Source organism: Heptranchias perlo, chromosome 4 (assembly GCF_035084215.1).
Source record: "Heptranchias perlo isolate sHepPer1 chromosome 4, sHepPer1.hap1, whole genome shotgun sequence".
Lineage (NCBI taxonomy): Eukaryota > Metazoa > Chordata > Chondrichthyes > Hexanchiformes > Hexanchidae > Heptranchias > Heptranchias perlo.
The window spans coordinates 4,275,285-4,332,221 of NC_090328.1; the positions used below are offsets into that span (position 1 = coordinate 4,275,285).

The window sequence follows — 56,937 nt, forward strand, 5'->3', positions numbered from 1 at the left end:
TTACGGACTGTGTACACGGGGTATAATGCATACTGTATATCAATGTATGGACAGGGTACCGGTTGTGTATAGACGGGGTATAATATGCACTGTATATCAGTGTGTGTATGAAGGGTTGTGAAGTGCTTTAGGTCCTGAGGTTGTGAAAGACACTGTTTAAATGCAAAGAATTTCTTCTTCACAAACCATTTTATCTGAATGTCCATCCTTTAGCTGGGCAATGGTGAAATTGCATTTATTAGACATTATTTGAAGCACTGTGAATTTACTTTTACTCTGGAGTACGGTTCGTAGAGACATATCTGACCTAGTGTTTGATTCTTCAACAGTCTCCTGTGCCCCCGTGCGTTTGCAGGAGTCGGCCACCATGGCCTTGGTGAGCCTGATGGTCCTGTACGAAGATGATTCAGTGGAAGTGCAGTTTACAGACGGCTCCAGTCTCCAGCTCTCCCCTTGCGGATCCGAGTTCCTGTTCGAGAAGGCCCCTGCACCGTCCCTGCATCCCTTGCAGAGCTCCTGCCGAGTCCGACAGCGAACACAGTTTGTAATCAGCAGCTACAAGGTGGGAGAGCCCGACTTGGAGCCGACAACTGGTAGAAACAGGCTTCTTACGTTTTCAAATACTTGCATTTATATTGCCCCTTGCGCCTGCTCCGCCATTTAATAAGATCATGGCTGATCTTTGACCTCAACTCCACTTTTCCGCCCAATCCCCATATCCCTTGATTCCCTTAGAGTCCAAAAATCTATCTCAGCCTTGAATATACTCAATGACTGAGCATCCACAGCCCTCTGGGGTAGAGAATTCCAAAGATTCACAACCCTCCGAGTGAAGAAATTCCTCCTCATCTCAGTCCTAAATGGCCGATCCCTTATCCTGAGACTACATTCCCTAGCTCTAGACTGTCCAGCCAGGGGAAAGAGCCTCTCGGCATCTACCCTGTCAAGCCCTCTCAGAATCTTACGTTACAATGAGATCACCTCTCATTCTTCTAAACTCCAGAGAGTATAGGCCCATTCTACTCAATCTCTCCTCATAGGACAACCCTCTCATCCCAGCAATCAATCTAGTGAACCTTCATTGCACCGCCTCTAAGGCAAGTATATCCTTCCTTAGGTAAGGAGACCAAAACTGTACACAGTCCTCCATGTGCGGTCTCACTAAAGCCCTGTACAACTGTAGCAAGACTTCCTTACTCTTGTACTCCAACCCCTTTGCAATAAAGGTCAACATGTCATTTGCCTTCCTAATTGCTTGCTGTACCTGCATGTTAATTTCCAGTGCTTCATATACAATGACACCCAAATTCCTCTGGACACCAACATTTAATAGTTCCTCACAATTTAAAAAATATTCTGTTTTTCTATTCTTCCTACCAAAGTGAATAACCTCACATTTCCCCACATTATACTCCATCTGCCACCTTCTTGTCCACTCACTTAATCTGTCTCTATCCCTTTGCCGACTCTTTGCGTCCTCACAACTTACTTTCCCACCTAGCTTTGTATCGTCCGCAAACTTGGATACATTACACTCGGTCCCTTCGTCTTAGTCATTAATATAGATTGTAAATAGCTGAGGCCCAAGCACTGATCCTTGCGGCACTCCATTATTTACAGCCTGCCAACCTGAAAATGACCTGTTTATCTCTACTCTCTGTTTTCTGTCCATTAACCGATCCTCTACCCATGCTAATATATTACTCCCAACCCCATGAGCCCTTATCTTGTGTAACAACCTTTCGTGTGGCACCTTATCCAATGCCTTTTGAAAATCCACTGGTTCCCCTTTATCTACCCTGCTACTTACATCCTCAAAAAAAAAACTCTAGTAGATTTGTCAAACAGGCTGGGACTGTTCCAGAATTTAGGGAATTTTTAGACGATCACAACCAATGCACCCTTTATCTCTGTAGCCGCCTCTTTTAGAACCCAAGGATGTAGGCTATCAGGTCCAGGGGATTTGTCGGCTTTTAGTTCCATTAGTTTCTCCAGTACTTTTTCTTTACTAATATTAATTGCCTTAAGTTCCTCACTCTCATTAGACCCTTGGTTCCCCACTCTTACTGGTGTGTTTTTTGTACCTTCTATTGTGAAGACAAATACAAAATATTTGTTTAACGTCTCTGCCATTTCCTTAAACCCCAATATAATTTCTCCTGTCTCAGCCTGTAAGGGACCCATGTTTACTTTTGCTACTCTCTTCCTTTTTACATGCTTGTAGAAGCTCTTACAATCTGTTTTTATATTTCTTGCTGGTTTACTCACATTCTATTTTTTCCCTCTTTTATCAATTTTTTGGTCATCCTTTGCTGATTTCTAAAACTCTCCCAATCCTCAGGCTTACTACTCTTCTTGGCAACATTATAAGCCTCTTTTAATCTAATACTATCCTTAACTTCTTTAGTTGGTCATGGGTGGATCACTTTTCCCGTGGAGTTTTTATTCCTCAATGGAATGTATATTTCTTGAGAATTATGAAAAATTTCTTATCTACCGTCATATCTTTTAATCTAATTTCCCAATCAATTTTAGCCAACTTGCCCCTCATACCTATGTAATTGGCTTTAAGTGTAAGACTCTAATTTTGGACTTAAGTACGCCACTCTTGAACTCAATGTGAAATTACTATGAGATTGCTAATTAACCTAGTCTCATTACACAAGACAAGATCTAAAATAGCCTGTTCCCTGGTTGGTTCCACGACTCCGGTTGTCAAATTGTGCCACGGGAGCTTTTACGCCCACCTGAGAGGGCAGACGTGGCCTCTGTTTAATGTCTGATCTGAAAGATGACACCTCTGACAGTGCAGCTCTCCCTCAGTACTGCACTGGGAGTGTCAGCCTAGATTATGTGCTCAAATCTCTGGAGTGGGACTCGAATCCACAACCTTCAGACTCAGACGAGAGTGCTACCCACTGAGCCAAAATTAACACCTACCCACCTCCCCTTCCATTCATCTCTCTTAATCCCTTCCCTCCAGAAATGTTCCTTAAAACTTGCCACTTAATACGCTGTTTATTAATGTTTCTGCTGGAAGCAGTTCTGCAACATGATGTGGCTGGCTGTGTTGCACTTTCACCGCATTTTGTGTTACATGGGAAGATTCAGAGACCGACAGCCAGACTGGAACAGCTGCAGACGCACGAGGTGCGCTAGCATCCCAGAGGTTGAGTGTTCAAATCTCACCATGGCAAATTGAATTCACTAAATCTGGTCATTGGTGGGCTGATGCTACTGATAGTCATTAAAACCATGTGATTCTTAATGAAGTGGCCCACTCGGTTGTCAAGGCAAGTAGGGACAGGCAATAAATGTTAGCTTACCACTGACCTGCTCTAAAATCATGAATGCTTGTTTCCCACTTTTCTCGGCTCTTCCCATTATCTTGATGCAAGTGGTACTGTGTTCCCCAGCCCCTGAAGGCATTCGTGCTGCTTCATTTATATTGCAGATGGGTGTCGATGATCTTGCCATCTGTGATACATGAGGATGCCTCCTTTAGTTGATCTCACCAGAGCAGCCAGGAGGGAGAGACCCTACCAGAGGATTTCCATATTAATGAGAACGATGATGATGTAAAGAATTGTAAAAGGAGCACTTTGAACAAAAAGTGCTCCCTCACTTTAATCAATGTAGTTCAGAAATAGGAAATAATTTAATTAGAAAAAGCAGTATTTGTGACGAGGTGCTAGAAGGTACTTGTGTTGAAGGAACTGCCATGTATTCTTCCGTCATTAAAATGCTCATTGTTTATAATAGCCTTCCCTTTCCTCCCCCATCTTTTTTAAGTCGTTCTCGGGATGTGGGCGTCGATGGCAAGGCCGTCATTTATTGCCCTTCCCTAGTTACCAACTATTTTGATACAACAGAGTGGCTCGCTAGACCACTTCAGGGGGCAGTTAAGAGTCAATTACGTTGGTGTGGGACTGGAGTCACACATAGGTCCAGACCGGGTAAGGACGGCAGGTTTCCTTCTCCTAAAAGACATTAGTGAACCAGTTGGGCTTTTACGATAATCCGATAGCTTCATGATCACTCTTACTGATACCAGCTTTTTATTTCCAGATTTTTAAACAATTCAAATTCTCAAACTGCAATGGTGGGATTGGAACTCTCGTTCTCTGGATTATTAGACCAGTTAGATAACCACTACACTACTATTCATAAATCTGCTATAAATTAGTCCCCTGTTTCCATGCCTCACCGTCAGCATCAGGACTGGGAAAGGATGAAAAACAGTTTTAGTTTTTTTATGCGGCGAGTTTGTTATGATCTGGAATGCACTGCCTGTAAGGGTGGTGGAAGCAGATTCAATAATAACTTTCAAAAAGGAATTGGATAAACACTTAAAAAGGAACAATTTGTAGGTCTATGGGGAAAGAGCAGGGGAGTGGGACTGAATGGAGAGCTTTTTCCAAGATCAGGCACGATTGGGCTGAATGGTCTCCTTCTGTGCTCTGATTCTTGACATAACTACTACACTACCATACCCATCTTTAATCTGAGGTAATTGATTGTATAAAGTGCATTGAGATGTCTTGCTGTGAAAGCCCATCATTGTTATTGTGAGTGTTCTGCACTGACTGTATTTCTCTTGCAGGAGCAGTTACTGCATGCTCTGGAGTTCAGGAACAGGTTTGCCTCTCGGCCCTATCTCCCAGCAGATTTGATCGCTGTGGACAAGCTATCGGTGAGTCCTAACCCAGCCCTGTGGCAAAGCAGCTCCCTCCGTGGCCGGTCTACCCTCCCAGTCCAATCGGTGAGCCACATTTGCCCACCTGGCCCAGGTATCAGATTGCCACATCTATCACAAATTGGCTACGTTGTTAATGAGCAATTCTCATTAAATCGTTAGTTATCTCTGTCTTTTGACTTTGAAACTGTGTGTGTTTTTTATATATATATATATATATATATATAAAACGTTGGTTCTCCCACCGCGTGAGGGGAATTGACTGGGTTGAGTTAGGTACAAGGGAGCTGAATTAATATGCACACCATCAAACCTGTGGTGCCTCCCCTTGCACTGCGAGGCAGACTGATTCATCTGTCCCACGGGTCTTCCTGCTGTGTAGCCAGTAGGGCAGGTCGGTGACCTTCCCGTACCTCTGCTAATGCTGCTTTTCATCCGATCCCAGTGATGGTGGAGCAGCAATGACTTCCCCCCCCTCCGCTGTGTGCCCTTTCTCTATTGTTTCTTGTAGGGCAGCGTTTCCCAAACTATTTTGGCTCCCGCCCCACAGTAGTGAAGGCGATCACTCTCATGCTCATACGCCCCCACCCCACACAACATATGTAAGCATTAGATTTTTGTTGATAACTTATAAAACATAAAACAAAGTTCACTAAATCAAGTATAAAAATAAAACCTACTGTTTTCCTGGTACTGTAGGCCTTTACTGTAAAGCAGCGTTTCCAAGAGCTTGGAAAAATAAAATATTTTCAGAAAAAACGATGTTGAGGTGTGTCCCAAAGTGAACACTTTGCCGCGCTCCCTACACGTGTAGCGGTTTGGAACCTATCAGATTGCGCTAATCCACTCGTGACCGGGGATGTCACGTGAAATGCCCCCTTGGAATCTTTTGCGGCATGCCCCACAGTTTTGGAAACGCTGCTGTAGGGAATTAGATAACAGCTGCCTCCTCTCTTGAAATTGGGAACTTGGCAAAGGGCGGGGTGGTGGAGGTGGAGAGAGCATCAAGCTTTCATCGCCTGTGGTATTTACCACTAAATAATTTCTTCTGTTTCCTTGCTGCCTCGGAGTCAGGAGGTCGTCAGTTCAAGTCCCACTCCAGAGATTTGAGTATATAATCCAGGCCTGACACTCCCAGTGCAGTGCTGAGGGAGTGCTGCACTGTTGGAGGTGCCGTCTATCGAATGAGACGTTAAACTGAGGCCCCGTCTGCCGCCTTGGATGAACGTAAAAGATCCCAACGCCTTATTTTAAAGAAAAGCAGTGGAGTTCTCCCCGGTGTGCTGGCCAATACTTATCCCTCAAACAACAGCACTAAAACAGATTATCTGGTCATTATCTCATTGCTGTTTGTGGGACCTTGCTATGCGCAAATTGGCTGCCACGTTTCCTACATTATGACAGTGACTACACTTCAAAAATTATTTCGTTGGCTGTAAAGTGCTTTGGGCCATCCTGAGGCTCTGAAAGGCGCTAGAGAATCGTAGAAAATTTACGGCACAGAAGGAGGCCGTTCGGCCCATCGTGTCTGCGCCGGCTGAGAAACGAGCCACCCAGCCCAATCCCACTTTTCTACATTTGGTCCGTAGCCTTGCAGGTCATTGTTCTTCAGGTGCACATCCAGGTATTTTTTAAATGAGTTGAGGATTTCTGCCTCTACCACCCTCTCAGGCAGTGATTTCCAGACCCCTACACCCTCTGGGTGAAAAAATGCTTTTTTTTTTTCCATGATTGTTCAGTATGTCTGTTTAAACCTGTGTCTCTTCCCCCTGCCCCTCCAGAACCTGTTCCATGACATCTCCAAAGTGAAATGGCCCGGAGCTGATGGGGAAGGGGCAGCGACAATGGCCGACAACGGACGGGTCACGGTCTCCTCTCCGGGAGGTCACGCCTTCCTCTACCTGTCTCCTTCTCAGCTGGAGTTCACTGTCAAATTCATGGCACGAGTCAGCCAGCCTGTCTCCGGCAAGCCGCTCCTTAAACCAGGCCCATCGTGGAGCGGTGGACCGCACCAGCAGCCTCGCCCGAGCCGGGAGAAGGTTAAACCTGTCGGATTTGGTGCTGCTCGGAGCGGTCTGGGGAGAAGTGCCGGGCGTCGGCAGAATGAAGTGCAAGGAGTCGCGGATCCACCGGTGTCAGAACTAAGGGGCGGAGGCTCGACCGAGATCTGTTCCAAGTACATGCACCAGTACGCCTGGGCGGTTCAGCACCACACTGTGTCCTCGTGTCCACCAGAGTGGCATCGTCCTCTGAGACTGGCTCTTCACTGTAACCGCCAGCAAGAGAAAACGCCGGGGCCCGATGGGACGGATATCCTCCCGCAGAGTGGTGGCGAGCCAGGAACGGACACTGCTCTTCCTAGGCCGATGCCCCTTAACTGTCCAGCCCCGCATCTTCACAGGTGGGCACTAGTGGCGGGCTTTACACAACGATCAATAAAGCACAGTGGCTGGGGCTCTTTTCTCTACAAAAGAGAAGACTGAGGGGTAACCTGATAGAGGTCTTTAAGGTTATGAAAAGGTTTGATACGGTAGACATAGAGAAAATGTTTCCACTTGTGGGGGAGACCAGAACTAGGGGCCGTAAATATAAGATAGTCACTAATAAATCCAATAGAGAATTCAGGAGTTACTTCTTTACCCAGAGAGTGGTGAGAATGTAGAACTTACTACCACAAGGAGTAGATGAGGCAAATAGCATAGATGCAGGGGAAGCTAGATAAACACATGAGGGAGAAAGGAATAGAAGGATATGTTGATAGTTAGATGAAGGTGTGAGGAGACTCGTCTGGAGCATATACACCGGCATGGACCTGTTGGGCCAAATGGCCTGTTTCTGTGCTGCAAGTTCTATCTTTAATAAAAGAGAGGGGCTTGATCAGTTTACAGTGCGAATGGATTCAATGGCACAAACGCACCCAAAGTGACATTTGGGCATGGGATAAAAGCAAAGGTACAACTAAAGCTCTTTATGGAGTTTCCTAGTTGTGCGGTGTTATGTGGAGTGTTGAGACCTGTACTTCCAAGCATGGGTGGCTCTTATGACTGAATTGGTCAGCTCTCCTGCAACTGCGCGAGGCCAGGACAGGTTGGAGTTTGGTACGGGTTTGAAATGTGCAGCCCGTGTGGCCTCTGCTGCTGCAAATGTTGCATGACTGGGTGGGAAAGCAGGAATACCCCTCTACATGGTGTAGCTGGTTTGCTGGTGTGGGGAATGGAGAATGTCTGACTGGTGGGGTTGGGTGGGGGAGGTGTTCTTTTGCAGGTCAGAGATGAAGTACAGGAGGGGTTATATTCTGTTTTTGCAGCTGACCCTTTAACCATTCATCTACTTTACCAAATGTTGTCAGACCTAGAATCACAGAATGGTAGAAATTGCAGCCCAGAAGGAGTCAATCGGCCCATCAGCCGCAGCCCTCACTGGAGATGGGGTTTCAATGTAAAAGAGGAGAGGGGAAAATTCACTGCGAAAGAGGGGGGAAGGGCAATTCAATGCAAATAGGGGGAAGATTGTCCCCATTGCGGTGTGATAAGGAGGATGACACAAGGACAGTAGTGAGAAAGGATCTTTGGCTTGGAAGATCAGGAAGTAGAATTGGTATGGGTGAAGATAAGAAATAACAAGGGGCAGAAAACATTGGTGGGAATAGTTATACTGTTGGACAGAGTATTAATCAAGAAATAATAGGAGCTTGTAACAAAGGTTTTGCAATAATCGTGGGTGACTTTAATCTTCATATAGACTGGGCAAATCAAATTGGCAAAAGTAGTTTGGAGGACGAGTTCATGGAATGCATTAGAGAAAGTTTCCTAGAACAACACGTCATGGAACCAACCAGGGACCAGGCTATTTTAGATCTTGTCTTGTCTAATGAGACAGGGTTAATTATAATCTCATAGTAAGGGATCCTCTGGGGAAGAGTGATCATAATGTGATAGAATTTCACATTGAGTTCGAGAGTGATGTTTAAGACTATAGTACAAAGCCAATTTTACATAGGTATGAGGGGCGAGTTAGCTAAGGTAGATTGGGAAATTAGATTAAAAGATATGACGGTAGATAAGCAATGGCCAACATTAAAGAAATATTTCATAATTTTCAACAAATATACATTTCATTGAGAAATAAAAACTCCACTGGAAAAGTGATCCATCTGTGGCTAACTAAAGAAATTAAGGATTGTGTTAGATTAAAAGAAGAGGCTTATAATGTTTCCAAGAAGAGTAGTAAGCCTGAGGATTGGGAGAGTTTTAGAAACCAGCAAATGATGACCAAAAATTTGATTGAGGGGGAAAATAGAATGAGAGAGCAAACTAACAAGAAATATAAAAACAGGTTGTAAGAGCTTCTACAAGTATGTAAAAAGGAAGAGAGTAGCAAAAGTAAACGCTGGTCCCTTAGAGGTAGAGACAGGAGAAATTATAATGGGGAATAAGGAAATGGCAGAGACGTTAAATAAATATTTTGCATCTGTCTTCGCAGTAGAAGACACAAAAAACATACCAGAAATAGTGGGGAACCAAGGGTCTAGTGAGAGTGAGTAACTTAAAGTAATTGATATTAGTGAACAGAAAGTACTGCAAAAATTAATGGGACTAAAAGCTGACAAATCCCCTGGACCCGATGGCCTACATCCTAGGGTTCTAAAAGAGGTGGCTGCAGAGATAGTGGATGCATTGGTTGTGATCATCCAAAATTCTCTAGATTCTAGAACAGTCCCAGTGGATTGGAAGGCAGCAAATGTAACCCTACTATTCAAGAAAGGAGGGAGAGAGAAAACCAGGAACTACAGGCCAGCTAGCCTGACATCAGTCATCGGGAAAATGCTGGAATCCATTATTAAGGATGTGGTAACAGGGCACTTAGAAAATCATAAAATGATTAGGCAGAGTCAACACTGTTTTATGAAAGGGAAATCATGCTTGACAAATCTACTGGAGTATTTTGATGGTGTAATAGCAGAGTAGAAAAAGGGGAACCAGTGGATGTAGTATATTTGGATTTTCAAAAGTCATTCAGTAAGGTGCCACGCGAAAGGTTGTTACACAAGATTAGGGCTCATGGGGTTGGGGGTAATATATTAGCAAGGATTGAGGATTGGTTAACGGACAGAAAACAGAGAGTAGGGATAAAAGGGTCATTTTCGGGTTGGCAGGCTGTGACTAGTGGGGTGCTGCAAGGATCAGTGCTTGGGCCTCAGCTATTTACAATCTATATTAATGACTTCGATGAAGGGATTGAGTGTAATGTATCCAAGTTTGCTGATGCTACAAAGCCATGTGGGAAAGTAAGCTGTGAGGAGGACACAAAGTCTGAAAAGGGAAAATAGACAGGTTAAGTGAGTGGGCAAGAAGATGGCAGATGGAGTATGATGTGGGAAAATGAGGTTATTCAATAGGAAGAATAGAAAAACAGAATATTTTTTAAATGGTGAGAAACTATTAAATGTTGGTGTTCAGAGGGATTTGGGTGTCCTTGTATAAGAAACATAAAGTTAACATGCAGCTATAGCAAGCAATTAGGAAGGCCAATGGTATATTGGCCTTTAATGCAAGAGGGTTGAGGTACAAGAGTAAGGAAGTCTTACTGCAATCGTACAGGGCTTTGGTGAGACCACACCTGGAGTACTTTGTACAGTTTTGATCTCCTTGCCTAAGGAAGGATATACTTGCCTTAGAGGTGGTGCAATGAAGGTTCACTAGATTGATTCCTTGGATGAGAGGGTTGCCCTATGAGGAAAGATTGAGTAGAATGGGCCGATACTCTCTGGAGTTTAGAAGAATGAGAGGCGATCTCATTGAAACGTATAAGATTCTGAGGGCTTGACAGGGTAGATACTGAGAAGCTGCTTCCCCTGGCTGGAGAGTCTAGATCTAGGGGTCATAGTCTCAGGATAAGGGGTCGGCCATTTAAGACTGAGATGAGGAAATATTTCTTCACTGCGAGGGTTGTGAATGTTTGGAATTCTCTTCCCCAGAGGGCTGTGGATGCTGAGTCGTTGAATATATTCAAGACTGAGATAGATAGATTTTTGGACTCTAAGGGAATCAAGGGATACGGGGATCGGGCGGGACAATGGAGTTGAGGTCGAAGATCAGCCATGATCTGATTGAATGGCCGAGCAGGCTTGAGGGGCCGTACTCCTGCTCCTATTTCTTATGTTATGTTTGATTAAGCAGGGATTGGTCCAGGATATGATCATGGTGCTGGGCCTTAAGAGGCAGAGCGCATTTTTGTGTCTGTGTAGACACGTGCTCTGATCTTGGCATTGTTGTGAGTCATCAGGTGCCACCCTGTGCCACATTCTCTGACCTGCCTTCAGCTGGTTCATACTGATGTGGGCTGACATCAGGGCGGTTAGGCAGACTCCACATTCTTGACCCTAGGAAGAGTAGGAAAATGGGGTGGTGGGAAAAGTTACTGACTGGAGAAGGCGGGGCGCTCTAACAACAAAAACTGATGCTTTGCAGAATTGAAATTTGTAAAGGAAGCCCTGTTACTGGGATAATGGCAAGTAGCACACAGAATTTTAGAAAGCTTAATTGTAGCTGTAAAGGTCATAATGTAGCTCATTGACCAGATGGGCACGCACTGTTGCGTAGGACCTATAGTCCAGATCAGTGAGGAGTTACTCAATACTGACCGTGATTTCTGTCCCCAGATGGCGATACAGGGAAGTGCTAGGTCAGGGAAAGCTGGACTTAGAGACCTGTCTACATTCGCAGCTGGTGAAAGTCATCTGGTGCCAAGGTGTGGTGTACAGGTAAGAGATGCGAGGGGCTCGGATTATTTACTACACTGATAATGAGATCTCTTCAGATTCATTATTATTTTTTTAAACTTTTTTTTTGCATTCACTTATCCCAAGCTTTTAACATCGCTTGAAAGAAAAAACCCCAGCTCTCTAAATGGTGCAGCCTGTTTACTGGTGTGGGAATGGAGAATGTCTGACTGATGCAGTGGGAGGGGTGGTGTGGCTGGATGCTCTTTTGCAGGTTAGACATGAAGTGCAGAGGGAACGATGTTCTGTTTTCGATGAAGGATTTACAGCTGACATGTTCATCTTTTACCATCTGTTTCAAATGCTGACAGACCTAGACTTTGTATGGGAGGAGTTTGACACCAGGTGAAGTGTAAATCCAGAATGGTGTCCAGTGCAGTACTGAGGGAGTGCTGCACTGTTGGAGGTGCTGTCTTTCGGATAAGCATTAAACTTCAGGTGGACGTAAAAGATCCCACGGCCACTGTTTGAAGAAGAGCAGGGAAGTTTCTCCGGTGTCCTGGACAATATTTATCCCTCAACCAACACTTCAACCAGATTATCTGGTCATTATCACATTGCTGTTTGTGGGCTCTTGCTGTGCGCAAATTGGCTGCAGCATTTCCTACATTATAACAGTGACTACACTTCAAAAGTACTTGATTGGCTGTAAAGCGCTTTGGGACATCCTGAGATCATGATAGGCACTATATAAATGCAAGTTCTTTTGTTTTTTTAAAAAAAGATCCCCATGGAGGCTCCTGTGCACTGCAGTTAATTAATTTGTTTAGAAAGATGCTGCAGTCATAGGAACAGGAGGCGGCCATTCAACTTCTCGAGCCTGTTCCGCTATTCAGTTAGATCATGGCTGATCTGTACCTCAACTCCATTTACTCGTCTTAGCTCCATATCCCTTGATACTTTTACCTAACAAAAATCTATTGATCTCCGTTTTGAATTTTTAGACAATCCCCACCGTCTAAGTATGTTGAGTATAACTGGCGGGCGAAGGGCCTTGTGCTTGCTAGTAATCCCACCTGGGCGGAACAGTTCAGCTTCTATCCAGGCAGTGTAACCCGAATGTCTTAGACTGGTAAATGCAGTGTAAACGCACCCTCGATTATCTGCCAACTTGTAATATTCAGTGGCGCTGCACAATGGACGTTTCCTTTCTCCAGCATAAAATTCCTATAGACCATAAGAGATAGGAGCAGGAGTCGGCCATTCGGCCCCGCGAGCCTGCTCTGCCATTTAATGAGATCATGGCTGATCTGATTTTTTTTCCCTCAACTTCACTTTCCCGCCTTTTCCCCATATCCTTTGACTCCCTTGCTGATCAAAAATTTGTCTAACTCAGCCGTGAATGTATTCAATGACTCAGCCTCCACAGCTTTTTGGGGTAAAGAATTCCAAAGATTCACGACCCTCTGGGAGAAGAAATTCCTCCTCATTTCCATCTTTAACGGGTGACCCCTTATTCTGAGACTATGCCCCCTAGTTTTAGATTCCCCCATGAAGGGTAACATCCTCTCAGCATCTTGTATGTTTCAATAAGATCTCCTCTCATTCTTCTAAACTTCAATGAGTATATACCCAACCTCTTCAATCTTTCCTTATAAGACAACTCTTCCATACCCGGAATCAACCTCGTGAACCTTCTCTGAACTGCCTCCAATGCAAGTATGTCCTTCCTTAAATAAGGGCACCAGAACTGTACGCAGTACTCCAGGTGTGGTCTCACCAGCACCCTGTACAGTTGTAGCATGACTTCCCTGCTTTTATACTCCATCCCCCAAGAAATAAAGGCCAATATTTCGTTTGCCTTCCGGATTACCTGCTGCACCTGTATTTTGACTTTTTGTGTTTCATGTACGAGGACACCCAGATCCCTCTGTACTGCAGCATTTTGTAGTATTTCTCCGTTCAAATAATATTTTGCTTTTTTATTTTTCCTCCCAAAGTGGATGACTTCACATTTTCCCACATTATATTCCATCTGCCAAATTTTTGCCCATTCGCTTAACCTGTCAATATCCCTTTGCAGACACTTTGTGTCCTCATCGCAACTTGCTTTTCCACCTATCTTTGTGTCATCAGCAAATTTGGCCATAAGACACTCTGTTCGTTTATCCAAGTCATTGATATATATTGTAAATAGTTGAGGCCCCAGCACTGATCCCTGCGACCCCCACTAGTTACAGATTGCCATTTTGAAAATGACCCTTTTGTCCCGACTCTTTGTTTTCTGTTAGTTAGCCAATCCTCTATCTATGCCAGTATATACCCCCAACACCATGAGCTCTTATCTTGTGCAGTAATCTTTAATGTGGCACCTTATCGAATGCCTTTTGGAAATCCAAATATATTGCATCCATTGGTTCCCCTTTATCCACCCTGCCCGTTACTTCCTCAAAGAACTCTAATAAATTTGTCAGACATGATTTCCCCTTCATAAAACCATGTTGACTCTCCTTGATTGCATTGAGTCTCTCAATGTCCTGCTACTACTTCCTTAATAATGAATTGTAGCATTTTCCCAATGACAGATGTTAGGCTAACTGGTCTATAGTTACCTGCTTTCTGTCTCACTCCCTTCTTGAATAGGGGTGTTACATTTGCGGTTTTCCAATCCACTGGGACCTTTCCAGAATCTAGTGAATTCTGGAAGATTACAACCAATGCATCCACTATCTCTGTACCACTTCCTTTAAGACCCTCGGATGCAAGCCATCAGGTCCAGGGGACTTGTCAGCCTTTAGAACCATTAGTTTACCTAGTACTTTTTCTCTAGTGATATTGATTGTTTTTAGTTCCTCCCTCCCTTTTGCCTCTTGATTATCTACTGTTATTGGTATGTTATTGGTGTCTTCTACTGTGAAGACAGATACAAAATATCTGTTCAATTCCTCTGCCATTTCCTTGTTTTCCATTATTATTTCCCCAGTCTCATCCTCTAAGGGACCAATGTTTACTTTAGCTACCCTCTTCCTTTTTATATACTTGTAGAAGCTTTTACTGTCAGTTTTTATATTTCTTGCTAGTTTACTCTCATAATTTATTTTCTCCCTCTTTATTCTTTTAGTCATCCTTTGCTGGTTTTTAAAGTTTTTCCAATCTTCGGGCTTACCGGTAATCTTTGCCATGTTATATGCTTTTTCTTTTAACCTGATACCATCCTTGACTTCCTTAGATAGCCATGGTTGGTTCACCCTTTTTGTGGAGTCTTTCCTCCTCACAGGGATATATTTTTGTTGCGAGTCATAAAATATCTTTTTAAATGCTTGCCACTGCTTATCCACCATCATACTATCTAATCTGTTTACCCAGTCACTTTAGCCAATTCCACCCTCATTCCTTTATAATTGCCCTTATTTAAGTTTAATACAGTAGTTTCAGACCCAAGATCCTCGCTCTCAAACTGGATGTGAAATTCTATCCTGTTATGATCACTGCTTCCCAAGGGATCCTTTACTTTGAGATCATTAATTAATCCTGTTTCGTTACCCATTACCAGATCCAAAATGGCCTGTTCCCTGGTTGGTTCCCCGACATATTGGTCTAAGAAACAATCCCTGATACACTCTATGAACTCCTCCTCAGGGCAATTTTTGCCAATTTGATTTGTCCAATCTATGTGAAAGTTAAAATCGCCCATGGTTATTGCATTACCTTTTTTTTACAAGCCCCCCTTATTTCCTGATTTATATTTTGCCCTACAGTGTAGCTGGATTGATTGTGTGTGTGTGTGTGTGTGTGTGTGTGTGTAATCCTATCTCCTGCTGCATACCTTCCCTGTTGTAGGATAAGCAATTTATTGCCAGTCCTGTACCAGCATTACTCTAATTCAGCCACTAGGCAGTGCCCAAGAGCAGCGCAGCCTCCCCACACCGGTCGGTGTAGTTCAGATCAGGAACTTGGCCAGTGTATTAGAGGGTGAGGGGAGGAGAGTGGATTGCAACTCAATCTTGTCCTTCTGCCCCACCTCTCAGATTTAATCTTTTTTTTAAATCTAAGAATTGTATATTGGTGAAATGTTCCACATTTAACAGATTTTACAAGGGCAGGCAAAGTATTTGTTCAACAGAACTGAGGCTGCAGCGCTCTCCTGGTGCAGATGGGTCAGTCAGGTAGTAACGGGTGTGTCTCCCACCTTCAACTGGTGCTGGTGGGTCAGTTGGGCAGTGTGGCGGGGCCTGACCCCTAACTTGCTGGTGAGTCAGTCTGGCATTGTTGGGGGGTGGGTTGGGGAATGAAAGGTGCAGCCCTGGCAGGTGTTGGTGGGTCAGTCAGGGAGTAGGGGCATGACCCCTAACTTGGTGGCTCAGTCGAGTAGTGAGGGGTGTGGCTCATTGCCTAGTGTAGGGTGCGGCTCCAATTAGTGCTGGGCTGTTATTTGGGGAGTGAAAGGTGAGGCCCTGACAGGTGCTGGTGGGTCAGTCATGTTTGTGCTTTTTGTGAGTGTCTGTCGGTTGAATTTCTCATTGTTTCTTTAGGGTAATTGCCGGGCCAGTGAGCTCTGTGGAAATTTACCCGGGAGATGGTTCTGTTCTCAAATCCCAAGGTGCCAGCAGCAACTACTTCACCCATTATCTGATGGGACAGAGCGACGGGCAGGTAACTGTGTGTTAGGCAGGGGAGTCAACAAGGCTTCAGTGGACAAAATTGCTATAAGCTTGTGCGTCCAGTGGCTCCGTGGGGTAAATGCATGGCCCGGTGTGGTACTGAGTTGTACAGATCACAAGGCCCCAGGTCTGATTCTCCGTCTGATGAGTTAGCTAATTGGACGGTTGAGGTCTCACAGTGTGGAGGGAGCAGACATCAGTTGGGGGTCCCAGCTCGGATGGCTAACCAGTGTCCCCCTGCTGGAAAGTCCGCACGTGTGGAGGTCGGGCGAGGACCAGGCGTGGCTCAGCTGTGGCGCCCTCCCACTGGTGCTTTACGTATGAAGAATGGTCACTGATACCAGAGAACGGTGGAACCCTATCCCAGGATGTCAGTGCCATCAGGAGATATGGGGGCAAGGCCTTGAATTAATGGAACATAGGAACAGGAGGAGGCCATTCAGCCCCTCGAGCCAGTTCCGCCATTCAATGAGATCATGGCTGATCTGTATCCTAACTCCATCCACCTGTGTTAGCTCCATAATCTATTGATCTCGGATTTAAAATGATTAATTGAGCTAGTATCTACTGCTTTATGTGGGAGACAGGTTCACATTTCTACCACCCTTTGCGTGAAGTGTTTCCTAACTTCCCTCCTGAATGGCCTGGCTCTGATTTTAAGAACATAAGAAATAGGAGCAGGAGTAGGCCACACGGCCCCTCGAGACTGCTCCGCCATTCAATCAGATCAAGGTTGATCTTCGACCTCAACTCCACTTTCCCGCCCGATCCCCATATCCCTTGATTTCCCCTAGAGGCCAAAAATCTATCTCTCAGCCTTGAATATATTCAATGACTCAGCATCCACAGCCCTCTGGGGTAGAGAATTCCAAAGATTCACAACCCTCTGAGTGAAGAAATTCCTTCTCGTCTCAGTCTTAAATGGCCGACCCCTTATCCTGCGACTGCGCCCCCTAGTTCTAGACTCTCCAGCCGGGGGAAACAGCCCTGTCAAACCCCCTTAAGGTTCTGTCCCCTTGTCCTAGACTCCCCCACCAGCGGAAAGAGTTCCTCTCTATCTACCCTATCAATTCCTTTCAAAATCCTAAAAACCTCAATCAAATCACCTCTTAACCTTCAATATTCCAGCGAGTACAAGCCTAGTTTATGTAATCTCTCCTCATAATCTAACCCTTGGAGCTCTGGTAACATTCTGGTGAATCTGCTCTGAACTCCTTCCATCAGAACTGTGCCCGTGGTCCAACCAGGGCTTTGTACAGTTGTAGTAAAACTTCCCTTTATATTAGAACATAAGAACATAAGAAATTGGAGCAGGAGTAGGCCAATCGGCCCCTCGAGCCTGCTCCGCCATTCAATAAGATCATGGCTGATCTGATCCCAACCACAAATCTAAAGAACACAAGAAGTCGGAGCAGGACCCGGCCACATAGCCCCTGGGCCCTCTCCGCCACCCACAGGGCATTGACCGATCCGAACTCAGCTTCATGTCCAATTTCCTGCCCGCTCCCCATAACCCCTAATTCCCTTTACTTCTAGGAAACTGTCTATTTCTGTTTTCAATTTATCTAATGATGTAGCTTCCACAGCTTCCTGGGGCAGCAAATTCCACAGACCTACCACCCTCTGAGTGAAGAAGTTTCTCCTCATCTCAGTTTTGAAAGTTGTAAACAATTTTACAACACCAAGTTATAGTCCAGCAATTTTATTTTAAATTCACTGCTCTTTCAGTTTTGAAAGAGCAGCCCCTTATTCTAAGATTATGCCCCCTAGTTCTAGTTTCACCCATCTTTGGGAACATCCTTACTGCATCCACCCGATCAAGACCCTTCACAATCTTATATGTTTCAATAAGATCGCCTCTCATTCTTCTGAACTCCAATGAGTAGAGTCCCAATCTACTCAACCTCTCCTCATATGTCCGCCCCCTCATCCCTGGGATTAACCGAGTGAACCTTCTTTGTACTGCCTCGAGAGCAAGTATGTCTTTTCTTAAGTATGGAGACCAAAACTGTATGCAGTATTCCAGGTGCGGTCTCACCAATACCTTATATAACTGCAGCAATACCTCCTTGTTTTTATATTCTATCCCCCTAGCAATAAAAGCCAACATTCCGTTGGCTTTCTTGATCACCTGCTGCACCTGCATACCAACTTTTTGATTTTCTTGCACTAGGACCCCCAGATCCCTTTGTACTGCAGTACTTTCCAGTCTCTCGCCATTAAGAAAATAACTTGCTCTCTGATTTTTCCTGCCAAAGTGCATAACCTCACATTTTCCAATATTATATTGCATCTGCCAAATCTCCGCCCACTCACCCAGCCTGTCTATATCCCCTTGCAGGTTTTTTATGTCCTCCTCACTCTCTACTTTCCCTCCCATCTTTGTATCATCTATCGGGAAGACCAAAACCATTGTCTTTGGTTCCCGCTGCAAACTCCGTTCTCTAGCCACCGACTCTATCCCTCTCCCTGGCCACTATTTGAGGCTGAACCAGACCTTTCGCAACCTTGGCGTCCTTGAGATGAGCTTCTGACCACATATCCACTCCATCACCAAGACCGCCTACTTCCACCTGCGTAACATTGCCCGTGTCCGCCCCGCCTCAGCCCATCTGCTGCTGAAACCCTCGTTCACGTTTGTTACCTTTAGACTAGACGATTCCAATGGTCTCCTGGCAGCCTCCCATCTTCCACCCTGTATAAACTTGAGCTCGTCCAAAACTCTGCTGCCCGTCCTAACTCGCACCAAGTTCCATTTCCCCATCACTTCTGTTCTTGCTGATCTACATTGGCTTCCGGTCCGGCAACACCTCGATTTTTAAAATTCTCATCCTGTTCAAATCCCTCCATGGCCTCGCCCGTCTCTATCTCTGTAACCTCCTCCAGCACTGCAACCCTCTGAGATCTCTCCTCCAATTCTTGCCTCTTGCGCATCCCCGATTTTAATTGCTCCACCATTGGCGGCTGTGCCTTCAGCTGCCTCGGCCCTAAGCCCTGGAATTCCCTCCCTGAACCTCTCCGCCTCTTTACCTCTCTCTCCTCCTTTAAGACGCTCCTTAAAATCTACCTCTTTGACCAAGCTTTTGGTCACCTGTCCTAATACCTCCTTATGTGGCTTGGTGTGAACTTTTGTTTGATAATCGCTCCTGTGAAGTGCCTTGGGATGTTTTACTGTGTTAAAGGTGCTATATAAATGCAAGTTGATGATGTTTTAGCCCTCTAGTTATAAAGGATAACATTCCATTAGCCTTTTTGATTATTTTTTGTACCTGACCATTCCATTTTAGTGATGTGTACATGGACCCCCTAAATCTCTTGAGGCTAATGGCGTCTTGAGGTTGGGTGATAGGCCGAATGTCTGTACTGTAGAGAAGTTAAGGACTGGGAGATCAATTCAAGGATAAGCACAGAGTGAGTCTCAGCTGGCCTGTGTTCCGCAGTCCCCTTAACATCACCGGCAGTGTCTGGTATTACTACCGTGTTATAATCGCTATGGCAAAGCAATTGCGGGCACACCCATATACACACCCACACCTTGTCCCCATTTCTCACTTGAACAGAGCCAATCTAGGCATGGCGCACACTTGGGCATGCCTTTCTCCCCCTTACCCTCCACCTTGGCCTGACGCACGTGCCCTCTGAGCTACCTATATTTCTGTGCTTGTGTATAACTGACCACTGGTTCAGAGATTCACTGTATCCTTTCATTTGTTTGTTTAAATTCAGAGAGAAGAGAGAATGTTCATGGTGAGCAGCCTGCCTCCTGACACACCCGGCTCCAAATACTCCATTTGTTCCATGGTCACACGGGCAGTCAGGTACCCGACTCCAGGTGGTTTTGATCCGTGCCAGTACTCGTGGGCCTGGTCATCAGTAAATACTCAGCACCAAATTGTTATTTAGAAATGTAGCTGTTTGTGATTCGGAGAGGAGGTTTAGCTTGAGGGTGTACTTCCAATGAGATTAGAAAAACCTTGTCCCATGTCAAAGTGGCTCGGTTGGAAGCACCCACATTCCTGAGTCAGGACCTGAGCACATAATCCAGGCTGACACTCCCAGTGCAGTACTGAGAGAGTGCTGCGCTATTGGAAGTGTCGACTTTCGGATGAGACATTAAACTGAGGTCCTGTCTGCCCTCTCGGGTGGATGTAAAAGATGCCATTGCACTATTCCAAGAGCAGCGAAGTTCTCCCCAGTGTCCTGGCCAATATTTATCCCTCAACCAACATCACTAAAACAGACGATCTGGTCATTTTCTCAATGTTCTTTGTGGGATCTTGCTATGGGCAAAATTAGCTGCCTTGCTTCCCTACATTACAACCAAGACTATACTTCAAAAAGTACTTCATTGGCTGTGAAGCACTTTGGGACACTGAGGTTGTGAAAGGTGCTATATAAATGCAAGTCCCTTCCCCTTCCCTCTAATTCTCTGTTAAATGCCATGACTCTTCATTAAATACTTATGGCAAGGTATTCCTTATTCTAGTAACTCTTTGCTTGAAAATAAATTCCATCTAACCTCCCTTTGCACTTCTGGTACTATTTCTAAATTTTAAGTCACCGATTTGCCAATAGTAGAAATAATCTTTCACAAACCCTTGCATACATTTAAACACTTCTCTTACATCGTCCGTTAACCTTCACTGCTCCATTGAATACAGCTGTAGATTTTTATGTCATTCATCTTAACTCCGTTCTCTCCTCCACACTATCTTTCCCATGGTTTTGGTATCTTTTCTATAATGTGCTCAAGCCTCCACCTGCACCTGGGCTAGGGTATGTAAAGATTGTGCTTGTGAGTCCCCGTGTGCTTCCCGCACTGAGGAGCTGTTCCCTGGGCCATGATTAGAAATGATGCCCTGAGCATTATTGGAATTTATTACAGTTATATAATGGCCGTGTATGTAGTTGCCGTTTGGTGTTTTCCCTTGTCTCTGTGTTACCTTCTGTGCTTTTTTTTTTGCAGGATCCTGCAGTGCTGTAACCAGTTAAAGCTGTCTCTAAAACTGCTCAATGTGTGCTGCTGGAAAACGGTGAGAGCCTTTACTGCCGTACATGGAGCTTCTGCAAGCTGCAGCCCGCTGGTCTAAACTTCAGGTTAAGATGAGATGAGGAAAAATGTCTTCACTCGAGCCTGTTCTGCCATTCAATAAGATCATGGCTGATCTTCTACCTCAACTCCACTTTCCCACTTGATCCCCATATCCCTTGATTCCCCTAATGTCCAAAAATCTATCTATTTCAGTTTTGAATCTATTCAAGGACTGAGCATCCACAGCCCTCAGTTAGTGAATTCCAAAGATTCATAACCTTCTGAGTGAAGAAATGCCTCCTCATCTCAGTCTTAAATGTTCATCTCCTTATCCTGAGACTATGCCCCCTAGTTCTAGACTCTCCAGCCAGATGAAACAACCTCTCAGCATCTACGGTCAAGCCCCCTCAGAATTTTATATGTTTCAATGAGATCACCTCTCATTCTTCTAAACTCCAGAGAATATAGGCCCATTCTACTCAATCTCTCCTCATAGGACAACCCTCTTAATTGTTTCGCATCTGTAAAACACGCGTTGAAGTTTGATGTCTGAAGTGTGATGGACAATGGATACAACAAATAAATAAATAAATATTTTCAATGGGAGTCACCTCCCTCCATGTCCTTCCTTCTATAGGTTTTTAAAACTCTGGTTTGATATCAGTTAATTACTGCTTGTGTTTTACCTAATCTCTCCCACTGTTTCAAAGTGGCTCAGTTGGGCACACAGTTGACCTGAACAGTGGAGGATTTCTCTGGATGGATGAATTAAGATGGGCTGAATGGCCTTCCTCATCTGTAATTATCTTGTGAAAGTGCGCCTTTTGTATTCTTGTGAAAAACATATTGTAGGTTATGAATGCCCATTCAATGAACTTATTAAATATCAATTCTCCATTCGTTAGCGATATGCCTGCAGGCATAATGTGTGCACAGTAGGTTTCAGGAAGCAACTAGATTCCCTCAGTGATTTCCCTGTGTGATTTTTCTTTTTTCTTTTAAAGGAGCTGTCCCAGCCAGGAGTTTCCAGCCAGCTGCCCGTTCTCCTGGGTGAAGAGGTTGTTGGGAACGTTGGAAGATTTTCGGCATTTTCCGACGGGCGCGTCCACATAAGTTTCTGCGACGGCGTGACACTGAATGCGTCCTGGGACTTCGGGTCCCGGCACGGGGGAGAGGCGAGGACCCCATTGCAGGTCAGTCAGAGCACGAAGCGGAGATGTCTGAGAATTCCTCGGCACCGCTGCACAGCACTAGGGAAGGGGAGAGACTACAGCGCTGGTTTCATCCAGCCTTGTGTGACGCTCGTCGTAATGTTTGTACCTGTTTTGAATATGTAGGCATCTGTAATTAAGAACATAAATAGTCAAGGGCGAGAAAAGGCCATTCAGCCCATTGAGCTCTTTTCTCTCGTGCTGCAGCTGACCCGACCCAGCCCAGCTTCCAATTGCATCTCAAACTCCCCTGACATCTTTGAATCCACCACCTTACCTTATAGCTCTTTCCAATCACTTAGCACCCTTTAAGTTCATCTCTTATTCTACTGACCTTGATGTACTAGACTGAGTTTGTCTCCTTCCTTGTTGGGCCAGGCTTATCAGGCTCAGCTGGAGTATTGTGTCCAATTCTGGGCACCACACTTTAGGAAGGATGTCGAGGCTTGGCGAGGGTGTAGACGAGATTTGCTAGAATGATACCAGGGATGAGAGGATATCCTTGAGGGGTCAAGGTCAGAATCTATTTGATTAGAGTTAAGAAATAATAGAGGTGCCATTACACTAGGCGTATTCTATAGGCCACTGACTAGTGGGAAGGATATAGTGGAGCAAATTTGCAGGGAAATTAGAGTGGTGCAAGAACCATAGAGTAGTGATAATGGGGGACTTCAACTATCCTAATATAGACTGGGATAGTAACAGTGTAAAGGGTAAAGACGGGGAGGAATTTTTGAAGTGTGTTCAGGAGAACTTTCTTGACCAGTACGTTTCCGGCCCAACGAGGAAGGAGGCATTGCTGGATCTAGTTCTGGGGAACGAGGTGGAGCAAGTGTCAGTGGGGGAACATTTTGGGAGCAATGATCATCGTATCATAAGATTTAGATTAGTTATGGAAAAGGACAAGGAGCAATCTAGAGTAAAAAATACTTAATTGGAGGAGGGCCAATTTCAGTGGGATGAGAACGGATCTGGCCCGGGTAAATTGGAATCAAAGATTGGCAGGCAAAACTGCAATAGAACAGTGGGCGGCCTTTAAAGAGGAGATGGTTCAGGTACAGTCTAGGTACATTCCCACGAGGGAGAAAGGTAGGGCAACTAAAGCCAGAGCTCCCTGGATGACAAAAGAAATAAAGTAAGGTGAAGCAGAAAAAGGGGGCGTAAGACAGATGTCAGGTTGATAATACAAGTAAGAACCAGGCTGAATATAGAAAGTACAGAGGAGAAGTGAAAAAGGAAATGAGAGGCAAAGAGAGAGTGTGAGAATAGACTGGCGGCTAACATAAAAGGGAATCCAAAAGTCTTCTATAGGCATAGTAAATGGGTAGTAAGAGGAGGGGTGTGGCTGATTAGGGACCAAAAACGAGATCTACGCATGGAGGCAGTGGGCATGGCTGAGGTACTAAATGAGTACTTTGCATCTGTCTTTATTAGGGAAGAAGATGCTGCCAAATTCACAGAAAAAGAGGAGGTAGTTGGATGGGCTAAAAATTGATAGAGGAGGTACTAGAAAGGCTAGCTGTACTTAAAGTAGATAAGTCACCAGATCTGGATGGGATGCATCCTAGTTTGCTGAAGGAAATAAGGGTGGAAATTGCAGAGGTGCTGGCCATAATCTTCCAATCCTCGTTCGATATGGGGGTGGTGCCAGAGGACTGGAGAATTGTAAATGTTACACCCTTTTTTGAACAAGGGTGTAAGGGTAAACCCAGCAACTATAGGCCAGTCGGTTTAACCTCAGCGAGGAAGCTTTTAGAAATGATAATCTGGGACAGAATTAATAATCACTTGGCGTTTGATAAAATGCCACATAATAGGCTTGTCAGCAAAATTGACGCCCATGGAATAAAAGGGGCAGTGGCAGCATGGATATGAAATTGGCTAAGTGACAGGAAATGGAGAGTAGTTGTGAATGGTTGTTTTTTGGACTGGAGGGAGGTATACAGTGGTGTTCCCCAGGGGTTGGTACTAGGACCACTTTTTTTGATATTAATGATTTATATTAATGACTTGGACTTGGGTGTACAGGGCACAATTTTGAAATTTGCAGATTAGGATTCTGAGGTGGGCTAGACAGGTAGATGCTGAAAGGTAGTTTCCCCTGGCTGGAGAGTCTAGAACTATGGGGCATAGTCTCAGGATGAGGGGACAGTCATTTAAGACTGCAATGAGGGGGAATTTCTTCACTGAATTTTTGGAATTCTCTACCCCAGAAGGCTGTGGCTGCTCAGTCGTTGAGTATATTCAAGACTGAGAGAGATTTTTGGAATCGAGGGATATGGGGATCAGGTGTGAAAATGGAGTTGAGGCCAAAGATCAGCCATGATCTTATTGAATGGAGGAGCAGGCTCGAGGAACTCTGACTTACTCCTGTTCCTACTTCTTATGTTCCTGCTTGATCCCCATAATCCCTTGATTCCCTTAATGTCCAAAAATCTATCGATCTCAGCCTTGAATATACTGAACAACTGAGCATCCACAGCCCTCTGGGGTAGAGAATTCTAAAGATTCACAAACCACTGAGTGAAGACATTTCTCCTCACTTCAGTCCTAAATGATGACCCCTTATCTTGAGACTCTGCCCCCTAGTTCTAGATTCTCCAGCCAGGGGAAACAACCTCTTAGAATCTTATACGTTTCAATGAGATCACCTCTCATTCTTCTAAATTACAGTGGATATAGGCTCAATCTCTCGTAGGACAACCCTCTCATCCCAGGAATCGTTGCACCGCCTCTAAGGCAAGTATATCCTTCCTTAGGTAAGGAGACTAAAACTGTACAAAGTACTATCTCCAGACAGTAGATTCTCTAAACTTTTCTCCTAGCTCATTCCTGTTGCTCTCCTTTCCAGTGACTTTATCAAATGGATTCAGATCACAACTTCCTTTGGCCCGTTTGCTCTCTCCTCCTTCCCAAATACCTCATGGTTTTTAACGTCCACCTAATCAGGCAGGTGGGGATCTCAGTTTAATGCCTCATCCCAAAGACCATGCAGCCCTCTCTCCACACCGTACTGAAGTGTCAGATTAGATGATATGCTAAGTTCTGGTGTGAGGCCAGAAGCCACAGGCTTTTGACTCTGGGTGAAAGTTCTACAGCTGTCCCTCTCGCCTCCAAGTCAGAAGGTCATGGGCTCAAGTCCCACTCCAGAGACTTGAGCAAATAACCTAGGCTGACACTCCAGTGCATTACTGAGGGAGTGCTGCACTGTCAGAGGTGCGGTCTTTCGGATGCGCTGTTAAATCGAGGCCCTATCTGCCCCCTCGGGTGGATGTAAAAGATCCCACGACCACTATTGGAAGAGGAGCAGGGGAGTTGTCCCCAGTGTCCTAGACGATATTTATCCTTCAACCAACATCACTCAAAATAGTCATTATCACATTGCTGTTTGTGGGATCTTGCTGTGCATGTTGGCGGCCATGTTTCATACATTACAATAGTGACTACACTTCAAAAGAACTTCATTGACTCTAAAGCATTTTGGAATATAGTCAGAGGTGGTTATTTGGCGGGCAATGTCATTTCCCAAATTCACTGTCCCTTTTTCTCTTTCAGCAGTGGAACCCTTTGCTCTCTCCTGTGTTACTCAGTGAAACCCAAACGGACTTGATGCCTGGTTGGTGCCAATTATTGTTCCCCAATGGATCCTCCCAGTTGGTACTAATGCATTCTGCTGGAGTGTATGAGGGGTAGGATCCAGTCCACCTGTATATTCTGTGTGTGTCTTTCTCCCTCCCTCCCTCCCTCCCTCCCTCCCTCCCTCCCTCCCTCGATCTATCTACTCACTGATGCCCTCTTTCTGTTTATGAAAGAACAAACGTGCATGTATATAGCACCTTTCATGACCTGGGAATGTCCCAAAGCGCTTTATAGTCAATGCAGTACTTTGTGAAGTGTAGTCACTGTTGTAATGTACGAAACATGGCAACCAATTCATGCACAGTAAGCTCCCACAAACAGCAATCAGATCTGCAATCCTGCTCTCCGGTCAGATCAAGCTGAGACTGACTAGAAAGAAGAAAAAAAACTTGCATTTATGTAGCGCCTTTCACAACCTCAGGGCTTCGCAGCCAGTGCAGCACTCCCTCTACTGCACTGAAGTGTCAGCCTTGATTTTGTGCTCCAGTCTCTGGAGCGGGGCTTGAACCCATGACCTTCTGACTCAGAGGCGAGAGTGCTACCACTGAGCCATGGCTGACAGAGCATTACTGCACCAATGTGCCAAGCTACATTAAAACCTTTCAGTTATTACTTAAGCAGACAGGAGCCGTTCCACTTTTGACTCTTATGAAGCAGCTCTTGTTATTATTCCTTTTAACAGCTCCCACTTGTTCAGGTACAGTTCCAGCTCCCCACCGCCTGTCCCAAGTGGCCATTCTTCACTGGTGAGCTTGGGCATTGAATGTCAGTTATTGTACCGTGGAGGGTGTTTCAGTCGCATGCAATCCTTCTCTCGCCTGACATCCATCTGCACGTTTCTCAGCAAGAAGTCAATGGGTCAGGAGCAGTGAGCTGTGGATAATCTTTTCCTAGGGTACGGAGGCCAATCAGAGCTGATACTGTTTTACCAGCTGGAATCAGCTAACTTAGGACCGACTGGGCAATGAACTGGGGCCGTTCTGTTCTGTGGGTCCGTACAATAACCAGCGTGATACTAAGCCACCAAGAGAGATCCTTTTGGGTCTCTTTCCTTTTCAGTCACCACCTGATTTCCTACTGTGCTGTGATATCTAGGACACAGGATAGCGTGTAACTTGTAGCAGGGGTGTTCTAACTGGCAAAGGGGTCACATACGGCCCTCAAACCTTGGGAAACTCGGTTTCTTCTTCACTGGTTGGCCATGTTTGAATTTTATGGTCCTGGAGGTTTGGAAAGGCCTGCTTTTGGTGCTGTTGCCTCGTTGGTGGATAAATCCTAAATCAGAACACCAAGGTCTGTTACTATTGAAATATATATAGATTAACGGGGTCATGGATTTAAACTTTACAGCTTAGAAATTGGATTGTAAAACAGGTGCCAGTGGGTGCAATTTGGCATGCGTGCGCCCATTCTGCGCCGTCCGCTATATTGGTTAAGGCTCCTTCGTAGCCGTCCAGGACGGGCACCTGAAAGGAACGTTGGGCCAGTTGCATTTGCAAATCAGGGACCTAATGCCCGTTCGAATCCCCCTTTGCAAAATTGGATTGCTGGTGCCGTGAATGCTGCGGTCAGTTTCTTCAGGTGCTTGCCAACCAAACCAGCCGTCCTTAAAGTGACTGCTACAGGCTGCCTTTGGGCCAAACGGGCTTCCCCTGCCCCCCTCTTTCTACCCTCCCCCCTCCCCCCGGACCTGCCTTTGGGGCTGCGGCTGGCGCCAATGAGACCGGTGGACTAATGTCCCATGGCCACAGGATCTGGATCATGCCCTGATTCGAGCGTGATCCAATGTCTGAGCTTATTTGCGGCCCACAGGGTTGCATGAAACACCTCCAAGTGGCTCACGAAGACGAATATTTTGGTACGCTCTTGATGTAGCACATGGAGTCGGCAGTGTATCTCCCCCACCACCACATGTTGACATCCACAGCTGTGTGGCAGTTCCCAGTGTAGGGTCCAGTCAGTTCATAGAATCATACAGCACAGAAGGAGGCCATTCGCCCCATCGAGCCTCTTTGAAAGAGCTATCCAATTAGTCCCACTCCCATACTCTTTTTTTTTTCCCCCACTTTTTTTTCCACCCCAGTGCTGAACCCCAGTCTCAGCAGTGCTGGTGTAGGGAGGCGCCAGGCAGAAGCCCAGCACTTTGCCGGGGAAGTGAACGATGATCGTTCCCCTGTCCCCCTCCAGCAGCTGGTTCCAGAATGTTGGGAAAAGTCCGGAAAGCGGTTGTTCACATCTATCCCCAGATCAGGATGGTGAATGGTGCAGGAACTATTTGCTTCTGGTCGGCTTGACAAGCACTCAACAACTTGTATTTATAATAGCACCTTTAATCTAGGAGAACGTCCCACGGCGCTTCACAGGAGCATAATCAGGCGAAAGTTGACATCAAGCCAAAGGAGATATTAGGAGGGGTGACCAAAGTGGTGGGTTTTAAAAGAGGAGAGAGGCGGAGAGGATTAAGGAGGAAATTCCAGAGCTTGGGGCCTAGTCACTCCAATTCAAGCTCCTGAAAAATCCACATCTAGGGTTTTAGTTTGCCCGATTTCAGAGTGCACACACTGTCCCTGTAGGAACACATCCCACTTATCCACGTCCAGAGAGCTTGGGTGCAGGTTGGCAGAGCCAAGAGCGGCTGGGGTAATCACTGGCGTTTAATCAGCGACGGTTGCATAGTGTACCAGAGCAGGCTGCTTAACTAGCCCGGACCCTACCCATTAGGGTATTGGCCTGTAACTTAGTGGGGAGGAATCCCAGCCCCCTATCCCCCTCCCCCATTAGTGAGCTTGGCACTCGTGTACGCAGCAAGGAGTCAACACCATCAGTGGAGGAGGGCAAGAAAAGCAACACACCGCAGTTTGGGCAGGACCTGGATCTCTGATGAGTGAAACGTTGTTAAGTGAGCATATGGTTCCTTTAATTGCCTTCTCCCGGGCTGGTTTTAGGTATGCTACTGCAGCAATGGACTGGTGTCGATGGGTGAGTGAAAGCTCCAGGGAGAAAATATCCGAGGACCGTCCCGAGCCACGGGCGAATGGACAGGATGGGAACTGGTGAGGGCTTTGTTCTGTGTGATTTTTCTGTGTTTAAACCGGAAGGTTACGGCCTCCCCCTGTTTAAAGATTTTTTTTTAAACAAATTTTTCTGGCCATCCGGGTGTCTGTAAAATGCACAGAAACCTGTCGCAGTGTTCGAGAGTCTCCAAACCGTGCGACTGACAATCTTAACACAGCTGGTCTTTGTTTGCCTGATGCACAATGCACGCCCTCTCCCCATAGAAGCACATCCCAATTGCCGAAATCCAGTGCCGGTCAAGCTGGCGTTGTTTCTGAGAGCTGGTAATATCTTTGGGGTTTACTGGTGCAGTGTTAACACTCACAAGTTGCTGATGAATTATCCCTGGGTTATAGCTGTGTCTCTGACCGCAATAGTTCAGCACAACAGTTCCCCAGCCAGAGGTGTGGCTGTCGTCTCCTGATCTTTTATTCAGGTTCAAGTAACTGATCCTTCATCACCCCACCTTCAAAGTCCTCATTGTTTACCATCCTCTGAAGCCCCTGGTAACTTCCTCACCAAAGTGGTTGTTGTACCGAGGGGAATGTGGGCGGAGGTGGGAGATGGAGGAAGTTCTGGTCCAGCTCAGCTCATCAAAAGCGGAGGCTTGTTCCCTTTTTGCACTGAGAGGATCCTCATCCTCTTATGATTTTCCTCTACCTCCTTCCCTCTGATTTATTCACCCTCCTGTCCTTACTGAACCTCACCCTACTCAGCACCTCTCTCACCCCTTCCCCATAACACGTGGCCTTGTAAACTCTCCACCACTGACCGGGCAATTTCCAAATGCTTCCTTGTTTCCTTTAACATCCCCATCACCCAGGTTTGTGCCCGACCCCTCGTCGCTCTCTGTCTCTGAGGAAAAAGGACTAACCCTCCCTACTGAGCACCGTCTCCAACTCCCGAATCCCCCCCCCCACTCTGGCCCTCTGCTATGATGACTATGTCTCCATCAACCTACTCAAGCTTGCCTCCGCTTTTCACAAGCTTTGCCCAACCAGAACTTCCTCCACCCCCGTTTCCTTGGTACAACACCCACCTTTCATCTCCTCCAATCCCAGAGCCACTGGATCAAGTGTGTACTGGTTGACTCCTGTCCCTCAGGGAAGGGAAGCTGCCACTCTGACCCAATCTGGCCGACACGTGACTCCAGTCCCGCAATAAACTCGATGCCCTCTGGAAAAAGCCTCTGTTGTCTCACGTCCTCAGAATTTTTTTTAAAAATAGTTATCCACTTCCCTCAGGGGGGAAAAAAAAAGCCCTTCTAATTCTCTCCTCTCTGTCTGAAGCCTTTGACCCTCGCTGGGGTATGGGTCCACAGGCACTCCTTGGGTACACTGTCTGTCTGGCCGTTCTGCATTGAGTGAGCCTGGACAATGAATGTCAGCAGGCTGCACAACCATAAAAGGCATTCCACTTTTTCCTTGCCTGATGTCTGTCAGTGCGGGACACCGGATAACAAACAGGAATGGGCAATCTGGCTGAGGCCAATTGTAGCATTCCATCAGCTAATTTGGCACAGACCGGGGATTGAACCTGGGACAGCACAGAAGCAAGCCATTCGGCCCAACGTTAATGCTCCACACGAGTCTCCTCCCACCTATACCACACTCGGTACCTACCCACTGTGTTGGGGGGGGGGGGGGGGGAAGAGAAGAAGAGAGTGCCTCGATTGTCTAAGGTGCATGATGAGCAGATTGCATCTGACATGGGTATAACTATCCCTCTACCCAAGACGGGCTCTGGATGCCCTTTTGATAGTTTCCCGCACCTCCCACTGCAGGGAAGGCAGTTGGGATCCCATTCAGAAAACGAGAGCTGCTTCCAGATTTCTGATCCCTGACCCAGTGTACATTCAATGTACGTCCCACGGACACAGTCCTTCCTTGGGTGAAATTCTTCACTAGCTTCTCCTGTCTTTTCCAGGTCTGTCATCGCAGAACTTCAAAAAATCCAAAGGTTTAACTGTATCCTTTTATATCTTCATTCTAATGCACAATCGGTGTTGTTTAGGTTAGAAACTGTAAACTTTAGCTCAGAGGGGAAAAGAATCTCTCCGTGCTTGCTTTCCCTGCATTACAACAGTAACTACACTTCAAAAATACTTCATTGGCTGTAAAGTGTTTTGGGGCGTCCTGAGGTCATGAAAGGCATTAAATAAATGCATTTTGTTCCTCTGTTTCTTCATGTCTTCCACTCTAATTAATTCACTCATTCACTCACCCTTTTTTGTTCCCCCCACCACAGAAGGTGGCCATTTGGCCCATCGTGTCTGTGCCAGCTAAAAAAAAGAGCTATCCAGCCTAATCCCACTTTCCAGCTCTTGGTCTGTAGCCTTGTAAGTTACGGCACTTCAAGTGCATATCCAAATACTTTTTAAATGCACTGAGGGTTTCTGCCTCTCACCCTTTTAGGCACTGAGTTCCAGACCCCCGTCACCCTCTGGGTGAAAACATTTCTCCTCAGCTCCCATCTAATCCTTAGGAACATAGGAACAGGAGTAGGCCATTCAGCCCCTCGTGCCTACTCCGCCATTTGATAAGATCATGGCTGATCTGTGATCTAACTCCATATACCTGCCTTTAGCCCATATCACTTAGTACCTTTGGTTGGCAAAAAGCTATCTATCTCAGATTTAAATTTAGCAATTGAGCTAGTATCAATTGCCGTTTGCGGAAGAGAGTTCCAAACTTCTGCCACCCTTTTGTGTGTAGAAGTGTTTTCTAATCTCACTCCTGAAAGGCCTGGCTCTAATTTTTAGACTCTGCCCCTTACTCCTAGAATCCCCAACCAGTGGAAATAGTTTCTCTCTATCCACCCTATCTGTTCCCATTAATATCTTATAAACTTCGATCAGATCACCCCTTAACCTTCGAAACTCTAGAGAATACAACCCCAATTTGTGTAATCTCTCCTCGTAACTTAACCCTTGAAGTCCAGGTATCATTCTAGTAAACCAATGCTGCACTCCCTCCAAGGCCAATATGTCCTTCTACAAATTACTTTAAATCTCTGCCCCCTGGTTATTGACTTCTCTGCTAAGGGAAAGAGGTCCTTCCTATCCATTCTAACTAGGCCCCTCATAATTTTATACACCTCAATTAAATTTCCCCTCAGCCTCCTCTGTTCCAAAGAAAACAACCCCAGCCTATCCAATCTTTCCTCATAGCTAAAATTCTCCAGCCCTGGCAACATCCTCGTAAATCTCTGTACCCTCTTTAGTGCAATCACGTCTTTCCTGTAATGTGACCAAAACTGTATGTAGTACTCAAGCTGTGGCCTAACCAGTGTTTTGTACAATTCTCGCATAACCTCCCTGCTCTTATATTCTATCCTCGGCTAATAAAGGAAAGTATCCCGTATGCCTCCTTAACCACCTCATCTACTGTTCTGCTACCTTCAGGGATCTCCTGAACCCCTCTCTTCCTCTACGCTTCTCAGTAGCCTACCATTTATTGTGTATTCCTTTGTCTTGTTTGCCCTTCCCAAATGCATTACCTCACACTTCTCTGGATTGAATTCCATTTGCCACTTTTCTGCCCACCTGACCAGTCCAATGATATCTTCCTGCAGTCTACAGCTTTCTTCCTCTCTATCAACCACACGGCCAAGTTTTGTACCATCTGCAAACTTCTGAATCATGCCCCCTACATTTAAGTCTGAATCATTAATATATACCACAAAAAGCAAGGGACCTGGTACCGAGCCTTGCGGAACCCCACTGGAAACAGCCTTCCAGTCACAAAAACACCTGTCGACCATTACCCCTTGCTTCCTGCCACTGAGCCCATTCTGCATCCAGCTTACTACTTTCCCTTGGATCCCATGCGCTTTTACTTTTCTGACCAGTCTGCCATGTGGGACCTTGTCAAAAGCCTTGTTAAAATCCACGTAGAGTACATCAAACGCGCTACCCTCATCGACCTTCCTTGTTACCTCAAAAAATTCAATCGAGTTAGTCAGACAAGACCTTCCCGTAATAAATCCATGCTGACTGTCTTTGATTAATCCGTGTCTTTCTAAATGACTATTAATACTGCCCCTCAGAATTTTTTCCAATAATTTGCCCACCACTGAGGTTAGACTGACTGGCCTGTAATTACTCTGTCTATCTCTTTCTCCCTTTTTAAACAACGGTACAATGTTAGCAGTCCTCCAATCCTTCAGCACCACACCTGTAGCCAGAGAGGATTGGAAAATGATGGTCAGAGCCTCCATTATGCCCTCCCTTGCTTCTCTTAACAGCCTGGGATACATTTCATCCCAGCCTGGCGATTTATCTACTTTCAAGGATTTGCTGTCTTGCTCACGCTCGTTCTCTCGGCAAAAGAACCAGAGGTGACATGAGGAAACTTTTTTTTATAGTTGTAATGATCGGAAATGCACTGCCTGAAAGGGCGGTGGAAGCAGATTCAGTAATAACTTTCAAAAGGGAATTGGATAAATACTTGCAGGGGGGAAAAAAATTTACGTGCTATGGGGAAAGAGCAGGGGAGCGGGACTAATTGGATAGCTCTTTCAAAGAGGGCCGAATGGCCGCCTTTTGTGCCATTACATGCTATGATACTCTTTCTCACACTCATTGTGTAAAGTGGTTTTGGTGTCTTTAAATGTGTTCATGAATGTTCATGACTAGTTTGTCTAGTGTTGGGACTAGGATAGAGTGGGAGGTCTGTGGCTAGGTAGGAATGGGGAGGGGGGTGCTGGAGCCTGGTTTTTGACTTGGCCAAACAGTCTTTTTTCCCCATCTCCAATATTTTTGGAACTAATAAACAGAAGTGTTCAAAATGTTAATACCCCTTTGATTTTTCTTGCGTGTTGCTTGCAGCAGTGTCCTAGAGATTAATCTTCAGTTTGTGGAGACTCCAGGCCAATCCTGGAGGGTTGGCAACCGTAATAATTGGTATGGGTTTAGCATTAACTCTTTGCTTCTGTGGTCTATGCCCCTGTTTACAAACCCAGGATCCCACGTGTTTTTTTCTAATAAATTGATCAACTTGCTCTCCTTCTCCCGCTGAGTTTTCTTTAACATAAGTTGCCTGCAGTCCTCCTGGAGAACTCCAACTGTGTGAAACGCAGCCCCCAGCCCCTCGCCGAACCTGACCTTGGCCGGCCTGCGGAGAGGGCTGACCTCTCCCATGGAGGGGGCGACCGGAGCCTGGAGACGGTGCTGAGGCAGACGGGCCGAGCCATCCAAGACATTGAGCTGCTGCTGGAGGCCAACAAAAGAGGAGGAGAAATGGAATGAGATGGCCGTGTGTGTTGGGGGGCGGGCGGGGGGTGCAGGCAAAGCATCCAGGAGTCACGGGAGAGCAATGGGGTGCAGTCGGAAATCTCCCACTGGTGCAGTGAGGACTGTGTTTGAGGCCCATTGCTGGGGCGGACCAGGGGAGGGGTAATTTGATGCTGTTGGGTTTAAAATGGGGAACTTGTTTGGTTCCTTGCCCTTCACAGTGCAAAAACACTCCCCAAAAAAGTATCATGCACTTCAGGACTGTGAGTTTAGCATCGATGATGAGCTCGTCCTGACTTGACTCCATATTCTTGCAGCTTCCTTATTTTATTGTGTACTTAAACATGCAAAATAATTAGAGAGTAGAGGGTTCCAAGGCAGTGACGTTCTGAACCTCCAATTTGAAGCTTGATCAGCGGCTGAGTCAACGATTCACGTTTTGGATGGGTCCCTTCATCAAGGAGGTTCCTCGGTTCAGTGGGTAGCACTCTCGCCTCTGAGGGAGTGCAGTACGGAGGAAGTGCTGCACTGTCGGAGGTGCCGTCTTTCGGATGAGACGTTAAACTGAGGCCCCGTCCGCCCCCTCAAGTGGACATAAAAGATCCCATGGCACTATTTTGAAGACGACCAGGGGAGTTTTCCCCGGTATCCTGGCCAACATCACCAAAAGAGATTATCTGGTCATTTATCTCAATGCTGTGTGTAAATTGGCTGTTGTTTCCCTACATTACAACACTTCAATGGTACTTCATGACTGTAAAGTGCTTTGGGACATCCTGAGGATGTGAAAGATGCTATTTAAATGCTAGTAACCTGCAGCAGCCTATGTGTTCTGTATATAATTGTGTTTCTGAGCAGATTATTGGGGGATAATATACACTGCTGATATTTACCTCTGTGCACAGAAAACAAAGTGTTTAGAAATGTTAAAACTAGTGCTCAGAAGAAAATATTGCAGAGTTTCTGTTGGTGATGCTGTGCTCACGGCGGGGGCGGTGGGGGGGGCAGAGAATCAGACTTACACATTTATAGCCCTAAACTCTGACCCACAATTCCTGAGAGCTCAGCACTCAGCTGCGATCGTGACATCACACCTACTATACAAATTTTTAAAAAGCCTCTCACTTCTAACGCTCTGGAGAAACATCTGAAGGGACTTCAGCTGACTTACTTTTGATGGGCTGTCACTGTTATATGCAATAACTATTTTGTGCACAGCAAGATCCCACAATCAGCAATGAGATGAATAATCAGATAAAATCTCATTTTTTTGTTGGTGCTGGTTGAGGGAGGAACGTTGTCCCCAGAACCCTGCGAGAACTCCCCTGTCCTCCTTCAAATACTGGAGTGCTGTAGTATCTGAACGTCCATCTGAACAGGCAGATGGGATGTCTCATTTAACATCTTCATTGGAAGAGTAATGGACAGTACACATGGTCTATGTGTGTACTGTACCATTATATCTGATTCAGTTCACCGATCTAGAAGCTGCACTAATAACACCCAAATCAAGTATCATTTAAGACCAAAGCTCTATATACGAGAGAAACCAAGAATGATTAATTTTTGGGAATCTGCTTTTGTGCAACAGACTTGAAATGGGTATCCTTGGTTCACCTACTCCCTGCATTGGGTGCTTTAGACCCCCCAGTGAAGCACTGACAACAAGCTGAGTTGGCAGACACCAGAATATCCCACTAGTTTGTCTTGAAGCGAAAGCAGGAAGCTGCCTGCAGTAAATCGCAGCTGGTGAGAGGGAGGCAGGCAGGCAGGCAAGCTTTATATTTAGTCTGAAGTAGGCTGTCGGCAACCAGCCGTTGAAGATAAAGCTTTCCAGATGTTGGGAGGGAAGTAGGTTTTCCTCCAAGGAAAGGGATGGAGGAAATTGCATGTTTCAAACGAGGCTTATAAATAGGTGACCTGGAAAGATTGCCAACATAACCAGGGCTCTGCACTTCCAAATAACCCATTGTATGTGAAGAGTTTTGAGAGGTGTAATAAGACACTATATAAATGCAATCATTCTATCTGGGAAAGTGTGGGGCTCAGACTATTGATACATGAAGAGGAGCTAAAGCACTTTTTTTTAATTCACACTGTTAGCATCTTAACCATGCTATTGTTTAATGATCCAGTGAGATATTTTGTAACTTCACATTGTGCCCTTCCTTTTATATAGTCAATAAAATGTACCAATCATTTATTTTAAGTCCCATTTGCTGGAATGGCGAGATGCAGAATTCGGCTGGAATCACTGTTGTTTTGTGTTCAGAAGAGAACCATCCCAGAAAACAATGGGGAAAAGCTTTGGGCATTCTCTGGGGAGAGGGAATGTTGCGGAATGATTTCCGAGAGCCAGTCGCTGGGATGGCCAGGTTTACTGCTTGCATAGTGTACAGCACAGAAACCGCCCATTCACCCCAACTGGTCCATGTCGGTGTTCATGCTCCCCACGAGCCTCCTCCCACCCTACTTCATCTCACCCTATCAGTATATCCTTCTATTCCTTTGTCCCTCATGTGTTTATCCAGCTTCTTAAATGCATCTATTCTATTTGCCTCAACTACTCCTTGTGGTAGCAAGTTCCACGTTCTCACCACTCTGGGTAAAGAAGTTTCTCCTCAATTCTTTATTGGATTTATTGGTGACTATATTTATGGCCCCAAGTTTTGGACGGCCCCACAAGTGGAAACATTTTCCCTACATCTGCTACATCATAAACTGCACAAAAAGGTTCTGATCATAAAACCAACATAAAGTCTCTGCTGTCAGTGGTTTCAATTGACCCTTGACGTTAAAGCTGCAAATGTTCCGACCCTCCCTCCAACCTTCAGTTACCAAGTGCTGTCTACTGCTCCCTCTGCAGTTCTGGAGGGACAGATTTTGAGTGGTGTGTGGGGTCCGGGATTGTTACTGAATGATGTCTGTTTGGGGTCTGGGATTGTTATTGAGTGATGTGTGGGGTCAGGGATTGTTATTGAATGATGTGTGTTTGGGGTCTGGGATTGTTATTGAGTGATGTGTGGGGTCTGGGATTGTTATTGAATGATGTGTGTTTGGGGTCTGGGATTGTTATTGAGTGATGTGTGGGGTCTGGGATTGTTATTGAATGATGTGTGTTTGGGGTCTGGGATTGTTATTGAGTGATGTGTGGGGTCAGGGATTGTTATTGAATGATGTGTGTGTGGGTCTGGGATTGTTATTGAGTGATGTGTGGGGTCTGGGATTGTTATTGAATGATGTGTGTGTGGGTCTGGGATTGTTATTGAGTGATGTGTGGGGTCTGGGATTGTTATTGAATGATGTGTGTGTGGGTCTGGGATTGTTATTGAGTGATGTGTGGGGTCTGGGATTGTTATTGAATGATGTGTGTGTGGGTCTGGGATTGTTATTGAGTGATGTGTGGGGTCTGGGATTGTTATTGAATGATGTGTGTTTGGGGTCTGGGATTGTTATTGAGTGATGTGTGGGGTCTGGGATTGTTATTGAATGATGTGTGTTTGGGGTCTGGGATTGTTATTGAGTGATGTGTGGGGTCTGGGATTGTTATTGAATGATGTGTGTTTGGGGTCTGGGATTGTTATTGAGTGATGTGTGGGGTCAGGGATTGTTATTGAATGATGTGTGTGTGGGTCTGGGATTGTTATTGAGTGGTGTGTGGGGTTAGGAACAGGAGTAGGCCATGCAGCCCCTTGTGCCTGCTCTGCCATTTGATAAGATCATGGCTGATCTAACTCCATATACCCACCTTTGGCCCATATCCCTTAATACCTTTGGTTGCCAAAAAGCTATCTGTCTCAGATTTAAATTTAGCAATTGAGCTAGTATCAATTGCCATTTGCGGACGAGTGTTCCAAACTCCTACCACCCTTTGTGTGTAGAAATGTTTTCTAATCTCACTCCTGAAAGGTCTGGCTCTAATTTTTAGACTGTGCCCCCTACTCAATAGAATCCCCAACCAGCGGAAATAGTTTCTATCCACCCTATCTGTTCCCCTTAAGATCTTATAAACTTTGATAAAATCACCCCTTAACCTTCGAAACTCTAGAGAATACAACCCCAATTTGTGTAATCTCTCCTCGTAACTTAACCCTTGAAGTCCAGGTATCATTCTAGTAAACCTACGCCGATATGTCCTTCCGAAGGTGTGGTGCCCAGAACTGCTCACAGTACTCCAGGTGCGGTCTGACCAAGGTTTTGTATAGTTGCAGCATAACTTCTGCCCCTTGTACTCTAGTCCTCTAGATATAAAGGCCAGCATTCCATTAGCCTTATTGATTATTTTCTGCACCTGTTCATGACACTTCAATGATCTATGTACCTGAACCCCTAAATCCCTTTGGACATCCACTGTTCTTAACTTTTTACCATTTAGAAAGTACCCTTTCTATCCTTTTTTTGATCCAAAGTGGATGACCTCACATTTGTCTACATTGAATTCCATTGTTATTGAGTGGTGTGTGGGGGTCAGGGATTGTTATTGAGTGATGTGTGTGTGTGGGTCAGGGATTATTATTGAGTGATGTGTGTGTGGGGGTCAGGGATTGTTATTGAGTGATGTGTGTGTGTGGGTCAGGGATTATTATTGAGTGATGTGTGTGTGTGTGTGTGGGTCAGGGATATTGGGAAGCTGCTGCTCCTCAGTAAAGTGGGTTGAAATAGAGAGCCTGCTCTCTTGTGTAAAACCAGATTCATCAGCTGGTGTGCTGCCATAAACCTGAGTATAATAAAAAAGGGTGCGACTGGTTGATTATGGCTGAGGCTGCCCCTTGTCTTTGCAATGAGCAGAAAGTGTTATCGTTTTTCTACGTTCCAGGGTCAGCAAACATTTCACAAAGGTTGGAAATCCTTTATTCTGCTTCCAGTTACTGCTGGTATTTTGAAGTTGAATTGTGCACAATACATATTTTAAAAGGGGCTTGTTTCCAGCGTAGAGCAATACCAGGTGTGCTGGTCTACACTCCCAAACATGGTGGGTATCCTCGGTCACCGGGGGTTGAATGTAATGTTTCATCGGGGGGGTCACGTGTAGTTTCACTCACCTGGTCTTGTTCTCCAGTCGTTACTTGCCATCTCTCTTTTCTCAGGCTCCCTATCTCCTACTCTTTCTCTGCTCTGCTCTTTTACTCCCTGCCTGCTCAGTGCTGGCAAGTAGTGCACATGAATGTCAGATTTCCTGCTCTCTGGACAGCTGCAGTACCTGATGAGAAGCATTAAATGTGGGTAATTTCCCTCCTCTTCCTCCCTTCTCCGGTCCCAGTTTAATTGGACCCAGATGTGTGTTGGTTGGGGCAGGAAGTAGGTGCCTTGTGCGTGGGCCACCTTTATGTATGAGCATATAGGGTATCATTCCTTCCGAATCCCAATTCTGGGATGCCACCAGAATTGGGATTCAGTGTCCATCCTTGTCATCTTGGCTCAGTTCGTCAAAAGGTTGTGGGTTCGAGCCCCACTCCAGAGACTTGAGCACATAATCCAGGTTGGCACTTCAGTTCAGTACTGTTGGATGTGATGCCTTTCAGATGAGATGTTAAAGCGAGGCCCCGTCTGCCCCCCCATGGCCACTATTGGAAGAAGGGCGGGGGGGGGGGGGGAGTTCTCCCCAGTGTTCTGGAACAATATTTATCCCTCAACCAACATCACTAAAACAAATTATTTGGTTATTTACCCCATTGTTATTTGTGGGATCTTGCTGTGCACAAATTGTCTGTCACGCTTCCTACTTTACAATAGTGACTACACTTCAAAAGTACTTCATTGGCTGTGAAGCACTTCGAATTTCCTGAGATTGTGAAAGGTGTTAGAAACGCAGGTTTTTCCCTGCAAGAAAGCATGGAACAAGGAAATGCTTTTTGGCCCATCCAGCTCTGAGACCATCTCCCCACCCATTTAATCTCCTCCCACATCCCATGTACGCTCTCCCCTATCATGGACTCTACCCACCCATTTAATCTCCTCCCACAGCCCATGTACACTCTCCCCTATCATGGACTCTACCCACCCATTTAATCTGAAGGAAAGTTCGATCTAAATAGTCCCTGATCCCCAAAGAAAATCAAGCAAAAACTCCAGAATATTCATCCATCTCTCACATCTTCATTACTTAGCCTGACCTACTGCCCACCATAGACAGCATTTCTCCCATGCCCCAGCTCAGGAACCATTGTTCTCTGTGGAGTATTTGACCATGTCACTCTGTCCCTACCCAGATAACCTCCAATCCTATTCTCAACCAGAGATTTATCCTGCTCCATTTTAAAGGAACTAATCGACTCGGCTTTAGCAGTTTTTGCAAAGAGTCTGTTCCATGTATAAACTACTGGGAGGGGGAGGGGGAGGGGGAGAGGAGAGGAGGGGAGGGGAGGGGAGGGGGGAGAGTTGCACGGCATTGCAGTACTGAATATTCCAAATATGCTGACAGATATCTCATTGACTGCTCTAGTTTGCTTCCTGCCTTTTTTCATTTCCTGTGTTTTAAATTGGAATCTGGCTGTTTCATTTTCATATATGTTCACAGATGCTGCAATGCTCTGAGACCAAGACAGAAGTGCACCAAGCAGATTAACTTAGTAACTAGATACTGACTTCACCCCACCTCCTCCTTCAGTGTACCTAGAATAGTGAATGTTATTTTGCCTGTGATTTGCTCATCTAGTGGTGATGATTACTCTTATCATAGACTCTTACAGCACAGGAGGAGGCCATTCGTCCCATCGTGCCTGTGCCAGCTCTTTGAAAGAGCTATCCAATTAGTCCCACTCCCCTGCTCTTTCCCCATTGCCCTGCAATTTTCTTTCCTTCAAGTATTTATCCAATTCCCTTTTGAAAGTTACTATTGAATCTGCTTCCACCGCCCTTTCAGGCAGCGCATTCCAGATCTTAACAATTCGCTGCGTTAAAAAAACATTCTCATCTCCCCTCTGGTTATTTTGCCAATTACCTTAAATCTGTGTCCTTAAATCCCAGCTTCTCCAGTCTCTCCACATAACTGAAGACCCTCATCCCTGGTGCCATTCTAGTAAATCTCCTCTGCACCCTCTCTAAGGTCTTGACATCCTTCCTAAAGTGTGGTGCCCAGAATTGAACACAATACTCCAGCTGAGACGTAACCAGTGATTTATAAAGTTTTAGCATAACTTGGTTGCTTTTGTACTCTGTGCCTCTAATTATAAAGCCAAGGATCCCTTATGTTTTATTAACAGCCTTCTCAACTTGTCCTGCTATCTTCAAAGATTTGTGTACATACAGCCCCAGGTATCTCTGTTCCTGAACCCCCTTTAAAATTGTACCATTTAGTTTATATTGCCTCATTCTTCCTTCCAAAATGTATCACGTCACACTTTGCGTTAAATTTCATCTGCCATGTGTCTGCCCATTTCACCAGTCTATGTCCTCCTGAAGTCTGTTACTATCCTCCACATTGTTTACTACAAATCCAAGTTTTGTGTCATCTGCAAACTTTGAAATTATACCCTCTATACCCAAGTCCAGGTCATTATTATTTATCAAAAAGAGCAGTGGTTCTAATACCGACCCCTGGGGGACAACAGTATCAACAACTTGCATTTTATATAGCACCTTTAATGTAGTAAAATGTTAAAGGCGCTTCACAGGAGCGATTATCAAACATTTGACACCAAGCCACATAAGGAGATAATTAGGACAGGTGACCAAAAGCTTGGTCAAAGAGGTAGGTTTTATGGAGTGTCTGAAAGGAGGAGAGAGAGGTAGAGAGGTTTAGGGTGGGAATTCCAGAGCTTAGGGCCTAGCCAGCTGAAGGCACGACCGCCAATGGTGGAGTGATTAAAATCGGGGATGCGCAAGAGGCAAGAATTGGAAGAGTGCAGTGATCTCGGAGGGTTGTAGGGCTGGAGGAGGTTGCAGAGATAGGGAGGGGGCGAGGGCATGATTTAAAAACAAGGATGAGAAATTTAAAATCAAGGCGTTCCTGGACCCTCCAGTCTGCAAAGCAACCGTTCACCACTACTCTCTTTTTAGTCCCTTAGCCAATTTCTTATCGACACAGCCTCTGTCCTTTGAATCCCATGGGCTTCAGTTTTGCTAACAAGTCAATTATGTGGTACTTTATCAGTCGCCTTTTGAAAGTCCGTATACACATCAATCGCACTACCCTCACCAACACAGCCCGTTACTTCATCAAAGAACTAAATCAAGTTAGTCAAACACGATTTGCCTTTAACAAACCTGTGCTGGCTGTTATTTATTAACCTATGTTTTTCCAAGTAACACTTTTGTCCTGGATTATTGTCTCAAAGTTTCTCCACCACTGACATTAAGCTGACTGGCCTGTAGTTACTGGGTTAATCCCTCCTTTTTTGAACATGGATGTAGCATTTCCAATCCTCCAGTCCTCCGGCACCATCTCCATATCTAAGGAGGATTGGAAGATTGTGGCCACAGCCTCTGCTATTTTGTATTGCTCATTAGCCCTCACAGATAATGTATTGCCCCCCCAACCCCCGCCCCGAAACTAGAAAACTCAGTTCAAAGACCAAGGTGAATAGAAAATAGGAGCAAGAGTAGGCCATTCGGCCCTTCGGGTCTGCTCCGCCATTCAAAAAGATCATGGCTGATCGTCTAACTCAGTACCCTGTTCCCGCTTTTTCCCCATATCCCTTGATCCCTTCAGCATTAAGAAATATATCTATCTCCTTCTTGAATACATCTAATGACTTGGCCTCCACTGCCTTCTGTGGTAGAGAATTCCACAGATTCACCACCCTCTGAGTGAAGAAATTTCTCCTCATCTCGGTTCTAAATGGCATACCCCGTATCCTGAGACTGTGACCCCTGGTTCTGGACTCCCCAGCCATCGGGAACATCCTCCCTGCATCTGGTCTGTCCAGTCCTGTTAGAATTTTATATGTTTCGATGAGATCACCTCTCATTCTTCTAAACTCTAGTAAATATAGGCTTAGTCGACCCAATCTCTCCTCATACATCAGTCCTGCCATCCCAGGAATCAGTCTGGTAAACCTTCGTTGCACTCCATGGCAAGGATATCCTTCCTCAGATAAGGACACCAAATACTGCACACATTACTCCAGATGTGGTCTCACCAAGGCCCTGTGTAACTGCAGTAAGACATCCCTGCTCCTGTACTCAAATCCTCTTGCAATGAAGGCCAACATACCATTCACCTTCCTAACTGCTTGCTGCACCTGAATGCTCGCTTTCAGCGACTGGTGTACAAGGACACCCAGGTCTCGTTGCACCTCCCCTTTTCCCAAATTATCACCATTCAGATAATCTGCCTTTCTGTTTTTACAACCAAAGTGGATAACCTCACATTTATCCACGTTATACTGCATCTGCCATGTTCTTGCCCACTCACCCAACTTGTCCTAATCACTTTGGAGTCTCTTTGCATCCTCCTCACAGCTCACATTCCACCTCAGCTTTGTGTCGTCTGCAAACTTGGAAATGTTACATTTAGTTCCCTCATCCAAATCATTGATATATATTGTGAATAGCTGGGGCCCAAGCACTGATCCCTGCGGTACCCCACTAGTCCTACTCTCTGTTTCCTGTCTGTCAACCAATTCTCAATCCATGCCAGTATATTCCCCCCAATCCCATGTGCTTTAATTTTGCACACTAACCTCTTGTGTGGGACCTTATCAAAAGCCTTCTGAAAATCCAAATACACCACATCCAGTGGTTCCCCCCTATCTATTCTACTAGTTACATCCTCAAAAAACTCCAGTAGATTTGTTAAGCATGATTTCCCTTTCATAAACCCATGCTGACTTTGTCCAATCCCGTTAATGCCCTCCAAGTGCTCTGCTATCACATCTTTTATAATAGACTCTATCATTTCCCCACCACTGATGTTAGGCTAACTGGTCTGTAATTCCTTGTTTTTTCTCTCCCTCCTTTTTTAAATAGTGGGGTTACATTTGCCACCCTCCAATCTGTAGGAACTGTACCAGAGTCTATAGAATTTTGGAAGATGATCACCAATGCATCCACTATTTCCAGGGCCACTTCCTTTAGTACTCTGGGATGTACTATTTTTTTTTACTAATACTGGTTTCCTTCAGTTCCTCCCTCTCACTAGACCCTTGGTTCCCTAACATTTCCGGGAGGTTATTTGTGTCCTCCTTTGTGAAGACAGAACCGAAGTATGTGTTTAATTGTTCTGCCATTTCTTTGTTCCCCATTATAATTTCCCCCATTTCTGACTGTAAGGGACCTACATTTGTCTTCACTAATCTTTTTCTCTTGACATATTTATAGAAGCTTTTACAGTCAGTTTTTATGTTCCCTGCTAGTTTACTCTCATACTCCATTTTTCCCCTCTTAATCAATCTCTTTGTTCTCCTTTGCTGAATTCTAAACTGCTCCCAATCCTCAGGCTTGCCGCTTTTTCTGGCAATTTTATATGGCTCCTCTTTGGATCTAATACTATCCCTAATTTCTTTTGTAAGCCACGGTTGAGCCACCTTTCCTGTTTTATTTTTGCGCCAGACAGGAATGAATAATTGTTGTAATTCCTGCACACGTTCTTTAAATATTAGCCATTGCCTATCCACCGTCATCCCTTTTAGTAAAGTTACCCAATCTATCATAGCCAACTCGCACCTCATACTTTCGTAATTTCCTTTATTTAGAATGGTAGTACGGCGGTTATGGTACTGGACTAACAGCCCAGAGGTTGTGAGTTCAGATGCCAGCAGGGCAAGTTATCTCATTTTGCAAGAAGCAGATCTGTGGTAATTCACTTTGTACATTTACATCCCAGAACTCTGACCCAGCACAATGGACCCGTTTGCGTCACTGTCTGTGAGTTGTGGGACCCAGTGAGTTCAGATATTGGGGAATCATGTAATCCAGTGAGTTCAGATATAGGGGAATTGTGGGATCCAGTGAGTTCAGATCTTGGGGGATTGTGTGATCTAGTGAGTTCAGATATTGGGGGATCATGTAATCCAGTGAGTAAAAAGCATTTGGACAGTTACATGGGTAAGATGGGTATAGAGGGATATGGGCCAAGTGCAGGCAATTGGGACTAGCTTAGTGGTATAAACTGGGCGACATGGACATGTTGGGCCGAAGGGCCTGTTTCCATGTTGTAACTTCTATGATTCTATGTGATCCAGTGAGTTCAGATATTGGGGAATCATGTGATCCAGTGAGTTCAGATATTGGGGGATCGTGTGATCCAGTGAGTTCAGATATTGGGTGATCATGTGATCCAGTGAGTTCAGATATTGGGTGATCATGTGATCCAGTGAGTTCAGATACTGGGGAATCGTGGGATCCAGTGAGTTCTGATACTGGGGAATCATGGGATCCAGTGAGTTCTGATACTGGGGAATCGTGGGATCCAGTGAGTTCAGATCTCGGGGAATCGTGGGATCCAGTGAGTTCAGATCTCGGGGAATCGTGGGATCCAGTGAGTTCAGATCTCGGGGAATCGTGGGATCCAGTGAGTTCAGATCTCGGGGAATCGTGGGATCCAGTGAGTTCAGATCTCGGGGAATCGTGGGATCCAGTGAGTTCAGATCTCGGGGAATCGTGGGATCCAGTGAGTTCAGATCTCGGGGAATCGTGGGATCCAGTGAGTTCAGATCTCGGGGAATCGTGGGATCCAGTGAGTTCCGATCTCGGGGAATCGTGGGATCCAGTGAGTTCCGATCTCGGGGAATCGTGGGATCCAGTGAGTTCAGATCGCGGGGAATCGTGGGATCCAGTGAGTTCAGATCGCGGGGAATCGTGGGATCCAGTGAGTTCAGATCGCGGGGAATCGTGGGATGCAGTGAGTTCAGATCGCGGGGAATCGTGGGATCCAGTGAGTTCAGATCGCGGGGAATCGTGGGATCCAGTGAGTTCAGATCGCGGGATGCAGTGAGTTCAGATCGCGGGGAATCGTGGGATCCACTGAGTTCAGATCTTGGGGAATCGTGGGATCCACTGAGTTCAGATCTTGGGGAATCGTGGGATCCACTGAGTTCAGATCTCGGGGAATCGTGTGATCCACTGAGTTCAGATCTCGGGGAATCGTGTGATCCGGTGAGTTCAGATAGTGGGGAATCGTGGATCCAGTGAGTTCCCTGGGACCTAGCTTTGGTTTATAAATCTCCCTGCAGCTTCTTCCAGCTCTTTGTCCCAGCTCACACTACCCCACCTCTCTCTCCCACTCTTTTTACTTTGGTCTAATGTGCTTTTCCTCCTACCTCTCCACTACGCCATACCCCCTACTCTGGATCTCTCTTCCCATACACCTCTGTCTTGGTATATCTCTCCCCATATTCAGAGACAACCCCCATGACCTCACATTCAATCACCTCCCTTAACTCTTCTCCCTTCTGCTGCTTGGTGCGAGTTAAAAGGAACGACAGGGGTGCTTCATCGACCCGATATTCCGAAACAAGCTCCCACTGTAGGATGCTCTGTTTTCTTCTGGGAAGAAAGTGGAAAATGATCCCTTCCACAAGTGCAAATTGTTGTCATCATCATCAAATGAGGCTCGGCTATTATGAAACAACAACAACAACAACTTGCATTTATATAGTGCCTTTAACGTAGTGAAACGTCCCAAGGCGCTTCACAGGAGCGTAATCAGACAAAAATTGACACCGAGCCACATGAGATATTAGGACCAGGTGACCAAAAGCTTGGTCAAAGATGTAGGTCTTAAGGAGCGTCTTAAAGGAGGAGAGAGAGGTAGAGAGGCAGAGAGGTTTAGGGAGGGAATTCCAGAGCTCAGGGCCCAGGCAGCTGAAGGCACGGCCGCCAATGGTGGAGCGATTAAAATCGGGGATGCGCAAGAGGCCAGAATTGGAGGAGCGCAGAGATCTCGGGGGTGGGAGTGGTTGTAGAGTTGGAGGAGGTTGCAGAGATAGGGAGGGGGTGAGGCCATGGATTTGAACACGAGGATGAGAATTTTAAATTTGAGGCATGGGTGGACCCGGAACCAATGTAGGTCAGCGAGCGCAGGGACGGTAGTTGAATGGGATTTGGTGCGAGAACGGAAAAGATTTGTTTCTGCTCCGTTTCTCTTACTGAAGGAATTGAGTTTGGGGCAGCCTCAGACTTCCTTAAGTTTCCTGTAATTCAATACAAAGCTGGTAGTCTGGCCACGTCTCCCAGTGAAAGTTCAGGCTCCTTATCATCAGCAGCCTGTAATGTTTCATGTCACAATAATTGGGCCCGAATCTGGCTAGATTTTAATCTGAACAACTGCCAAAGCAAAGAGACGGCCGAATATCACAGTGCCTGCCGGAGGCAAAAATAAACACAGAAATTCCAAAAGAAAGATCCAAAGGTTGAGGCCCATCTCTGATGGTCGCCATAGAAATGACACGCTCCCCCCACCGACACTGTTTGAATCTCGACGCTGGGATCATTAATAACATTTTAAAATTAGAGCTAGGCCATTCAGGGGTGATGTCAGGAAGCACATCTTCACATAAAGGGTAATGGAAACCTGGAACCAAAAGGCTGTGGATGCTGGGGGTCAATTGGAGCTTTCAAGACTGAGATTGATAGATTTTTGTTGGGTAAGGGTATCGAGGGATATGGAGCAAAGGCGGGTAAATGGAGTTGATACAGATCAACCGTGATCTAATTGAATGCTGGAGCAAACCTGAGAGGCTGAATGGTCTCCTCCTGTTCCTAACACTGGACCTGACCATCGGGGAGGGGGGGGGGGGGGACATGGTGATGGGGCCACATTACACCTCCACCTGCCTTGGATCTGTTGGGAAACAGGTGGGAGGGGGAGGGGGAAATCTAGCCTAGAGGTTCTCCGTGGTGGTTTCGATCCTCGAGTTTCTTGTGGCGGTACGGACAATGCTGGGCTCCCACCTGACCGTACACGGGGACCCCCATTAGTCGCAGTAATGGTTGTTATGAGCACTGATACACTAACACTAGAGTCATGCTTCCTGACCCCTCATTCTCCACCCCACTCACTGGTCCCCAGTCCCCATCCAACCAGGATACAAAAAAAATGACAACTTGCATTTACACAGCACCTGTAACACAGTGAAACGTCCCAAGGCGCTTCACAGGAGCGATTATCAAACAAAATTTGGCTCCGAGCCTCATAAGGAGATATTAGGACAGGTGACCAAAAGCCTGGTCAAAGAGGTAGGTTTTAAGGAGCGTCTTAAAGGAGGAGAGAGAGGCGGAGAGGTTTAGGGAGGGAATTCCAGAGCTTAGGGCCGAGGCGGCTGAAGGCACGGCCGCCAATGGTGGAGCGATTAAAATCGGGGATGCGCAAGAGGCCAGAATTGGAGGAGCGCAGAGATCTCGGAGGGTTGTAGGCCCGGAGGAGGTTACATTACAGAGATGGGGAGGGGGTGAGACCACAGAGAGATTTGAAAACCAGGATGAGAATTTTAAAATCGCGGCGTTGCTGGACCGGGAGCCAGAGCTGAGGTGATTGACCAAGCAATTTTTAAAAGTTCTGTCCAACAGTCCGCAGATTCAGTATCACTGCCAATCCCTGATGCCTTGTCCTGCTCCACAACTTGACGTGACTGGTGATCAGTTGGAGTCCTCCTCACATTACAGCAGGTACAACAGGCCATAAACTGTGTGCTGGCAGCCAAGGACTAGGTTCCAGATGGATTGCATTACGTGTTATTTTAAAAAAGGTCACCGCTTGAAAAGAAAGTGTTTATTTTTCTCACCCAAGGGACCACAAAGCACCAATAAATAGGCACAGCATCAACTGTAAGATCCATAAACCAGCATCGTAAAGATATTACAAACTGGGCTTAGGAAGAGGCAGAACTGAGCACTCCTGTTTGATAGGGTAGATGCTGAGAAACTATTTCCTCCAGAGCAAGGGGGCACAATCTTACAATTAGAGCTCGGCCGTTCAGGAATGAATTCAGGAAGCACTTCTTCACACAAAGGGTAGTGGAAATCTGGAATTCTCTTCCCCCCCCCCCCCCCCCAAAAGGCTGGGGGTCAAGTGGAGCTTTCAAAACTGAGATCGATGGATTCTTGTTGGGTAAGGTTATCAAGGGATATGGAGCAACGGCAGGAAAATGGAGTTGAGGCACAGATCAACCATGATCTAATTGAATGGCGGAATAATAGGCTCGAGGGGCTGAATGGCCTCCTCCTGTTCCTGTGTTCCTCTAATCATAAATAAGAAGCTTGCTACCACTGAGTTACACAGCAGAGATGTAGCACATTGGAAATCTATCCCTTCACCATGGTACTCACAAAGAAAGGAGCATAAAATCCAGTGGGAGAAAAGAGACCGAGGGATATAGTGAGGAAGGATTGAGGGATATAGTGAGGAAGGATTGCGGGATATAGTGAGGAAGGATTGAGGGATATAGTGAGGAAGGATTGAGGGATATAGTGAGGAAGGATTGAGGGATATAGTGAGGAAGGATTGAGGGATATAGTGAGGAAGGATTGAGGGATATAGTGAGGAAGGATTGAGGGATATAGTGAGGAAGGATTGAGGGATATAGTGAGGAAGGATTGAGGGATATAGTGAGGAAGGACTGAGAGATATAATGAGATGGGACTGAGGGATATTGTGAGGAAGCATTGAGGGATATAGCAAGGAAGGACTGAGGGATATAATGAGATGGGACTAAGGGATATAGTGAGATGGGACTGAGGGATATAGCAAGGAGGGACAGGAGTATAGTAAGGAGGGACAGGAGTATAGTAAGGAGGGACAGGAGGATATTGTGAGGAAGGATTGGGGGATATAGTGAGTAGGTAGGGTTGAAATCAATGAAAAAGAAATGTGTCTGTTGGGCTGAAAGGTCTTTTGCTGTTCCAACTAACATTTTATTTTCTAGTTGCTTGAGAAGATGTTGTTTGTGTTCTAATTCAGGGTATGAGCACTTTTTCTGTGGCTAACAGTTTATTTTTCTTCTGTAGATGAACTGTGTAGGCCCGTCTTCTCTGCTCTGGCTCTGCTCTCTGCATGTTGGTTCTTGGTTCTGCCCGCAAACCTCTGGCTCGTGGCCTCTGGCTGTAAGCTCTGGGTTCTCTGGCTCCGTTTTTTTTTCTGTCTTGGCTCTGACCCTTGTGTTGTTTAACAGTACATTCCCTACTCTGAACTGCAAGACAAATGGATTGGTTTATTTAGGAACACACAGTCAATCCTATATAGCTCACACTGTGTACCTTGTTTTTAACGCAACACTGTCACGTTTCAGGATTTCATTGGTTATTTTTTTCCACAGAAAGGACTTGGAAAAACTACTTACTTTTAATATAAAAACAGAAAATGCTGGAAACACTCAGCAGGTCAGGCAGCATCTGTGGAGAAAGAAACAGAGTTATTGTTTCAGGTCGATGACCTTTCATCAGAACTGGAAGAAGTTAGAGATCTAACAGTTTTTAAGCAAGTACAGAGCCAGGGTGGGAGGGGCTGCTGAATGTTTCCAGCATTTTCTATTTTTATTTCAGATTTCCATCATCTGCAGTATTTTTCTTTTGCTTCAGTTACTTTTAAAGTTGGGTTTTTAAAAGCGTAGTGTATTCAGACAAGTTTTTAAAGAAAAATACTGACACGCTAAGACCAACTAGTTAGTTAGGATACTAATGATATTGTTTCCTTGTAGATTGTAAATATTGAACAATTTGTTAGCAATCGAAGAACACCTCACCCTATTGTATTGAGACGTCTTTTCATTTCTTTTTCTGGCTGTAAACAGCGAGAGATAAAACTGAAAGACAGATAAGGGTAATTAGTCGTGTTTGAAACAGAATGCTGTAAGGCAATCAGTCAGCATAAAACTGCGAGGAAGATGAAATGCAGAAGAGAGGAGTTAGGAGATTAGTTTAAGTCAAGCAACTCACTGGTGTTGGATAGCAAAGCATATCATTATTTTGGTATTATTGTGTGAGGACAAACTGTTGCTCTGTATGTTCACACGTGAAGTAAAGCAGCTTAATGATTTGTATCGAGCCGCATTTCACCAGGTGATTGCTCAGTCCATCTTTGGAGAGATTGAAAATCACCATCCACCACCCTAAACATTCACTCCCTTCACCACCGGCGCACCGTGGCTGCAGTGTGTACCATCCACAGGATGCACTGCAGCAACTCGCCAAGGCTTCTTCAACAGCACCTCCCAAACCCGCGACCTCTACCACCTAGAAGGACAAGGGCAGCGGGTGCATTGGAACACCATCATCTCCCACTTACACACACCATCCTGACTCGGGACATATATCAGCCGTTCCTCCGTCATTGCTGAGTAAAACCCTGGAACTCCCTACCTAACAGCACTGTGGGAGAACCTTCACCACACGGACTGCAGCGGTTCAAGAAGGCGGCTCACCACCACCTTCTCAAGGGCAATTAGGGATGGGCAATAAATGCTGGCCTCGCCACTGAAGCCCACATTCTAAGAATGAATTATAAAAATCAAAGTACAGGAGTGAAAAACACAGATATCTAGTCCCGGACACAAGGGGTGTTGTTGTTACACACTTGGGTTACGCTCTAGTGTAAGTAGATACAGCAGCATGAGTCAAATAATCTAAGCTTCATTCCCACATACTAGCCTTTAGAAAAAATATAAACTTATATCTGTATATCAGATTATCACGTCTCCTCAAGATATCCCAAAGTGTTTTACGCACAATTATTGTGAAGTGTATTGACTGTTGTTATGTATGTGAACACGGCAGCCATTTTGCACGAGTCCCTACAACAACTTGATTTATATAGCGCCTTTAAAGTAGTAAAACAGTCCAAGGCGCTTCACAGGAGCGATTATCAAACAAAATTTGACACTGAGCCATGTAAGGAGATATTAGGGCAGGTGGCCAAAAGTTTGGTCAAAGAGTTGGGTATTATGGAGCATCTTAAAGGAGAGAGAGGTGGAGAGGTTTAGGGAGGGAATTCCAGGGCTTAGGGCCGAGCCAGCTGAAGGCACGGCCGCCAATGGTGGGGTGATTAAAATCGAGGATGTGCAAGAGGCCAGAGTTGGAGAAGTGCAGGGATTGGGGTAATATATTAGGATGGATTGAGGATTGGTTAATGGAGAGAAAACAGGGAGTAGGAATAAACGGGTCATTTTCAGGTTGGCAGGCTGTAACTAGTGGGGTGCCACAAGGATCGGTGCTTGGGCCTCAGCTATTTACAATCTATATTAATGACTTAGATAAGGGGACCGAGTGTAATGTATCCAAGTTTGCTGACGATACAAAGCTAGGTGGGAAAGTAAGCTGTGAGGAAGACTCAAAGAGGCTTCAAAGGGATATAGACAGGTTGAGTGAGTGGGCGAGAAGGTGGCAGATGGAGTATAGTGTGGGGAAATGTGAAATTATCCACTTTGATAGGAAGAATAGAAAAGCAGAATATTTTTTAAAAGGTGAGAGACTAGTAAATGATGATATTCGGAGGGATTTGTGTGTGCTTGTACATGAATCACAGAAAGTTAACATACAGCTACAGCAAGCAATTAGGAAGGCAAATAGTATGTCAGCCTTTGTTACAAAAGGGCTGGAGTACAAGAGTAAGTAAGTCTTGCTGCAATAAAAAGGGCTTTGGTGAGGCCACACCTGGAGTATTGTGTACAGATTTGTTCTCCTTACCTAAGGAAGGATAGATGTGGAAATGCCGGTGATGGACTGGGGTGGACAAATGTAAGGAGTCACACAACACCAGGTTCACCTGACGAAGGAGCGAAGCTCCGAAAGCTTGTGTTTTCAAATAAACCTGTTGGACTATAACCTGGTGTTGTGCGACTCCGGACATAAGGAAGGATATACTTGCCTTAGAGGTGGTGCAATGAAGGTTCACTAGATTGATTACTGGGATGAGAGGGTTGTCCGATGAGGAGAGATTGAGTAGAATGTGTCTATATTCTCTGGAGTTTAGAAGAGTGAGAGGTGAACTCATTGAAACGTATAAAATTCTTCAAGGGCTTGACAGGGTAGATGCTGAGAGGCTGTTTCCCCTGGCTGGAGAGTCTAGAACTAGGGGTCATGGTCTCAGGATAAGGGGTCGGCCATTTAGGACCGAGATAAGGAAATATTTCTTCACACAGAGGGTTGTGAATCTTTGGAATTCTCTACCCCAGAGGGCTGTGGCTGCTCAGTCGTTGAGTATATTCAAGACTGAGATCAATAGATTTTTGGACTCTAAGGGAATCAAGGGATATGGGGATCGGGCAGGAAAGTGGAGTTGAGGTTGGAGATCAGCCATGATCTGATTGAATGGCGGAGCAGGCTCGAGGGGCCGTATGGCCTACTCCTGCTCCTATTTTTTATGTTCCTATCGTGGAGGTTTGTAGGGCTGAACCAGGCAACAGAGATAGGGAGGGGCGAGGCCATGGAGAGGATTTGAAAACAAGGAAGAGAATTTTAAGATCGAGGTGATGCTGGTCCAGCAAAACTGCAATTTTTTTTTATTCGTTCACGGGATGTGGGCGTCGCTGGCGAGGCCAGCATTTATTGCCCATCCCTAATTGCCCTTGAGAAGGTGATGGTGAGCCGCCTTCTTGAACCGCTGCAGTACATGTGGTGAAGGTTCTCCCACAGTGCTGTTGGGAAAGGAGTTCCAGGATTTTGACCCAGTGACGATGAAGGAACGGCGATATATTTCCAAGTTGGGATGGTGTGTGACTTGGAGGGGAACGTGCAGGTGGTGTTGTTCCAATGTGTCTGCTGCTCTTGTCCTTCTAGATGGTAGAGATCGCGGGTTTGGGAGGTGCTGTCGAAGAAGCCTTGGCGAGATGCTGCAGTGCATCCTGTGGATGGTACACACTGCAGCCACAGTGCGCCGGTGGTGAAGGAAGTGAATGTTTAGGGTGGTGGATGGGGTGCCAATCACGCGGGCTGCTTTGTCCTGGATGGTGTCGAGCTTCTTGAGTGTTGTTGGAGCTGCACTCACCCAGGCAAGTGGAGAGTATTCCATTACACTCCTGACTTGTGCCTTGTAGATGGTGGAAGTGCTTTGGGGAGTCAGGAGGTGAGTCACTCGCCGCAGAATTCCCAGCCTCTGACCTGCTCTTGTAGCCACAGTATTTATGTGGCTGGTCCAGTCCTGCTTTTTGTGGACAGGACATACCTGGGCAATTTTCCACATTGTCGGGTAGATGCCAGTGTTGTAGCTGTATTGGAACAGCTTAGCTAGAGGCGCAGCTAGTTCTGGAGCACAAGTCTTCAGCACTACAGCCGGGATGTTGTCGGGGCCCATAGCCTTTGCTGTATCGAGTGCACTCAGCCGTTTCTTGATATCACGTGGAGTGAATCGAATTGGCTGAAGACTGGCTTCTGGGCATCTCGTTAAAGGAAGGATATTAGAGCCATGGGAAAAGGACAGTGAAGATTCGTTAGAATGACATCGGGAATGAGAGGTTATATCGTTAAGTAAGGCCCAGAAAATTGAGTTGTTTCACTGGCCTCCCGTTTTACACCTGCTGCCATCTGTTTCCTGCCCGATGTTAACACGGACTCCCTAAGTTTCTCTTCCTAACTCGGGGTGGGGGTTTAGGGGCGTGATTCCTACTGTCACGATCTGAAGACCTAGCGTGAAAAATAGAATCTCCGGTCAGTTGCCATTGAAATTGTAACCGTGTCCTTTTTGAAATACCTGCCAGAGGAAAGTCTTCTCACGTTTCTTTCAGTGTCCGTACAAAGGAAATTATCCTTACTGATGAGTCTTCTGAATTTTTGTTCTTGTCACACGAGAGACCTCGAAAGTAAAGAAGAGAACTTGCATTTATATAGCACCTTTCACAACTTGTGGATGTCCCAAAGCGCTTCACAGCCAAGGAAGTGCTTATGAGGCGTAGTGACTGTTGTAATGTAGGAAATGTGGCACCCAATATATGCCAGCAAGATCCCACAAACAGCAACAATATAATTACCAGATAATCTGTTTTAATGATGTTGGTTGAGGGATAAATATTGGCCAGGATACCAGGGAGAACTTCCCTGCTCTTCTTCATAATAAGCACTGTGGGATCTATTACATCCAGCCTTGGTTTAAAGACGGTACCATCCGACAGCACAGCACTCCCTCGGCACTGCACTGGGAGTGTCAGCCTGGATTATAGGCTCAAGTCTCCGGCGTGGGACTTGAACCCACGACTGTCTAACTCAGAGGCGAGAATGCTACCCACTGAGCCACAGCCAACACTTGAGAGAGGTACTGGGTGCCTGAGAGTGAAGCACAAAACACTGGATTCAGATGAGGTCACAAACTGTGAGCGCGAGTGGCTTACGTTCCGTATGTGAACCCTGGGGTTGGACAGATGCCCAGTCTGGATTCACGCTGGAACATCTGGTATTCATTCCATATTGTACAGTGGTGAGAGGGGGACCTGTCTGATCTGAAATGGGTTGTTTGTTTTCCTTTGACAGCAGCCAGTTCCTTTGAGGTTAAAAATAGTACACGATGACAGGAAACTTCACAGATTGAGTCTGAGTCCTGGGGACAGCACGAGTTCACTTTTCTGACGCAGGATCTCACAGGTTCCGGGTTTTGTGCGGCATTGTTGTTATTGTGAGGTGTAAGAAAGAAGTTCACTATGCCATTTAATTTTGTCTGGTAGTGCTACTTTACTGCAGGTGTTAACTGGTTAATGATAAACAAGTTAACTTGTGTTAAAATAGTACACGAAGGAAATTTAACATGAATGGGTTAACTACATCACTAGTGATGCTTGTACACACTCACACTCGTATAACCCTCTCACTAACAAACGTCACACGGCATTCTGTGCTACTAGTGTTTCTAGTGATTGGAGGGTCTAGAACAAAGGGACATAGATTATAGACTCAAACAGCACAGGAGGAGGCCATTCGGCCCATCATGCCTGCGTCGGCTCTTTGAAAGAGCTTTTCAATTAGTCCCACTCTCCCCCGCACTTTCCCCATTGCCCTGCAAATTTCTCCTTTTCAAATATTTATCCAATTCCCTTTTGAAAGTTATTATTGAATCTGCTTCCACCGCCCTTTCAGGCAGTGAATTCCAGGTTATAATAATGTCTCCTCATCTCCCCTCTGGTTCTTTTGCCAATTACCTTAAATCTGTGTCCTCTGGTTACCGACCCTGCTGCCACTGGGAACAATTTCTCCTTAATTACTCTGTCAAAACCCCTCATGATTTTGAACACCTCTATCAAATCTCCACTTAACCTTCTCTGCTCTAAGGAGAACAACCCCAGCTTCTCCAGTCTCTCCACTCAGGTCAGATATGTGATTAAATGCAAGGGATTTAAAACAGGAGAAACGTGTTTTTTTACAGAGTTGTGAGGCTGTGGGATGCACTACTGGAGTTAGTGATTGAAGCAAAGACCATGTCAACATTTAAGAATAGGTTAGGTACATGATTAAAGGAAAGGGGAATAAAGGGATACGGGAACAAGGAAGGCAATGGGATTAGGACTACTCATGCGGAGGATAAACATCAACACCGAGTGGCTGGGCCAAAACCTCTGTTTCCGTAATTGTAATGTTGACGTAATTCAAATGAACTGGAACCCCATCAGTTACTTTGCACAGTGTGTTACATAGCAACAGAGGGTTTACATGGAGACGGTTTGTAACCAGGACAGACCTCTGATGACAGACCTCTGATGAAATCGATCCTGGTCGTGGTTTTGGGAGCACAGCAAGGTTTGCAGAAACTGTACTGGACTAGGGAGGGAGTGACACAGTAATACACCGTCAATGCTTCAGCAAACCGGGTTCAGCAAGCGACGGGTTAGGTCTGCAC

At 45.6% G+C, this 56,937-nt stretch overlaps 1 protein-coding gene across 1 annotated transcript; it reads left to right on the forward strand.

Moving 5' to 3' along the window:
- The first annotated feature begins 333 nt into the window (after nt 1-333).
- c4h5orf34 (chromosome 4 C5orf34 homolog) lies at nt 334-34,262 on the forward strand. The gene is made up of 12 exons (XM_067982090.1): nt 334-562; nt 4,604-4,693; nt 6,478-7,097; nt 11,358-11,459; nt 15,950-16,070; nt 19,805-19,896; nt 21,045-21,111; nt 22,115-22,303; nt 25,877-26,010; nt 28,906-29,013; nt 30,941-30,981; nt 34,060-34,262. The coding sequence occupies exons 1-12, from the start codon at nt 368-370 to the stop codon at nt 34,260-34,262; spliced, it is 1,962 nt and encodes a 653-aa protein (XP_067838191.1). The 5' UTR covers nt 334-367.
- The last annotated feature ends 22,675 nt before the right edge of the window (nt 34,263-56,937 follow it).

Bases quoted from the DNA above. Each gene is read 5' to 3' on its own strand.
- c4h5orf34 (XM_067982090.1), top strand. From the start codon at position 368: ATGGCCTTGGTGAGCCTGATGGTCCTGTACGAAGATGATTCAGTGGAA. The intron at 16,071-19,804 runs GTAACTGTGTGT...GTTTAAATTCAG, and splicing joins TGGGACAGAGCGACGGGCAG to AGAGAAGAGAGAATGTTCAT. The intron at 26,011-28,905 runs GTAGGATCCAGT...GGCTGGTTTTAG, and splicing joins TCTGCTGGAGTGTATGAGGG to GTATGCTACTGCAGCAATGG.